At 50.8% G+C, this 70,018-nt stretch overlaps 1 protein-coding gene across 1 annotated transcript; it reads right to left on the reverse strand.

Annotated features, from left to right (window-relative positions):
* Window positions 1-22,351: 22,351 nt before the first annotated feature.
* Window positions 22,352-51,399, reverse strand: NOL6 (nucleolar protein 6). The gene is made up of 26 exons (XM_065656354.1): window positions 51,361-51,399; window positions 51,066-51,260; window positions 49,516-49,632; window positions 49,076-49,255; window positions 47,665-47,833; window positions 46,787-46,921; window positions 46,499-46,662; window positions 45,914-46,034; window positions 45,555-45,613; window positions 45,290-45,391; window positions 44,640-44,755; window positions 44,038-44,215; window positions 43,582-43,704; window positions 43,273-43,421; window positions 42,429-42,504; window positions 40,455-40,595; window positions 40,041-40,158; window positions 39,668-39,822; window positions 39,269-39,432; window positions 38,687-38,839; window positions 37,411-37,508; window positions 36,079-36,203; window positions 35,830-35,919; window positions 33,131-33,328; window positions 23,943-24,044; window positions 22,352-22,722 (listed from the first exon to the last, which is right to left on the reverse strand). Exons 1-26 carry the CDS (start codon window positions 51,364-51,366, stop codon window positions 22,573-22,575), a joined length of 3,384 nt encoding a protein of 1,127 aa, XP_065512426.1. The 5' UTR covers window positions 51,367-51,399; the 3' UTR covers window positions 22,352-22,572.
* Between the last annotated feature and the right edge of the window lie 18,619 nt (window positions 51,400-70,018).

Here is a 70,018-nt window from a genome sequence, read left to right on the forward strand (position 1 = left end):
CCAGTCACTTCTGTTGCATTCCCTTGGACTCTGTCCCACTGGTACATATCTTTCCTGGAGGGCAGTGCCCAGAGCTGGTCATATTGCTGCTGTGTAGGCATGGTCTACGCTAGCAAATTGTTGAAAGTATGTCATGTGTCCTGCAAACAATGCTGCTGTTTATAAGTCCCAGGGATGTTTAACTTTTCCTTTTCTTTTTGCAACACCATGGCACTGTTGACTTACGGTCAACTAATAATTACTATAACCACCTGCAAAGCCTTTTCTATACAGCTGCAGCCTACCCAACTGTTTGTCTGCCTCTCCCATGTTTGTCCAGAGGACTATTCCTGCATCTGTACCGAAACCTGCGCCATCCTCCTCAAATTGCATTCCTTCTCTCCGGGCAGAAGCAATAAATACAGTGAGCAAAGAGCTGACAGGGCTGGGCATGGTGATGGTACAGTGGTCTATTACACTGTCAGATGGAATTTCATAGAATCAGAGAATCATCGAATGGTTTCTGTTGGAAAGGACCTTCAAAGCTCATCCAGTCCAACCTTCCTGCAATAAGCAGGGACATCTCCACCCAGATCAGGTTGCTCAGAGCCTTGTCCAGCCTGGCCTGGGATTTCTCCAGGGATGGGGCATCCACCACCTCTCTGGGCAACCTGGGCCAGTGTGTCACCAGCCTCATGGCAGAAAATGTCTTCTTTGTGTCTAGTCTGAACCTCCACTCTTTTGGTTTAAAACCATTATCCCTTGTCCTTTTGTAACAGGCCGTGCTGAAAGGTCTGTCCCTGTCTTATAGGCCCCCTTTAAGTACTGAAAGGCTGGAATAAGGTCTCCCCGGAGCCTTCACTTCTCCAGACTGAACAACTCAAACTCTTTTGGCCTTTCTTCACAGCACAGAGCCCCACTTTCTGCTCTTTTTCTCTTGATTAATCCTTTTTGTTCATCATTTACATAAAATAATGCCAGCTGCAAGGAAAAAAGTTTGAATTATTCAAAACATTACTTAGTTCAGCGTCTCCACAGAGACATCTGACCACCACAGTAGACATCTCACTGACAACATCTATTCCATCTGCAATGAGTCACATCATTTATTTTTTAGCTAAATCTCTGTCTCTGAGTGGGAAACTCTCCCAGCACCTCCTGATTCCTCGCTGGTGGTCTGCAAGACACAACCCAAAATAGGGCAGGTCTCATAACAACCTGCACAAACGAGCGTGTGGTTGCAATGCTGGCACCATGCAGCTCCAGTTACCTCTGAGGAACAAGGAAGTTCTGGCAGGGATTCCCAGCAGCAAAAGTGAAAATCACAGCTTTCCTAGTGCCCAAGCCGTTACCCAGCACAACGTCGCTGCAAAGATCTCATCTTGATGCAACACCCATTTCCACTTCACATTTCACCCATGGAGGGTAGTGACCCTGTGAGCTCCCAGCAAGGCAGAGCTTCAGTGTCTACCTGGGGTTCTACTCCTTGGCTGCTTGGTGGGTGAGATGCATAAAAGAAGTGATGGTGTCTCTTGAGAACAGTGACCAGGAAACCCACCAGAGTCATCCTGGCCTTTCATACGTGTTTCAACAAAAGCCAAAAACAATACAAAACAGCCGCAAGAAGCGAGAGGATGGATGAAGGGGAAGTCACTGGAAATTTTCTAGCTTTATCAAAAGAATTAAGTCTGGAGACTTTTGACCAAATACCTTTACTCTGAAAAGCCCCATGGACAAGAGTTTTGTGGGGCGCCTCACTATAGTGTCCTGTACAGACCATGCTTGCCAGTGAGGCCAGGTAGTGAGGACAAGCCAAGCAGATCCACAAAGGACCTGGTAATGCCTATCTCACTAAATTTCCCTTTTTTATTTGTCTTCTTCTCAGATAAAGTATATTTGAACTACCATCAAGCTTCTCAGCCAGTTCAAGGTCACAAATTAAGACAGAGGTTCATCAAATTGTCTTTATATGATCTTAGCTTTGTATCAGGATCTCCTAATCACTAGAATTTCCCTTACTAGTTAGACCTCAACTGAATGAAGAGCAAGTGCTTTTGCACTCAAAAGCTCTACAGCCTTCCGCACTGTAGTTTTTCATGCAGGACATTGTTCACATGCTTGACAGTCCTGTTAACCTCCAGGCTCACACACGCCCAGGTGTCAGGTTCTGCTGCCATTGTGGAATACTTATAATTTAAATGAATGCAAAAAAATTGAAGATCCCAAGTTTTCCTGCATGCACAGCTTCTGTAGCATGGAGGGCCCTGGTACCCAGGGAGATGGATGGGACAGTCCCACCTCGCTGGGCTGTGCAAGCTCTGCCATGCCAAGGCCATGCTTGCAGCACATTCCCAGCAATCTCAGCAAGGAGGACCTAACTTCTCCTCCAACAAGAGACGAGGAAGGCTGGAGATTACTAACAGGAGTCTCGGGGAGGCTCTGGGATGCTGCCATGCCCCTTCTCCCCCATCCCAGGCCAACTGAAGCACTAGTCACACAAGGACCCAGTGGTGTTGCTAAGCCAGAGTCTGTTTCATGAGAGGGCCCCATAGCTATTTTTCTTCCATCTGGCATCTGCACCAGGTGTTTCCAGCCCATTAGCTGCTCCACCACAGCCTGGGTGTGGATACTTCCACTCCAGGGGCACGGGATGAGGCCCCATTCGTGGATTAACCACCTCAGTGGGCAGCGTGAACGGCAGGCATAATCTGTGCACGCAGGCTGCAGATGCCAAGAGGAACTGAATTTTAATCTCATGCCGTGGAGGTCATATCCTCAGCTCACAGCCTGAATGAAATCCTCGCCTCACATTCCTGACTCACTTCGAGCACGGTCCAGCCCCCTTGGCAAGAAAATGTTGAGAGGTCGCCCCGAGTACATCACTGAGGCATCAGAGGGGCTCCCACTATAACCAGTGGAAAGTTGGGGGCAGCTGAGCCTCCTTTAGGCCTGGCCCTCAGGAGGATGATCACAAGCCCCACGTTCTTGCTTTTCAAGGAGAATGGAGCGAACTTTTTAGAGACGAACGTGGACCAAGAGCTATCTGACCCAGAGCTGCGTGGATTTGCTTTCCTGGCCCTCTAACTCTACACACTCCCAGGCAGCAGGCAGCCCAACAATGGCAAACCCGTCTGTGCCCCTCCTGCTAGCCTTCTCCCATGTAATCAGGTCTAGTCATCGATTCAGTGAATGCCATGCAAATAAATTACACAAGAAAACTCTGATTACATAAAGTGCATTGCACAACACATTATATAAAGCTCAGGTCATGGCCCAATCAAAGAGCACTCAGCTCCCTTACATCAAGCAAAATAAATTAATCCAGGGAGCAGAAAGTAAGAGAAAGAAGGAGAAGGATGCTCTCCTTCTCTTAAGGAGCTTTGCTCACGGAAAACGTGCCCACCGGGTGCACCTCCACCCCTGAGCCAGCCCAAGAGAGGCAGCTCCCAGCCAAACCCTATCTTTCGGCTTCAATCCTGCCTACAAGGCACCCAAAGTGGAGGGAGGGTTATGCGTCCTGCAGACAACAGACCTACAGATCGCTACCACCTCACCGTCAGCCTCGTCTGGCTCTAATCAAGTTTCCCGGAGGTAAATGGTGTCCATCCATCACTGAAACACACCTTGAAGGAGAGAAAAGAGAAAAGTCTCTTGAATGCATTGCTCAAAAAGGACTGGTTTTCTTTTCTGACTCCTGATTTCAAATCAGCTGGAAATAGCCATGGAGAACATTCAAATGCTCACTGTAATAGAGCAAGTTTCACATCAGAAGGTGGAAATCAAAACAAAGTGGTAGTGCTCTGCCGAGTCTGGAGCCAGACATGCCCCCAAGATATACAATGGAGGCCAAAGGTCTCATTTCTGTGCCCCAATATTCAGATTTTTCCAGGGAAAAGTTTTGGGATTCATAGATTTTAAAGCCCAAGAGCCCTGTTAAATTAGACCAAACATTTCCAACCAAACCACCATAAGGGATGGCAGGTGGAACTTCCTTCTCCTCTTGGAAAACCCAACTCTTGGAGATCACTGAAGCTCCCTGTGGTTTGAGTACAAGTCTTTCAATCAGCTTCAACAGGTCTTGGGCAGGATTTTGAGCTTGGAAGCACTTCAGGGCAGGAAATGTCTGCAAAAGTTTCCCCGTGCCTAGCAGGGTCAGATCAAATCAGCAGGGATCTCAGTGAAATTAATTTCTTACTGCTGCTGTTTTAGTGATAATAGTGTATATTACAAAGGAAAAGCAATAAATCTATAAGGCAGATACACTGAAAATAAACAGTGAGGTTTCAGCTGCGCTTTGAAGTACCATGGAAAGGCCCAGAGGCAAAGAAACACTGGGAACTGCTTGGTCCATTATGTCAGATCTGCAGAGAATAAACTTATTGTACCAGTGGGGAGACTGAGAGGTTTACAGAGAGGTGAAATGCCCTCTCAAAGGGCTGGGTTTGCTGCTGGGCTGGGCTTTTAAGCAGAAAGTGATATTCTGAAAAGCAAGGTGTGGATGTAGGAAACAGCAAGGGTGACGCAGAGAAGTCCTCATGGGACATTTCTGACCCTTGGAGAGAAATGGTTTCTAACAGCTCTTCCCAGAAGAACCACCATAAGGGAAGCCAAGTGGAGCTGGGATTTTGTGCACTGACACGATTTCCTTCAGTCACAGAAACACCAGCTGTCAACATGGGAACACAGAGGCAGGCCAAATGGATGACAGCCAGATGGACAGGTGTTATACTTCTCTGGTACATCTAAAAACAGCTGGCTGGGGTAAAAAAAACCAGAAACGCTGCCCTGTGTTGTAAAATCAAAAGGGAAATTATGAGGGGTAGAAAGGGAGCCCAAGCACCATTCCCTGTAACCAGTCCTCTCCAGAAAGGGAGTTCTCACCATGTCTTCTGCAGGAATCAATGAGTCAAGGAGAAGTTACCACAGGCATGACAGGGCACGCGGGTGTGCACAGGCAGAGCGGGGAGCCGTATTTCTTCCTTGGGTGATGGGAACAGGGAGGATCACTCAAGAGATCTTCTTCACAGCCGAGGTCTCCATGGGTTGAGTCAAGCAAGTCCTCAGGAGTGGAGGTACCACAAACATATTGACTTGTCGAGGCCTGCATATGGGACCAGGAGAAATTCACACACTAGGTACTCACCTGACCTCAGTGACTGCTGCAATAGCAAATAGGTTTGTGTTGGGGGCCAGAGGCAAGGGGGTTGCTCCTAGCTACTCCTTCCACCCATCCTCCTTTTCTTCCAAAAATGGTTTTATCTAGGAGTTATTCAGTACATAAAGGCTTTTCTGTTTCAAGGGTAGTTCATTGAATCACCAGATGGAAAGCAAACCCATGCCACTGGGGAGATAATGTGTATAATGCAAGAGCGAGAGGGCTGTTGCACAAGGCACTGGGTTCTCAGTGATGAATGGCCCCAAGACTGGCAGAAAGCAGTGGGCTTTTATGCTTCAAGTAAGATTCCCTGGGCAGACATGAGATGTCAACCCGTGGGAGGCTCAGGCTGGCCTCACCTCCTGCTCGTCTGCTCGGGAAACTGGTTCTGCAGCATGACCAGGGAAACTTGGCCCCAGCGGTGCCTGCCCCAAATCCTCCGTTTCTGTGAAATGGCATTGAACATGCACTTCCACTCATGCTTTCCCCAAAAAGACTGATGTGCCACCTACACCTCTGTCTCACACAGACGGTGCTTTCAGGAGATCCCTGCTAATTACCAATACAAACAGACTTTGCACTGACACCTGCACAAGGCAAGATAATCACAGGGTCACGATATTTTTATTAGGATCAGGCTTTGAAGCTCTTACTAACACAAAGCTCTCACCGAATTCAAACAAAAAACAACAGCGTTTGACAAAATTTTCTCATCATTGGTCCTGGCAAGCCTCAGCTATGGTCTGGTAATCCAGATCCCCATTTGATATCTATGCTGATGCCTTTCAGGGGATTTTTGTCACTGTGGGTAGCAGCCCAAGGTTGCCCATATGCACACGGGAGGTGCAACGCTCTGGCTGCAGACGAACCCTCCATTGGCCATGACAGAGGCAACACAGACCAGAACTGATCAAACTGCACCAGGGATTTCCTGCGTCAGGGAACTGATGATGATGAACACACTTCCACCAAAGAACAAGGTTCAGAGGAGAATACTGCAGACTCTCAGGGTCAAAACTTTCACCAAAGCCAAGCAATGGAAATTCCTAATGACACATCCTTGGCCAAGCAACAACTCGGTTGGTACAAAACAGGCAGTGTATGAGAAGGGTTTCTGGTAAGGCACTGGCCCATCAGTCCATTTCCCAAGGTTTTGTCGAGCCTCAGATACAATGTAGAGGAGTAAACGCTGACCTTCTTCATCCAATGTTCTTCACCTGATGATCAGGGGAATCCATACTTCAACCCCTTCTCTCCCTGAAGAAATCAGATCCAAAACTGAAGACATCAGCCCCCATGCTGACAGCTACCCTGAGCATCAGATGACCACAGGTGAGATTTCCACTTCTCTCCTTTGGAAAGCTTTCCCACTTTTCATTAAATAATCCAGAAAATGGAGTGCAAGGTACCTCCATCAGGAATGGCATGGCAGAGGGCTTTCAGCAGGAGAGCTGGTGAGAGCCCTTCACCTCAGCGCCCTCTCAAGTCCACTTGAGCTTTCATGAGAGACTTGGATTCAGGTCTCTGCAGGGAGGGAGCTGGACTTGGGTCTCCTGCAACAACAGGGTGGGATAGAGAGGTGAAAATGTAAAAATAAGAAAGCAGCAGGTGAAGAATCCAGCTGCAGGAGAGAACAGACCAAGACTGTGTACCCTGCCCAGAATTAAGGGTGATTGGAAATGGTGGGTGTTTGGCTTAAACAATTCCATACTTGGATTAATGCATTTGGGGAATTTGGGTAATTTCCTGGCTGTGCACTGTATAGAGGCCAGAGCAGTTAATACCATGTTTCCTAGAGGGGAAAGGCCGCTGGGGTTAGAGGGCTATGAATTTGGTGAAGGGTTTGGAGAGGAAGCCGTATGAGGAGTGGCTAAAATCCCTTGGTTTGCTCAACCTGGAGAAGAGGAGACTGAGGGGAGACCTCATCATGGCTACAGCTTCCTCACAAGGGGAGGAGGAGGGGCAGGGGCTGATCCCTTCTCTTTGGTGACCAGTGATAGGATCCAAGGGAATGGCAGGAAGATGTGCCATGGAGGGTCAGGTTGGACATTAGGAAAAGGTTCTTCCCCCAGAGGGTGCTGGACACTGGAACAGGCTCCCCAGGGAGGTGTCATGGCCCCAAGCCTGACAGTGGTCAAGAAGAGACTGGACAACACCCTCAGACACATGGTGTGAACTGTGGGGTTGTCCTGTGCAGGGACAGGAGTTGGACTCGATGATCCTTGAGGGTCCTTTCCAACTGAGGACGTCCTGTGACTCTGTGACTCTAAGTGTCCCTGTCCCACTGCAGACCCCTTCCCCTCGCACAGGCTTGCCGTGCTTCCATTGAAAATTTCCACGATGGTGCTGCTCTGCCTCGGGCTGTGCAGGGAGGCTCTCGGGGCAGACGACCACAAGACACAGGTGCAGCGACACTCGAGTCACCTGCAGTGCAGTGCAGAAAAGATCCGGTGGCTGCTGCGGGGACACTAAAGCACCCACTGGGGTCAGGGTGATCTATGGGCAGCTCTTAGAGACCAGAGGCAGCTGTGTCTTGCAAGTCCAAAATTGCCCCCTGCATGGGACCAGCTGCCCCCCAAGAAGCCTTATAGTTCACCCCTCCCTGGATGCTACCAGAATAGGTAAGGTGTTTCTTCCCCTCCTTGTTTCTGGGGTCCAGTAATTGGCTAAGGAATGGCTATGGAAAGTGAAATATGTATATGTTTTGAGAGCTAGATAGCAGTGACATTCACAGTGATAGTTATCAATTATACAGACATCATTGTATAATTCTTGCCGCAGTTAAATATTTGAAGCATTTTTTCTCTTAAATTTATTGGTTACCACAAACATTAAGGTGTTTTGGGGGCTCTGATCTACATGCACAAGGTCAGGCACAGGGTAAAGCCATGATGGGAATGGTCTACACCACCTGGAGGGAGGAAGCCCAAGGGATTTGAAGCAGACAAGACCTTGGCTGCCTGGTCCAACTCTGCTGACAGACCTCTGGTTTTAGTGCCACTCCTGCTGCTCAGAAACTGTCTTACAGGGGATCCACTGCCTGGCAGACAATCTTTGACAAAAAGGTAGCGTGTTTGGTTTTGATCAAAGCAGAAGCAGCAGCATTCACCATGGAGCCCAGACAAGGGGCACTGCTGAGCCAACCTGGAGGTTTAGATTGCATCTTGTGAACAATTTCTTCCCAGAAAGGGCTGTTGGATGTTGGAACAGGCTGCAAAGGGCAGTGGTGAAGTCACCATCCCTGAAAGGGTTTAATAGATGCAGAGATTAAGTTCTTAGGGACATGGGTTAGTGCCAGGGTTGGGTGACTAGTTGGACTTGATGACCTTGAGGGTCCCTTCCAACCAAAATGATCCTATGATTCTAAGGACTTGATGACCTTGAAGGTCCCTTCCAACCAAAATGATCCTATGATTCTATGCCCTCCCTGCACATGGCATGAGACAGGCAAGGAGAGATTTCCCAGCACCACTCTTGCTGCTTTCCTGCGAGGGCACAGGAGAAACACCAGCGCAGTGCCTAGGGCAGGGGGAAGAAGGTTGTCAGGCAGTTCAGCAAGTGGGTCTCTTCCTTGTCACCTTTTTCAGCCTTTTGCCTTTTTCAATCTATTGCTCATCTACTGATAGAGCTTTGGGGCACCACTTGCTGCCTAGCCATGTCCTTATCTTCCTCTCTGTAGCCTCTTAGGCCAAGGCTAAGGAAGTGCTACAAAGCAAGGGAAGCTGACATCTTCTCAGAGGCATCAGGCATGGGCGGCTACGGGCAGGGTAGGCAGATCATGGATGCAACATGGGAGTACTCACTTCTCCTTCCTCAGGTCACCCAGGATCTCTTTGCACCCTCAACAGTTGCTGTGCACTTGCCTATCTCTGCATGTGGGGGCTGGCTCTTTGTCATATTGAGATCAACGATAAAAGCGGGGAATAAATAAATAAAGTAACTTGAGAAAGATCAGCTCATCAGATCAAGTGCAAACACTACCTAGTCATCCAGGGAGTATCTTGCAACGTGCAAATGGGAACTGATAGAGATCCTCTTCCAAAGGCTGAGCCCACTCATAACTGGCAGATTCCCTTGGCCAAAACCACCTCCTGCATATCTGGGTGTGTGTGAGCACTGCTATCTACCGCTGCATCGTGCACAGCCCAGATCTCATGGGCCGTGGGCAATTCTCAAATTAGAGAAAACAGAAGCAGCAGCAGCAGCAGATCTGTTGTCCTCATTAGTCCAGCATGTCAGGGAGCACTTCAGGATGAAAGCAGGGGGAGGAACATGCATTTTTATCTTGTCACATTCTTGCATGTGGAAGGGAAGAGCTGAATCCTTGTGATGAGCTCTGCCTAACAAACTAAGCCCAGCTGCAGGACCAGCCTGTGGATCTCATGCTACAGACCACCAAAATGCCACCTTGGGAACATCTCTTGGGGTTCACACCACAAAAGGCCTCAGTGCCTGGCAACGACAACTGCGGTGGTGGAAAAATAGCCTCACCATGAAGTCAAGGCTCTCAAGACACTGCAACTCTCTTCACAACTAGTCTCACATCCACCACTTTTTTTTATCCTAGGGAAGCTGAGCCATGGAAAGTCACCTAAAGCCCCTTATAAGAAGTGCTGCAATGGGAACAGTGCCCAACAAAGCGGATGGTGTCACAACTCATTTCTATTGCACAGGGCATTGCTGAAGGAAGGGACATTTTAGAATCATTCAAGGGGAGGTAAAGAAGCAAGACAGCAGAAGGATGATGCAACAACATGGGCAGCAGGTCCGATTCCTTAGGCCAGGCCAGGACACACAGCTATGTCCTATTCCAGGCACTATTGCTGCTGACCACTGTGGAATAGATATTGGCATCCAGAGATTTGCAAGGTAAGTGGACCATAACCATCAAGGCTGACCACTGGCATCACCCAGGCCAAATATCTCCACACCCAGCAATTCCTACCCCAAGCTTGTCTGTCTAGCTTGGCGTGCTTTCAGAACCACACTGGAGGAGCATCTCCCATGGCATAAGAGACATGCAGCCGTTGGGGACTGCATGAGCCAAATTTCAGCCCAAACAGAGCAGATACCATGCCACAGCTGATACATGGCTCCCAGCTGCATGTCTTGTGTGACACTCAGTGACATCCCTTTGAAGTCCCAGCTTGATAGGATCACGACAAACCTCTCCGCAGAGCCAGGACCCATCCTGCACGTAGAGAGCACAGGCAGCATCTGACCGTCCCTCCTTGAATGTGTTACTGCTGAAATCCCAGGTGGACTAAAGATGAATATGGGAACACCACAAAATACTGCTACACTCCTGTTGGAAAGAATAAACACAAACCTCCTCTCTGAGCAGCCCAATGTCCTTTGTGTTGCTGCAGAGAAAGCACCATAAGTTTCCACCTGCTCTGCCCTTCCCGGCCTTTCCCGCTGTATGCCAGGAGATGTTACAGGGCGCAGAAGCAGCATTTGGGATGACAGTGCTGTGGAACTCATGGAAGTTAAGGGCACAGCTAGGGCCACTCTGCTCCCACCCCAGGACTGGACGGCGGTCACCCAGTCTCCCCAGAAGGTTGATGAGAAGGTAGATGCCGACCTCCAGCCCTCCTGGCTGCTTCAACAGCCAAGGATGGGCTCAAGGCAAGGGCTGGATGGGCACAGCTCATGCAGAGGGTTCTCCTCTCAGGGCTTTGCAGACCTTTTCGGGGGTAATGCAGGTTCAGGCTCTCCCAGTGGGCAGTGCAAAGGTAGCCTGAAGCCCAAGGGTTTAGCTGGAGATGGGTAAGCTACAGAAGGAAGCCTGGAAGCAGCTTGGGTAGTGCAAGCTCCACGCTCCTCTCGGTGCTACAACTATGTTCACCACCCCCACTCCCTGGTTAGATATTGTTGGCAATGTGCACAGCCTGGATTCATGTCTTCTTGATAACTCAGTGTGGGTGATCCCCAGACGGATCTCAGCAGTCCTGGCACCAGCATGTTGCAACACTCCTGCTGTGCAGACTGTGCCCCTTATTGGAGCTGCTCAAAACCCAGCAATTCCGGGATAAGCAAAACAGTTTTCTCCTCTCAGGAGCCTGAATGGCTGCTCTGGAGATGAACTTACCTTTACTGTCTCCGACAGCTTCCAGTGAAGGCTGTTGAGTTTTTTTCCAGGAAAGCACGACCTTCCCAAGGGCTGCAGCACATGCACTGGCACAGCCAAGGTCTGCCCTGGCTCACGCTGGGACCCGTTTGCCCCAGGGGTACCAGTTCGAGCTGTAAATATCAGCCCAAGTGAGCCACGCCGGTTCACATGGCCTAGCCAAAATTCCTGGAGAAAAACTAAGACTAATAAATAAAGGTTTACTGGCAGTGCTGGCACAAGCCAGAAGGAACTTGCTGAGGTTTGCACAGAAACCTACCAACAGCATTGTGGTTTCAGATGAAACTCAAGACACACGAGTCCATCGGATGAGTTTCGCCGCCAGGATTCGGTGTCACCCCCAGCAGCAGGAGCCAGCCACCGCTGCGGGACACGGCCGAGGCAGCACCGGGACACAGGGGTAAGGGCTGAGAGCGTGGCTGGCCCCCCAGCCCCTCCAAGGTTGGAGCAGTTGAGCTGGTTCAGGAGGCAGAGGGGAGAGGGTCCACCTCATAACTGCAATAACAAGGTATCCTGGCAGCCTTCAGGTCCCAAATTTCAGGTCTCTCCCCATGAGGTGACAGGGAGACAGCCCGGTCCTCTCCAGCTTGCACCAGGGATGCAGCAGAGACGCACGGGGTGGCCCCTGGCTCACAAGCGACAAAACCCAGCTGGGACTGGGCAGGCAGCTCATGCACCCCTCCACTACCAGCCTGACCTGCTGTGACACCCACGATGCCTGACAGCCCCCGGGGCACCTCCACGCCAACCACCCTCTCCCTCCCCATCGGCAGCGCTGCCACTGGGACCTGCAAGCCCAAAGCATCATCCAGCTGCTCCATCTCTCGCCCTGCATCCCTGAAACGCTGTGGCTTGTGGATTCAGGGCTGCTCACTGCTGAGCAGGCTGTTTTCTTCATCCTTTCCTCCTCTACCACCACCAAATAAGTTTTCGCCCATGCAAAACCACAACATATTGCCAGGGGCAACTGCCTTGTAGGGGAAATCGCCCCACTCAGGCGGGGCTCTTCTGCCCTCATCACATGAGGGACAGCAGCTTCGTGGGGTCCCATTTCCATGGAGCTGCCCCACAGCTGCATGGCAGCACCCAGAGGTGCAGAAGGGGCTTCACAGAAGTCTGTCATGGGCTGATAGTTTATCTTGGATCATGTCTGAGTGCCAGCAATCCCTCACCCCTTGGAAGGAAACCCTCCTGGCAGCTTTGAACGTTATGCTTCAGGAGTAGCAGCAGGAGCATAGAAATACTTTCATGCTCGGGAACAAGCTGTTAGTGAGATGCTGCTCTGCTCTTCCCAGCCTGCAAAGCTCCAAAGCAGTGTCAGGTCCTCCTTAGAAGAAGGGATGAGAGAGGCTGGAGCCATGTCCCCACTCCCAGCCCTACCAGGGGCTTGCCCTATGGCTTTGGCCCCGCCACCTCCACAAGCCTCAGAGCAGCCAGCTGAGACAGGAAGATAAAGGCAGCTGTGTCCCCACACTGCCAGACCGTGGCTAAAGGTCATTTTTATAGCACTTTTCACATACGGGTGTCAAAGAGCGCAGCCACGCACGGGAACTGCCGGGCTTGCTCGCTGTCACCGCTTTTCCCCAGCACGGCGGCAGCATCGGTGTGGCAATCCCACCGTGGGACGGGCAGCACGTTGCCAGGGCAAGCAGGGATGCCAAACAGGCTTCTGGATGCTTTCGTTGAGGGGTGAAATAAGGTCCAAGGAGAAGGGACCCATCTCACGGCAAGCCAGAATGAGCAAGAGAGGGAGCCAGGTGGGGACTCTGCAGAGTCCAGACAAATTCTCCTGTCTTGGATGACAGGGACAGGCTTCTCCCATTTTGGGGGTAATTCCAAGGCTTTTCTGCCACAGTAGAACCCACGGCTGTGGTGTACCACCCCATCCCTGCCCTGGACCCTACGCTCCCTCAACGTTCCCTCCTCAGCAGCCGCTCACACCCTGTGTCTCCTCCCACCTCCCTCCAACCGTTGGTGCTGCAGGGCAGGGAAAGTATCTCATTGCCTCTTCCCGATGGGCCGTGGCAGATCGCTGGCGTTAAACAAATCGCAGTTTCTGATGAAAAACATCATTGTCACGAGACAGCAGCTGCAAGTGTTACTCACTTGGAGAACTGTTTTCGTCTGGGTCGAAAGAGGCCAGAGGCAGGAGCTGCAGGGATGGAGACCCAGAGCCCTTGGTCTTTGCTGCTGGCTGGTGACAGTACAGTACAGGCCATCCAGTCCCACAGCCACCTGTGCCAGGGAAAGGAGTGTGGTTCCCAGCACCTCACCATGCCCCAACGGGTACCTGGGCAACTTCACAAAAGTGAAGGAAAAGGTGCAGGCATACCTATGTAAATACAAAGTATAGGGCAGCTATAAGGCAGGGCAATATATTGCCTTGTGTCCATGCAATGCAAAGCAAAGGGAAAGGTCCTTGGCATGGGACTACCAGAGGAAGAAGGAATGAGATCTTGGGTCTCAAGCCATGGGAGGAGGGATTTACCCTTCCAGAGTGCCAGGTTGGTGTGGGAGAGAGCCTGGTATTCGGTTTCCCGTTGTTCCACCCGACTGAGTCTTTAGCAAAGCTAATCCCCACTGACAAGACCTAACAGCGAGACCTGGCTCAGCGCTGCACTTTAGGACACCCCTCGCATTGGGACATCACGCCCTGTGAGCCCTGATCCCACTGAATGGAGAAAACCCACCACCACCTACTCCCACCACTCGGTCTTTGGTGTGCAGGGGTCTCCTCAGTCCAGGACAGGGTCTGATTCTCACTGGTGTCAGTAGGGAGCTGGCTGCTTGCCCCTCATTCCTCACCCTGTAACACCACCAGGGTTTCTGAGCATGCAGAAGGACATGGTTACGCCATGGCAGCATCTCCGGTGGCTCAAGCGTCAGCAAAACCAAGCTCGGCTTCCATGTGTAGGTGCATTAGGAAAAGTGTGACCAGTAGGTTGAAAGAGATTATCCTCCTGCTCTACTCTGTCCTTGTGAGATCTCATCTGGAGTATCTGTGTCCAGTTCTGGGCTCCCCAGTTTTAGCAGGATGGGAAACTACTGGAGGGAATCCAGTGACGGGCTACAATGACGGTTAGGGGCCTCGAGCTTCTTTCTTATGAGACTGAGAGAGATGGGTCTGTTTAGTCTGGAGAAGAGAAGCTGAGAGGGGATCTCGTCAATGTTTATAAATATCTCAAGGGTAGGTGTCAAGAGGATGAGACCAGACTCTTTTCAGTGGTGCCCAATGACAGGATGAGGAGCAACGGGCACAGACTGAAACACGGGAGGTTCCATCTGAATATGAGGAGAAACTTCTTTACTCTGAGGGTGCCAGAGCCCTGGAACAGGCTGCCCAGAGAGGCTGTGGAGTCTCCTTCTCTGGAGACATTCAAACCCACCTGGACACCTTGCTGTGTGATCTGCTCTGGTGAACCTGCTTTAGCAGGTGGGTTGGACTCTCCAGAGGTCCCATCCAACCCCAACAATTCTGTGATTCTGTATTTTGGCAGGGAAGAGACAGCAAGACAACTTGCAGCCCATCACTGTAGTTTTCCTCCCAAACACTGCAATCCTCAATATTTTAATATGAACGGAAACAACAGGAAATTAAGCCAAAGGGAGAGACTCCAGCTAGTAAATCAACACCTGCTGTCCTGGTTTCAGCTGGGAGGGAATTGATTTTCTTCCTGGTAGCTGTTATGGTGCTGCGTTTTCTATTTAGTATAACAAGAATGTTGTTAATACACTGATGGTTTAGTTGTTTCTGAGCAGTCAAGGACTTTTCTGCTTCTCACACTGTGCCAGTGCATAAGAAGCTGGGAGGAGGCACAGCCAGGACAGCTGACCCAAGTGGGCCAAAAGGATAGTCCATACCATACGATGTCATGTTCAGCATACAAAGCTGGCGAAAGAAGAAGGAAGAGGGGGGACATTCAGAGTGATGGCATTCGTCTTCCCAAGTAACTGTCACATGTGATGAAACTCGGCTTTCCTGGAGACGGCTGAACACCTGCCTGCCCATGGGAAGTAGTGAATGACTTCCTTGTTTTGCTTTGCCTATGTGCATGGATTTTGCTTTACTTATTAAACTGTCTTTACCTCAACCTGCAAATTTTCCCACTTTTACCTTTCTGATTCTCTCCCCTACCCCAGCAGGGGAGCGTGGGTGAGTGGCTGCGTGGTGCTTAGTTGCCGGCTGGGGTTAAACCACGTCAGTCTTTTTTGGTGCCCAACATGGGGCTCGAAGGATTCAAGGTTTGACTGGAGTGTGCTAGATTGAATTTATAGCTGTTATTGCTGTTTAGCAGTTACTCAACAGGCTTCTATGGTTTGCCACAGGACTTGCTTGCCTTATTGTGAATTAGAGTCTTGTGCTGGTTAATGGCCACTTTTTACTTTCGTTGCTTGCTGTACTGCTTATCATCTTACTCTGCTATGCCTGGGAACCTTATGATAACAGCAATGGGTGCCTGGGCTGGCAGGTAGCCAGGGCATTGCTGCTGTTTCTGTGCTGCTGTACTGGACAGGCTGGAACTCCAGTGTGAACTCGAGTTGAAACAGCCCAGCAGACACCAAGGTCGGCGAAGAAGGAGGAGGAGAAGGTGCTCCATGCGCCAGAGCAGAGATTCCCTGGCAGCCCACGGTGCAGACCGTCTTGAATCTGGCTGTCCCCCCGCAGCCATGGAGGTCCACAGTGCAGCACATCTCCACCTGCAGCCCATGGAGGACCCTGCACCAGAGAAGGTGGATGTGCCTGAAGGAGGTTGTGACTTTGTGGGGGACCCAGGCTGGAGCAGTCTGTTCCTGAAGGACTGCACCCCATAGAGGGCACCCACGCTGGAGCAGTTCGTGAAGAACTGCAGCCCATGGGAAGGACTCACGTTGGAGAAGCCTGTGGAGTGCTGTCTGCCATGGGAGGGATCCAACACTGGAGCAAGGGAAGAGTGTGAGGAGTCCTCCCCCTGAGGAGGAAGGAGCAGCAGAGACAATGTGTGATGAGCTGACTGCAACCCTCATTCCCCATCCCCCTGTGCTGCTTGGTCTGGAGGGAGGAGGTAGAGAAACTGGGAGAGATGTTAAACTCAGGAATTGAGTTGCACGTTATGGGAATTACTACAGCAGGAACAACCTGACCCAGCGTAGGATGAGCCTCACAGGAGGCAGTGCGAGTGCAGCAGTGACAACCTGAGCTGGCTTTGGTGCCCAGTAACTCCACACAAGACACCACCTCTGCTGTCCTGAGTGACCACCATAACAGATGGAGCCCAAGGTCATTGACTAGATGAACTCTATGGACATTTGTGGACATTGTACAGACATTTCACAGAGGTGGTCCATTGACCAAGGGAATTATATCTGTGTATTATATCAAAGGATGGGAGGGGTGGTGGTGGGTAATGAGAAAGTATTGGAGAGTGTGAGGCCTGAGCATGACATGAATGGTATAGAACAGCTGGATGGAGTTGATTTTCTTCCTGGTAGCTGGTACAGTGGTGTGTTTTGGATTTAGTACTACAAGAATACTGATAATACACTGATAGTTTAGTTGTTTCTGAGCAGTCAAGGACTTTTCAGCTTCTCACACTGTGCCAGGTGCACAACAAGCTGGGAGGCGACACAGCCAGCACAGCTGACCCAAACTGGCCAAAGGGATATTCTGTACCATATGACATCATGCTCAGTACAAAAGCTGGGGGGAGAAGGAAAGGGGATGACATTTGGGGTGATGGTGTTTGTCTTCCCAAATAACCGTTACACATGATGGAGCCTGACTTTCCTGGAGATGGCTGAACATCTGCCTGCCCATGGGAAGTGGTGAATTAATTCCTTGCTTTCCTTTGCTTTCATGCGTGGCTCTTGCTGTACCTATTAAAATGTCTTTATCTGAACCCAGAAGTTTTCTCACTTTTACTCTTCTGAGTCTCTTCCCCATCCCACTGGGGCAGCAGGGGACGGGGTGGGGAGGTGGCGCTGAGCAAGTGGCTGCATGTTGCTTAGCTGCTCGCTGGGGTTAAACCACGACATCCTCCCAAGCTCCTGCCATGCCCTTTGCTGGCACCTCCGTCAGCCCTTCCAGGCACAGCCAGAAGTAACACAGAATCATAGAACAGTTTGGTTTGGAAGGGACCTTCAGAGGTTGGTCTGTCTGGGACCTTCAGCAGCACACGAGCCACCAGCACAAGCCATGGTTACTTCCATGCCAGCTCACGGCAAACACAAGCCCTTGGCAACTTTGTTAGTGGCTGTAAATGAAGCCCTGAGGAGCAGATCCCCTCTCTTTTGCTCTCTGCTGGGAAGAGGCAGCAAGTTTGCTGAACCTGGTTGCAACACTCAGCAGGAAAGCAGAGGAGATTCTTGATGCATCCCCAGTTTGTTCCTCTGCAAGACTCCACCATGGCATTGCCAGCCATGCAGCACCTCCCTACCATGCTCACAGCCTATGCTTGTCTTTCTCCTAGTGGCTGCTGAGCCTTTATCACTTGGGTTTGGTGCAAAGACTTCACAGCATCAGAGGCTGCATCTTTGCACCAGCCAAGGCCCATACTCTCTGAGCAACCTGGAGTTTCCTCCTGGTCCCACAGCACAGCCCCTGGGGTGACAGCAACCATTATCTCTACCCCAGTCCCTTCACAGACTACGTTTCTCCTGTTTTTCAATTACCTCCCACAACTTTTTGATTTTCCCTCCCCTGTGTGCACCCCACACATATTAAGCATTGCCCTCACCCCTGAGCAGCATCACTCTGCCTTCCCAAGGAGACCATCCACACGAAAGCTGCTGCTCGCCAGAGCCGCTTCACTGCTGGTGCTTCCAGAAAGCTGCTGCCTTTGCCAGGAAAACATAATTTCAGGTCCAGAAGGTTTTCCTCATCACAGAAACCCTGACAGACAGGCCAGGCCCCAGCCAAACAGCATGGCTGCTGCAGCAAACTACGGAACAATATTCCCTTTCTGTGCCATAAGAAAAAAGGCTGGCTCATTCCCCAGCCAGCCATGGAAATTTAGCGTAAGGGTTTTCAAAAATAAACAGTGCTTGTGGGTGCCTGAGCAAAATGCTCCCTGCAAGTGCCTCTATTTCTAAGAAACACATGCTTCTTGCATTCAGGGTGTCAGTCTAAAGCTAGACAGCCAGGAAGACCCCAAACTGCCTCCAAATTATCTCAGTGGCCCTGATCAGTGAGAGCTGAACAGTTCAGTGGGCAGGAAAACCCCACAGCACCCTGATCATCCCATCATCCCAGCTGTCTTTCACCACCTTGTTTGTCCAGCTTCATTTCGTAAATCTTGGGATTGCCACTCAAAGCTGCCAAGGGTACCTGGCAAGCAGGGGTCTGGTGGCAGAAGAAAGGCTCCATCACCCATCACCCCCTCTCCTGAGACACCCCCTTTTCAGAGAACACCCTTGCAAAGCACAAGCTGACCCTTTTAGGAGAAAGCTGTCCAAACAGTGAATCAGGAAAAGACCCCAGAGGACACACTTAACTTTTGGAAGTGTCTGCTAGAAAGCAGATACTGCTGAGCCCTGTCTTGGCTGACTCCATCCACCCCTAAGCAGATCAACATCGCTCCACTCTGGCCTTGCATTTGGAAATACCTCCCCATTTGTGCTCACCCCCCATGCATGGGAGACTCACCATAAATAGCTCCAAAGTTCTCCTGTCTCTCTACAAAATCAACGTGGTGGCAATGCCTACACATCCAGAGTGGTAGCAACACGTCAGATCCCACTGCTATCGCCTCAGCTCCGGCACTTCCCTCCCCTTCCCCTGCCTCTTGGGACATGACAGGGCATGGGGTCTCCAGGGCAGCTCTGTGTTTGTACAGCTCCTGTTTGTGGACGGGACCACAGCTAAGCAAACACCTGCAAGCCAGCGCGTGCCCACTCGCTGCTCTGGAAGTGGAAACCCAGCACGGATTGTCAAACAAGCGTGCTCTGAACAACCCAGTCTCCACTCCAGCTTTCACAATAGAAATTAGTCACTGTACACCAAGAAAAGCAGTAAATCGGGCAACAGGAGATAAAGTTTGCAAGGGAGAGCTCACTTGTTGTCTTGTATCTACTTGAGACACCACTTTCCTTTGGCTCCTGCCTTTCCAGAACCATTAGAGGCGCAGGGACCCTCTGCTCCTGAGGCAGAGGTGCTTTGCGTTTTGCTTTAGATACCAACCATTGCTGAAGAAGTCAGGTAGCACCAATAGCCAGTCCCTAAGAGCATCCCCAGGCTTTACCAGCTAAATTTCAAGATGTTGTTTTTCCACCCACATTGTCCACAGGAGTCTGATTTTAGCGGATAACAAAACACAACCCAGAATATTTGCAATGTTCGATCATACAAACAAGGGCTCCAGAATGGCTAAGAGGTGATTTTAAATATTTGGATACTGGGGGATTTGGGTATTGAGGAGTTACTCTTCCTGATAAAGACGAGGCAGGAGCCCAGGGATCAACCAAGGCTTTGGCAACATGAAAAGCACTGTGAGCACAGCTGGGATAACACATTACTTGGGTAACAGTTGCTGACACAGATGTATCCCCTCCAGGAGATGTAAGCTGGGTTAGCAGTGGTCAGTTTTGCCAGTCCTAAGTGCATTTATTTCAAGGCTTTGCTGAGGTACCATTATCTGTCACCAAAATGGAGCTTTACGCCAGCAAACATCTGCAGCATAGGCCTGGCCTCAGCTCACATCTGGCTGCCGAGCAGAGTGGCGTTACCTTGTGAAACACCAACAGGTTGGTACTTGTATGAGTGTTTGATTACAAGTGAGTTCATTTATCATCAGCTATTTTTGCAGAAGGCTAGCCTGGACACTGCCCAACCTTTTTGCTGCAAGCCGCAAATCACAGTGTTTTACCAAGGATGGTGGAGCAGAGAGGACACCCAGGACACAGTAGACTGAAGTTTTGCAGTTTGTCATCTTTTTAAAGGCAAAAAGGAGAAGGAGCAGCCATATAATACCTTACAGCGTAACAAAAGCAGATAAGGAGGTGCTGCAGGGGTACACCTACAGAGTATATCCTTCGCATACCTCACAAGATACCCCACCATGGGAGCTGGGCTGGGCATGGACTACATCGCTGCTCAGCAGCAAAAGCAGAGACCGCCTCTCTGTAAATATTGCCAGGCAGAGGATGAGCCAGTGAGGGGCTGCAACCATGACAGCCCTGGGGAAGGGGGAGCAGGACTTTCCCATCTGCCTAGTGCAGCAGTGGGGCTGAAGGAGCTCTGCTCCCCTGCAAGCCAACACGGGGTTCAGCGCACACCTCTGCCCTAAGAAAAAGCACAAATATACACAGCGAGGAGAGCGCCCTGCCCAAAACCATCTACATCCACAACATACAGCAAGGGGAGCAGCAAGAGCAGGACAGGGCGTGGAGGGAACAGGCAGAGCTCTGGCACAAGCAACCGGTGTGGCAACTGGAGTGGTGTCCAACAGATGCGTTGGCAAATTTACAGGATCTCAGTGTCAAACTGCAGATTCGGAGAAAAGGCAGATAGGCACAAAAAGCAGGGATAATCTGACTACTGAGGAAAATTACAGCCATCGCTGAAGGCAGATTGGGTGATTCCAACATCTAGAGGATAATAAAACAGAACAAAGAAAAGCTTAAAAATTAATCCTTAATTAACTGCTTCTGAAACCTGTCGAAATCAGTGCCTGCATCTTATTTGCTAATGGACCTGTCAGCAGGTTCTTCGGCTGCAGGGGTCACGGTAGCAACACAAAGTGCTGCTTGTTCTCAGGTTTGATAATCTGTTTTGCCCACTAAGTGCTTTCAGTGTTTTCACTTCAGGTGTACTCAAAAAGCTCTTGCAAGTAGTAGATGGGCAAAGGACTTCACCTGCAGCCTCCCTCAGCCACCAGCACAGGGAAGAGAGAAAAACATTCATTGTGATTTTAATATTGCAGATATATCCTAAAACCAGAGATGCTGCCACACATATCTACCCCACAGGACACACTGTGTGTCCAACCACTAAATCAATGGGCACCACGTAGGCAGCATCAGCCCAGTGCCACATCTCTGCCACAGCTCGCTTTCAAATACTTCAGAGAAAATATTTGAAAAATAAGTTGTGAAGTTCCACCACAAAGCCTCAGATCTGCTTCCAACAGCTGGAAAGGCCAGTAGGTCTGGAAGCAACAGACTTAACATCCCATCTGAAATGCTCTTTACCAAGTGGCAACTGTCTACAGTTATCAAATTGCCTGAACGTCCACTTGCTTTTCCAAGCCTGATCTCTTTCTGCTTTCTGCAGTATCTGTTGTAACCAAGTTTGTTTTATTTACTCTCTATATGATTCACCCACACTTTGCTGTTGGAACATGCATGCCACTTCCATCAGAAGAGGGAATAGGATTAGCGCATTCGCTCCCTCTTATTTTCCTCTGTTTCCCCATCAGGAGTTCCCATGATTATTGCACATGAAAGAACTAACCCAACACCCCTGCTAAGAGTAGGGGCACCTAAAGCAGGCTGCACAGGACCATGTCCAGTTGCGTTTTGAATATGTCAAAGAATGGAGACTCCAGCACCTCCCTGGTCAACCTGTGCCAGTGTTCTACCACCCTCATGATACAAAAAAAGCGTCTGAAGTAGAATTTCCTGCATTTCAATTTACTCCTCTCATAACATCATTGAGTACCGCTGAGAAGAGCCTGACTTCATCTTCCCTACTCCCCCATCAGGTATCTATACACAATGGCGAGATCCCCCTGAGCCTTCTCTTCTCCAGGCTGAACAACCTCAGCTCCTGCAGCCTCTCCTCACATGACAGAGGCTTCAACCCCTTTATTATTTTCCTTGCCCTTCACTGGACTCACTCCAGTGTGTTCATGTCTCTTTTACTGGCAAGCCCAGCACTAGACACAGCATGCCAGATGTGTCTCACCAGAGCTGAGGGGAATAACCTGGTCATTTTTAAATGGCTCAGTGTTTCTTTGGTTTTGTTAACAGCTGCTATGAACTGTCTGTTGAACTAGGAAACTGCCTTCCTCACTGCAAACCTCAGCCAGAATGTTCAGGCCTCGACATTTTCATGGGAACAGAGCTTTGTTTCCTACAATGAACAGGAATACTTTCAAAGACTTTATCCCAACTTTATATTTTCTTCAAAATAAAAAAGACATTTGTATTCTTGTAAGCCATACCAGTCCCATCACTTTTCTCAACAGGCGTATAAGGATAAATAGAGTAAAATACACAGTTCTGGGATTTAAAAAGTTGAAAGCCTTTCCTAGGACTTATATATAAAAAGGAACAGTCCCAGAGTGAACAAACTTTGCTTCAGGACAGGTCCCTCTGACACCTCTCGGTGCCCTCAGATAGTCCATTTCTCCGTACGAGCTTCCACGCTTTTGACCAGGCCTTGTCCTAAAACCTCAAAGTCCTCCAGAATTGCCTCCACGTTGGGAACGCAGACCAGCTCATTGTTCAGAGTTGTCACCATCCTTCCTTTCACGTTGGAGACCTGCAGGACACACACGAACATTGTGCAAATGGGAGTACCTGCTCAGAGCTGCTTCACAACCTCTGCAAGCCACAAATAGAAGTAAATTGTTCTCCTGCCTCATCACATCCAACCCCTGCCACACCCAGTTTTCTAAGCTTCATTTCTCAACACCATCATTGCCCATTATTAGAGCTAATAAGCTGCAAGAGTGGACTTTCCAGCCCCTTTTAGTGTTTACCCACAGTCCAAAGACCACAAGGCAGGGAGAGAAGCAATGGCCAAGGGCACAGTGGAGATGGGAAAAGAGTGGGCAGGAGTATGGTGGAGCCTGTGTAAGCAGAGCAGACAGGGTATGCAAAAGGGACCACACTGTGACCCTGAGTGACAGCTGCCTGGGCTCTGCTCTGCTGTTGTTTGGTGTCAAGACCTTGAGTGGGAAGAGATCTTTGGCTCCATGAGTGAAAAAAACCCTTATGTTTAATCAAGCCACACTCAACTCAGATGCAAGCATCTCATCCTCTCATTTCACCCCTGTGAATAACTGTGTTTCACAACTGCAGCTGAACTGAATGGCCAATGCCCTCTGGCCATGAAGAGAAGGGAGATAAATCACCCAGAGACTGACAGCAGAAGAGGCTGCCAACTCTGAGCCATGAGTCACTGGTTTCTTTGCGTCTTTCCTTCATAGAAAGCAGCATGAATCACTCCAGCATGCCTCACACCTAGCTTAACCACCCTCTAGAGCTTGCCAACCCACACAAGGTAGCTGGAAAACATCTCCGTACATCGATAAGACTTGGGCAGTATGAACCTAGGCTTGCAACCCCAGCTTCTTGCAGGTTGGGTATTTCTGGGTAAGACACCCAAAGCCACAAGAACGGGATGGCCTGCTGCACACACCGAAAGTCTTTGGCAAACAAGGCATCCTCTGCCTCCCAGGAGGGACCACAGAAGAGCACCTGGGACAGAGAGCCCTGTTCTGATCCATGATCATGGTGCTGGGCCTCATCAGGGAACACATATTCCCTTCTCAGTTCTGCTGATACTGGGGGCACTGTGGCCACAGCCCTTTCTTGGTTTCACCCTTTCTAAGAAGGGACAGAAATATGAGCTCCATTTGTCAAAGGTCTTTGCAGCTGATGAGAGTTAGACAAAGCAATTACAAGGCAGAAAAAAAGTGCCACAGGTTTTCAGGGCATAAAGGCAACACGAAGCTTAAAGTAGAGTCAGGAACTCACCTTAAAAGGCTGAGGCTGAAAGCTCAAAGGTTTCCACAAAACTGCAATCACTTCCCCACCATGCTTGTCATAGAAGAACAAGGCAAGATCGCTGAAGGCATCCTGGGTAGAAAACAAAGAGAGGTTGTGCCAGACATCCTGGAGCCAGAGCCCATCCCTGATTCGGTCTCCTTACACAGGGACACACAGTAGCTCCACACCAGCCAGGAGCAAAACTGCAGCTCCTCCAGGGGATTCACAAGGAAAGCAACTGGCAGCCCACAGATAAGTCATAGGTGCCTCCTGCTGCCTCTTTCCCCCAAGCCTTGAAGGATACAGTGCATTGCCTCCAAGTTTTTCATACAGACCTCATTGCTGACTGCCTTTTGCTGTCCCAGAGAGCAGAAACAATGACCCACAACCTCCCACAGACCTGCAGGTGCACCCAGAAACCAGCATCCAAGTTTAGGACATTGGAACCCTTAGGTGACAACCCACTGAGTGTTCCTCACCATGGTCCCCCACCAACTGGACCCGGCAAAACCAAGCTGTCCTATCCCAATGTCCAACAGCCATGCCCAAGATCTCACAGTGCCTCAGATGGCAAGAGGTGGACCCTGCCCAACAGGCAATCCTGTCACAATATGTTTCACTCCATGGCAGTGAAGACCAGCCCAAGTCAAGGGTCTTTCACTGGAGGCCAACATTTCAAGCTCTGCAATCTGTGCTACCACAGTATCAAAGTGCCTTCTTCCCCCAGGAAAAATCCTGCATCTGCTGTCAGTACACAGTGTCCAAAAGGAAACATAACAGAAGAAATTTTAAGTAACACAATGTCCCGTGAAGTGCAAAGAGGTGGAATGCTCAATGGAGGCACTGCAGGAATCTGCTCCCCTTGCCCCTGTGTTCCAGCAGCTGTGTCAATGAGTAGCTCCTCTGGCAGAGCTGGGCAGGAGAGCTCAAAGAGAGATCTTGCATAAATAGATGACTGAAGCCCATAGGCTGGTCTCCCCAAGCCCACACAAGCTGGATTCCCAGCACTGTAGAAGGTAGGTGATGAACACTGCAGCAGAAGTAAACAACACTGTGTGCAAGCAGCTTTTCAAACCCAAATCTATCCCTACAGCTCAGCACCCAAGACACTGGCACCTGGAGATACGCATCTCGAGTGCAGCTGAGCAAGACGGCCAAGAAGCTGCTCCCTTGGTGGAGATTAACATCAGGCAATAGCACAGGTTTACTGGGCAAACAGCCCCCAGCATCAGCACAGGACAAGTTTCTGCACATGGCCTCAGCAGCTTTGGAGCAACCTACTACAAGACATACAGACCCTCTGCTCCTTCTTCATCCGTCTCCTCCATCCCCTTAGTTTCCCAGCTGCAACTCAGTCACACTCTTACAAAGCAAAGGTCCCTGATGGCATCATTGTATCATGAGGTTTTCATGAGGATGTGTGTGAAAGACTCAACCTCCAAGGCAAGCTTGGAAGGGGTCTTGTATGGACCTACCAGGATTACAGTAGAATGAAAAAAAACGTGGATTAGGTTGGTATTACCAGTGATCCCAAACAGTGGGATGGTATTTTAAGAGTAAAAACCTCATAAGCAGGGTGTTGCGGTGCTGTCTGCAACCTTCAGAGCCACATTTATGAGTTCAGACTTGAAGTATCATGAACAGTCGGCAACACGGTTAGGCCATCAAGCTGGGAAGATCCTGAGACCTTCCAGCTCATTCCACTTCATGGGATCTTCATGGGGGCAATGCTGGTCAAGGTATCATCACACCAAACTGGCAAGAAAAAACACTGTCTAAAAATATATTGAGAATGAGGTAACCCGCCCTGGCATTTCTCAGCTGAGAGGCACCAGTTACGCTCAGAGCCCAGTCCACAAGGATACTCCTCTTGCCTAAAAGCAAGCAGCAGGAGGGAGGGAAAGAAGCTCAGGGCATGCTGACTGCCAATGTGCTGCTTTCTGAACCAGAGGGGGGCACAGCATGTGAGAACCTCAAAAAGCCCCGCAAGTCTACAGGGCAAGGTTGAGTGCCACACGATTCTCCCTACGAGAAAGGTAATTTTTTTTACAGGCACGTCTTGCTGGACAGGAGCCAGAAGCATTTGCGGAAAAGGAGCCCTCCTCCCAGGCTCAGCTCATTTCCCAGTAAAACCACTGTTTGGCCTAATACTTGGCACCTTTTAACCAGATAGAGGGCAGATGTTAAAAGAATGACATGCCATTCAAAACCCCAGCAAAAGGCAAGCTTCTGCACTTGCGCAGCTCCCAGCACCATCCTTGTGACAGAGCTTCAGGGCAGCCTCACAGAGCTTTGGAGACGCACATTCATCTCGTGGGAAACTGCAACATTACAAGGGTCTGGTGTGTTAGTCACCGCACTTCTGTCTGTACAGGGGCTCCAGCAGTAAAAGCAAACAGTTCACCTCTCTTTCCACATCCCATGCTCAGTGCCACCGGCTTGCCTGAGCCTGAAAACACCTTCCTCAAGGGAAAGTTTAAGAGAAAAGACAGGGAGCTCATTTGAAGCCCTACTCCCTCCACAAACTGCTGTATCTTTGGTTGCAATCCAGTTCTGAACACCCGGGGAAAGCTCTCCCTGCTCAGGAGGATCCCTGCCATCAGCAAAACCTACAGCGGGCTCCCAGCTCACAGAAGCACAAGGGACCTGCAAGCTCAGGGCTGCGATTCGGAGCAGCCCCATTGTCCTGGGAAAGGGTACACGGCACCTGGAAGATTAGCTCAAGGTCTGTAAGGAGCCATCTGGGTTGCAAGAAAGAAACGATGGAGAATGGTATCAAGTAATGCAAACCCCTGATCTAAAATGGGATTAGTGGATTAAGCCGCTTGGACAGAAGCGTGGATTTTGCAACAAGGTAAGCGCTCATTATTAGTTAAGCAATCACGCTGTTGTTGTTTAGGGGTGTGGTTTTTTCACCTAACCGTTTATCCACCCATTTTTTTTTCACTGCTCCTACTTATATCCAGAGATCAGGCTCATTGCATCACAGCTGCTGGAAAAAGAGGAGCCATTTGGGGAGCCCTCTGCACCCGAAAGGCACGTAGCAGCTCTTCCTGCTGCAACAGCAGTTCAAGTGGCACATGCATCAATCAAAACTCACTCAGTACATAAAACATTTTAAGTGCTCTCAGCGAAGGATCTACCAGTATGAAAACATATTAAAATCTACTTACTTGCATCGAACTACTACATTTTTGGTTAATACTTCATGGTCTTTGTCATCCTACTATGACCTAGCCCTGATGCTCACAGGTTACACAATACAGACAAAGCCTTCCCCCACACCCAAACAGAGCAAGTAACACTGTCAAGAAAACCAGGCTGTGGTTACTTCTGTGTCAGAGGGGTTTTAAAAGAGAAAAGAAACCTGGGTGTAAGGTTTGAGATTCAGCTGGTAAAGGGAATTTCAAACCATCCAAACCTTCACATCTCTGAGTGCCTCATCAGAGCCACATGCACATCCTTGTCTCGGGCTTCGGGGCAGCGGCAAAGTGTGGCAAGGAAAAATGACACCGGTGCTGCGTTAGCAAACATGCTGCGTCCACCCATCTGCCAAATCATCTGAGACTAAAGTTTTCAGTCACTTCCTACAGGACAAATCCCGCAGGACCTCTGGGAAGGCATGAAGAACAGAAGAAATGCAGCCACAGGTGCCCTCTGAGGTCACCCAAGGGGCACAAAGGATGATTCTTCAATGCACACATGTATGTCTAAACGTGTATGCACATGCATGGGCATACACCTGCAACCCTGGGCACTACGCTAAGGGTCAAATAGCTGCTCCACAGCTCTAAGATTGGGGAATTTTCTGCCACCTCTGCCTCTCCAAGGGCACAGATCCAGGCAGGAAGGTTTCTTCCATGCTCTGAGAGCCCACACAGCTTTTCCAGTTTGTCTCTGCCTGTCTGGAACTCGCCATAGGAGGAGTCAGCCCTGTCAGTCAAAACAGGAAGGGAGTAGTCTGACCTGAAAAGATTCCACCAGTTCCAGCTACATCCCATAACCACAGCTTACATAGTGTAAGAGACCGGGAGCTTTTAATATCATTAATTCTTTCCTAACATGCAGTAGCAAGAAACACATTCCTGCACTGTGGGAGGAAGAAAGGAAAGGGCTGTAAGTCTTCCAGATCAGTCTTGTCTGAAGGTGCAAGAAATGCAAAACATTGCTTTAGAGGGAAGGATGTTTACAGTAAAGCAGGAAACATTTTCTTGCCCATCTGCACAGGACAAGATCTCCCATGTACAAGATGGGCATCTCCTCTGCCATGAGGTCTCTGACACACATGTGCAGGCAGAGAAAGCTTAAATCTCAGTGGAAGAGGGCACTTCGCACTCAGTGACCCACTGAGATCAAATGCACAGTAAGAAATGTCAGGTCTTTTAACAGGTGCTACAGACACACAGATGGACAGGGCTCAGGCAGCTTCACTCAATGTCCCCTGCTATGACAGAACAACTCTGGACCCTGTGGAGGTGACCAGAGCCTTTGGGCTTTGTGAGCTCCTGAATGCATGGAGATGGGCATTGCAACTGTATCCACAAGTCCTGTGTCCTCTGGATCATCCATTGAGCTCTAGAAGACAGTCAAACCACCCTGGAGCAAAGGTTGTGCTGACCAAGTCTTCCCATGCCATGTCCAGCAAATGCCTGGAGGTTCTGCAGCTCGACAGCCATCATGACACAGACCAGCCATCACAATAGAGGTCCCACAGAAGCCTCACTTGAGACACTTGCACCATAATTTAGCTTTTCTAGAGAGTGTCCACCAAGATCAGACCCAGGGTATGCTCACCAAGGTGCTCAGAACCACAGGCACTGGGGAGGCTGGTGATGGGCTGAAGCTCTGGGGAAGCCCTCTCTGCAGGACCTCTGGCACCTGCTTTCCCTCAAAAGTATCTGTCTGCAAAGCCTTCTCATCTGGATAGACTCCCAGAACAGGCCTTTTCTATCTGTCCTGAAATCGAAGACATTGCCATCTGAATTCCAGGACCAGACTTTCATCTCTACCCAGAGCCTCCCAGGAACCAGAGCAACTTGATCAGACCAGCTCCTGCATCATATCTCCTTGGAGCAAGAAAAAAGTCAAGGCAGTAAGAGCTCAACACCTCCTCTCCTTTCATTTTGTCCTCTGATTAGGCTCCCTGGGGAAGGCATGTAGCGATCCTCCAGCTCCAGAGTGCTCCTGCCTTGCTAACCCCTTTGAGAAGAGACCTCTTCTTCAGGAGTAAACAGCTTGGACAGGAGAAAAATGCATCTCCTGGTTACTGGGCAAGACACTACTCTCTGTCCCCTTCAACTCAATAGCATTTAAATCCCTTTTTCACATGGCGAGCTCAGAAAAGGGCAATGTTTCTTTTTTGACCACAGAAGAGAACAAAATCCCACAGCTTCGCTGCGTGGCAGATGTCTCCATTGCTGTAAACCCACCACTGCTGCCATGTCAGCCTCAGCTACAACCCTGTTTCTCAATTCTGTGGTTTGTGCTATTAAAGGAGAGCAAATTACCCTGAGTCAAAGCCAGCCAGTTCTGCATCCAAGTTGCCTTCTCATCCAAAATTTCTCACGTTCACTGCTGTCACTGCACTCCTTTCCAGAACCAGCTTCTCACTGCATTTAGATTACCCCCAAGGTGACCCAGGGTGATCCAGGGGAAGAGAAATACAAGGGTGCTGGAGAGGCTACCAGCCAAAGCCAGGTCAAAGCACAAAGCACAAAGGTCTTGCCTTTAGGCAACAACACTGTACACTGCAAAACAAAACTGGATGATTCTGATGGGGTAGTTTCTACCGACAGCTCTGCATCACCCGCTTGCTGGTGACTCCACAGTGCAAAGTCAGCTTTTGAGGACTTTCAACGGAGGTGGACGCAGCTGAGTTATCGGAAAGCATGTGCAGCATCACCTCTGTGACTGTTCCAGGAGAAGAAACACCTGTTTTCCCAGAAAGAGGTATTCATCAGCCCCTTCAGGTCTGGCTGCTACTGATCGGGAAGCTACAAGAGCCAAGTGAACTGGTACTGCAAGATATCTTGAATATGATGGCTGCAAGGGAACACAGCTGTACCTATCTCAGAGCCTTCAAGAGGAGGAAAAGCTGCCCAGCCAGGGCTGCCAAGGCAGATTTCAGGCTCTCTACCCCATAGCTTGTCCTTCAGAGAAACCTGTGACCAGTTCCTGCTCTGTTCCTCCCTGAGCACCCTCAGGCCAAAGAGACATCAAGGAAACACAACACTGCTTCCAATAAGGCAATGTGTCCTTTGCTCATATTCATGTTTCTGACATGTTCTGACTAGGATGTCAGTATATTGGATTTAGGACCAGTTGTAATTTGTAACCCAATCAAACCCTATTCCAAGTCTATTATTACCTGCATTAGAGAAAACAGGCAGTAAAAAAATCAGTTTTGATGTCATAATTGACTGGATCAACTAAGTCATAATTGCTTAAAGGATAATAAAAGTTGCTTTCCAGGGAAGTCTCTTCTACACCTTTCACTTCTGAAGCCATTTGCTGACACCAAGTTTACCAGAGGCACAAAGAAGTCCTATAAGCTGCAACACACCCTGATGAGTTTCCTGCTGAGATGTACAGCCACATTTGCTGCAAGCCTGTTAACAGCCTCCCCAAGGAGCCTGCTGTCCCCATCGGCTTGTCCAATGGTCTCCAGCTCCTCTTCGCACACCAAGTCAGTGTCCTGTCAGGTCCCCATGAGAGTTGCTTTAGCCTTGACCCCTCCAGAGACACGGCGGCTCCAGCCCCGTGCACGCAGGCACCTCCGGCGCCTTGGCAGCTGCAGAAATGCTCCATTCAGCTCTAATCCCGGCTTTCAGCATGAGGTGGAGGAGGACTTCAGGCTTCAGGAACTCACTTCCTACCCAGATCTGTGCCTCCTGGTTGAGGTTTCACGGTGGCAGGTTAAATCTTCATCATACAGGGAACAGAAGAGAGGGGCTGGTCTTGATATTCCTCCTCAGATAGATGACAGGAAAGACTGAAATTGTGAACGGTTCCCAGCCGCTGTGCTTCCTGCTCCCTTTTAAGTCTTGTGCAGGGTGCTCCTCCCCTCCTTCTTGCATATCCTGGACCTCAAGAAAGCCCCACATACTCTCAGCAATGTGTCCTGTGGGACCTCCAGCTTCAAAATCACCTTCCTTCTCGAAGGCAGGAGAGCACTGAGCACCCCTCTCCTCTCTCTTCTACTCCATGACTTTTCAGTTAAACAAGCAGCGCTACTTGCAGGGAAACTGCAGGACAATTTTGAGGTCCTCCTCAATTTAAAGAGATCTTGTGCACATCCCCGTCTCTCACTTCCTTGCCTCACCCCTCGATCTGTCCCAGACAGAAGTACCAAGCTCGCACCTTGCTAGACCTAGCAGCTCTACAGAAGGTACAGCAGATTCCCATAGACTGGGCAGAGATCAGCACGAACAGCAGCTGGCAGGCAGCGTGGGAGGTAACGGGTCTGTGCCTAGGCTTGAGGAAACATTCAAAGAAACCCTTCCAAGTTTTCTGCGGCCACCTCCTGAGCTACCTGGTTAAAGTGAAAGAGGAGCCCAGCATCTTCCATTCTGAACCAGAGTTTTAATTCAAGTACCTCTGCAATTCCTTCTACATACATGGAGGCAAGATCTGACTCTTTCTGCTGTTCCTCCTTGCAGCTGCCACCACTGCTGAGCCTGGCAGCAGCAGCAAAACGTTTGGTGGCTGTGTAGCATTAGGCAACTTGGAAGCCAGCAAATGCTAAACCCTGCAGAGCCTGCACAAGGCATCCCAGGAAGAGATGCTACCCAAAAATATATTTTTCTTTTGCTGGCACAACTCCTTCCCCAGTGCAAGCTTGGAGAGAAGCTGATACCAAAGCTTCAAGCAAGAGAAGCATATGGGAAGGTGGACAAAACCCTCCTGGTGCATCAGTCAGGAGAAGCGCAAGAGGAAAGCCCTCTGACCTGCCCTGCTGCCTGGGAGGACCAGCCAGGAGCTGCAAGAGCACAGCTAAAGCTGGAGCATCCCCAGCTCCAGTTCTGCCTTCCAGCAAGCAGCCACTAGCACAGTCCAGCTGCCACAGGGACCCGAGGAGTCAATACTTGCTGCAACAAGGGAAATCCCAGTCAGATAATAGGAAAAAAAATATTCACAGTTGTCATCAAACACTGGGTCAGGGAGATGGGAAATCTCCATCCCCGGACACAGCTGGCAGTTAACAGAATTGGGCTCTGCACAGCCCACACTGATGTCAAAGCTGGCTCTGCCCTGAGTGGGGAACAGGGGGCAGAGCCCTGTGCAGCACCTCCCTGCCAAAGCCAGCCTACAGTTCCTACAGCAGTTCTGACACTGCTCACAGCACTTCTGTGGGTAAGGGATGGTGGCACTTGAAAGTCGAGCCAGGTTTTGAAAAAAGGGCATCACAGCCCCACCTCTCTGCACACCAACATTTTATTCAGCTACTGTACACAAAGCTGGGAAGGGACAAAGAGGCAGAGGCTGCACATCTGCAAAGTATTGCCTGTCCAGATCCAGTGCGGATCACCACTGCCACCCTGCATCTTGTGTATATCCGCAGCTTGCTAAGACTTTGGCATGGCTACACGGTGGAAAACCATTGGGTTGATAACTTCGGGTACTGATGTTCTCCATATACCCACATACCAACTTCCTCTGCCATCATGCATGTAACCATCCCCAGAGAAACCACTCTGTGACCAATATTCAGCCTCTACGGCTCACACAACCATCAGCCTAACAGCAGGAGCCCTGCTGGTATCATGCCATGGATTGCTGTACCTCCTCCCAGAAAATACAGGTACTTACCATCCATCAGGCATCCCAGTTGGTACAAGAAGCCATGAAAAAAATCAATTAACAGACTAGAGACCAACGGCTTAAAGACAATTTTGCACTGAAATATCATATTCTTCAGCAAAAGCTCCAGGTGCTTTGTATACATGGTCATTCTCACATCAGCAGCGCTCCCATTTCCATGGAACGCATGATGCAATCACCAGGTCTTTTGCTGAAGAAGTGATTTCAGATGCACACAAAGAGTGACCGTCTCAGGCAAAATACATAAAAGATGTCACCAACAAGGTCCTGCAGTGGCAGGCAATTAATGACACGAATAACAGAAGGCAGCTCCCCCTTAGGCTGTCCCCTGTGCCTCCCCAAAGGGCTGTGCTTACTCTCAGCTCCTGGAGGTAGCACTGTACAGGGTCATAATCCACCACAGGGAAGAGGATCTTCACTGCAGTGCTGTTCTTCACCACACCCCGGGTAAACGATTTTAGTGGCCGGTCCACGCTCTCAAGATGCCGAGGAATCTGGTTTGGATTCAGGTGGATCAGGACATCGTAGAGGTCCAAAGGAGGGCGGAAGACCATCTGCAGGGAGAAAAGACCAGTGCTACTCAATATGGAACACAGGAAAGCAGGAGAGATCACAGAGGTTTCCCAAGTCCTTGCTTGTATTTTATACTTTTCTCCTTACAAAGCAGTAAACCAAAGCCAAATTTTTTGTGAGATAAATGACAAAAGTTTGCCAAAACATCCACAGGAAGAACACAGCTGTGGCGGAGCCACAGGGAGCTCCAGCCCATACAGGCCACCCCAGAGTGGTGGGCTCAGGCAAGTCCCTGATCCAGCATGGGCTCTGCTCACATCACAGGGATGTGACTCTCACTCCCCTACACCCCATGCAAGTGCTGTAACAAGGATTCTGTGGCTGGGCAGGCTAAATATTCTCTGGACCACCAAAGTGCATCAGGAAGGACACGCTCATTTGCCACAGCCCAACTGTACAGCAAGCTCAACCCTTAAGAGAAGGGAGACACTCCCAACCCACATCAGACATCTTGCCACAAGCACTACGCTCTCTACCCTATTGCTTTCCCAGGTGAGCAGAAAAATCTAACCACTGTTTCCAGGACTTGGGGACAGTCCCTGGGGAAGAACCTTCCACAGGTCCAAGGTGGTCCTCTCCGGCCGTGACCAGAGAAGCCAGGAAGCCCACCTGAGTGTATGACCTTTGGGCAGGCAGTCGAGAGACGGACAGATGGCGAGCTGAGACAGGTAACCGTACTGCATATGGCAGGGTCTCAGAATGAAGAGGGGAGTCAAGAAGCTAACAGGAGCCAAACAACACTCAGAGAACACAAGCAGTTGCACAACAACAGGATGGTCCCATCTGTCCAGCAGGAGCTGCCCCACAGGGCAGCAGCATCTTCCATCAAGCAGACAGAGGATGATGAGAGCAAGCCCCTTTAATGGATGGGAGCAATCCCAGACACATAAATATTTGGATAGCAGGATCTGGCACTGTGGATAGAGCTGCATTAAAATGGAAAAAAAAACCATAAAACTATGTGTATGTTTTCATGGGATAAATGATGCAGGGACACGATCGGAGGCATGGGACACCGCCCAACATGGTGCTGGCAGAAAACCCACCTCTCAGAGCTGCTTTATAGTCAGGCTGGGGAGAACACACATGTAGAACATCAGTCACCAGCACTGAGTCCCAGCTCCGGTCCACACAGATTCCCTTTCCCACCCAGCTGACCAAGTCCATGGTTTATTGTAACCCCCTGGGAGCAAAGAAACAGACCTCACAAACCCATGTCTGCATCCACATGAGAGCCAACATGTCCCCAGGGAACCCAAATGCAGACAAAAAAAGCTTGGAACACCCTCTTAGATACATGGGAAGAGGAGCCAACTCCAGGTTGCACTGGAAAGGCTCTTCCCTCCTCATGTCCCCACGCTCTGCTTACAGATTAGCAGCCCTGGAAACAGCATCCTGTGTTTATCCCTAAGGAAAGTTGCAGGCCTGGGAGGATGCTGGTATGGACCAGAGGGACACCCTGGGTATGAGAAAGGAGTCCACTGCAATGGCCAAGGGGAGGGGAGGGGGAAGGAGGACCAAGGAGGCTGAGTCGAGGGGTTGGGAAGATGCTACAGGCAAGGATAGCTTGTTTCAGGAGCTAAATGCACTGCCCAGCTCACACTGCACCTCTTGGGTTTCGGTCTTGGGTCTGCACTGCGACTGCAGCACAGCGGGTACGTCTCAAGTGTGCAGCATCTCACCCCATCACATCCCAGCAACACACACTGCTCCCGCCTCAAGCAGATCTCACCCCTGAAATACCTCCAGAGCAAAACGCAGCAGAACTGAAAGCAACATCAAAAAATCCATTTTATATTGCCTAGGTAGGAAAAAGAATAACACTATATGTGGGGTATTTTTCTAATGTGAATCTGTCATATCTAACCGTTGTTTGGCTTATTGAGTCCTCTCAGCATCAATTACCTCAGCCACTACTTGGTACGTCAACCAGCTCCTCTCCAAAACACATGTATCTCCCCTCAAAGGGCAAATAACTGTCTGCATCTCTCAAGTCTGAGTAATGGATGCTTTAACTTAAAACAGAAAATGAAGAGGGTTAAACTATATAAGGCCTTGCTCCTCTGCTCAAATCAATATAACATCTTCCTAAAGCGCCTGCTAGTGTCCTACCAAAACCTCTGCCACCTGGGCTTAGTTAGACTCAAGCACACGAGCCAGATTTGTAGAGTTACACCAGGAAAGAGTATCCCAAAGATACCACTTGCTCCAGCCACAGATGTGTGACCAATTCAATTAAAAATAAATTTTCCCCAATCAATTATATTCCACTCCAAGTTGCTATCCAGAGCTGGGTCCACCAGAAGCAGGGTAGCACAGTGGTGCCCCAGCCTCGCAGTTCCCATCTTTGCTGCTCTTTGTCCTGGGCCAACCACATGTGGCCACAGCCTGAATCCAAATCACAGATCCCAGCAATCACCATCAAAGACCAGCATATTTGCCAGAGCCTGAAAATCCTTGTGCTGGCACCCTGGGGTGTTACCTTCACATCCTGGCTGTTGAGTGGGTCCATGAGCTGCTCCTCCAAGGCACGGAGAGACTCTGAGGCCAGCACGAGAAGGCGCTGCAGGATCTGGGGAGGGAAGAAAGCCAGAGAGTGAAACTCGGCAGTCCTGGATGTGGCAGGGACACAGCTCACGTAGACACCACTGCTGCTGGCTCCAGCACTGGGAGCAGGGAACTGCCCCAAGCCAGCAGCCACCACACGGCAAGGACAGAGGGTCCAGCTCACCTGCACTGAGGGTCGCTCTTGGGTCCACATGGAGCTCCACTGGTCTTTGGGGGTGGCGATGAACATGACGGGAAGGCGAGAGCGCGCAGCCACAAATTTGTTCTTGATCTCTGTGCAGTCAGCATCTGGGGATCACAGGCAGATGGGTGAGATGCTCTGCCCCAACCATAGCCCTCCAGCCTTCTCGCCCATGTATCGCAACCCAGAAAAGGGCACAACAAGAGGCTTTATCCTCTCCCACCCTCTGATCCCGCGGTCCACATGCAAACAGAGCTCTATCACCATGGGCTTGCTCTGCTCTCACGCTTCCCTCAGCATCCTCCTGCAGGCAGTTTTGAAGATAAGATGGAGTGCTAGATAGACCTTTGCTCTTAACCCACCCAGGCAAGCCCAGACATGGCTCAAGACACAGCAGGCACTGGGACTGACATTGACTGGGAACTCATGTCATAAGCTAGTTAACAGAGTTTGTACCCAAAGAGCTTTTTGCTTGCCTGCCCCCCACCCCAGATGTGGAAAAACTAGCTCTTGGCCAAAAACACTTCCTATTTAGTTCAATGAAAAAGCTGAAGGGTAGAAAAGTATCAGGTTCCAAAACTCAATTCTCTGTCTCAGAAAAGAAGTTGAGGGAGTGCTGAAACCCACAGAAACAGCTGCTCCCTCCAGCACTGTACACACCACTACCAAGCAGCTTTACCTTTTCTTTTAAATCACCTTTAAAAGCCAGCCATAGCTAACTCCCCCATCTCACCACTACCCAAAGCAAAGACAATCCCATGGTCTCTTCTTGCTCCTGGGAAAGACAGCACATGTCTGAAAGGTGGTCAGCAGATAAAACACAAGGAAGAGAGGAGGATTGCAGGTCCAATTGGATGCACCAACTTGCTCCTTTGGAAACCAGAGACCTTCACCAGGAAACTTTAAATGCTTGGGAGGTAACAAAACCTGGAGAACTGCAGCCCTTTTCCCTTGCGGGTTTTGAAACTGAGGACCGATAGATCCTCCCCATGATGTGAGTGGTGCAGCAGTGCTCTCAAAGCAGACACAGCGCAGCAGCCTTGAAGCTTCCCATTCAAGAATCCAACTGCTCTCCCAGCACAAATGAAGGTTTGGCCCCCACGAGCCAGGCCAAAGCCTCAAGCACAACCAGCAGTTATGAAGGAGCAGAGGGCTTCCAAAGCAAGGCAGGACAGGAGGAAGGGAGGCAAAAATCTTCTTGCCCTCAGCAGAAGCTGTTACACCCCCATGTATCCAAGACCCCTAGAGCCAGGCACTGACCAAAGAGGGCTCAAGACCCTCATGCCACGGCTCTCCTGCATGCTACCTGCTCACCTGTGAGGCCAGCATTCAGGTTGATGATCAGAGGGTTGTTTTTCCAGTCAAAGGTTGCCAGCAGGTTGAGGAAGCGCAGGAACCCGACCTGGGGAGAGCTGCAGGCGAGATAAGAGAGTTCAACACCAGCATTTGCTCTCTTGGCAGCAAGAGGGGCTTGAGGGTGACATAGCAATGCCCAGCCCACACGTAGTCCAAGAGATGTCTGTGGTGGGAAAGGGAAATCCAGAACAAGCATGAGTCCCTCTCCCTTCTCTAAATCCCCAGGGAAAGCCTTTCACCCTTGTTCCTCCCTCCTCAAGTAAAGGAAACTGGCAAAAAGCAGAAAATTGTCCTGGTCACCCCATCTCCCACCACTCCCCTGACCCAGACTCCTGGAGTTGGAGCAAGAGGGAGGTGGAAAGAGGGCTGCTCACATCTCCAGTGCAGCTCTGAACAACACCAGCCAAGCTCCCACTGTGCGTCTTCCCCTATGACACAACATGTATGTGAAAACAGATAGTTGGGTCAATGCAGCTCCTGCTAGCAGGGTATTTTAGGAGAGAGGAAAGCATTCCAGGCATCAGGCTGTTAATCCTGGCTACTTTGGGGAAGGAAACCGGACCTCAAGCGCAGGGCAAACTAACCTTTTGGCTCCACATGGAGCAATAACACTCCCTTTAACCTAATTTTGCTCCCTCTGGGCCAGATTCCATCCACCTGCCAGGAGCCAGCAAGCAATTGGCACGGCAGGGTTATTTACCAACATGCTACCCCAATGCAGCTTTTAGCAGCCAACCTCCTGCCCTTCCCTCAGGAGTCGTCTCCAGCAGAGAGGCTGCAGCCGCCAGCACCACAGTAACATCCCTCCCAGGGAACCCAGTAGCCCCAGCATGCTGGTAGCCACAATGCAGCCCTCACTCCTGCTTCTCCCAGCCATTCCCCGCAGGACAAGGGGCCCCGCCAGTCCTCAAGAAGGTACAAGACACCCCACAGTTGTACCACCAGCACCCAGAGGCCATGACAAAACATGCTCTCATTCTTATCTCCTTCCCCTCTCTACAGTACACTGGGCCAGGGAAGCCACAGCCCCACAGCACAGAGAATCTCCATCTTCTCCGGCCAACCACTCCCAACAGGGCTTGGAACAGTGTTTTGGAAGCACGGTGGTCTCATGCTCAGTACTGTGCACCCTCCCAGCACCTCCTGCCCTAGCAGCATCCCATCCCTCCTCTGTACCAGCTAAGGAAAAAAGCATGAAATCCACATCAGGCCAGCCCAGGCTCCTCATCCTCACCTGGGCGGCGTGAAGGGGGCCGGGTGGAGGAAGAGAAACGCCACAAGGAGGTCGACACACTCCTCAGAGATGTTGTCGCTCAGGAGCTGGGCACTGACCCAGCGCTTGGCCAGCCGGCAAGTGCTGCCGAAGACAGGGTGCTGCTGCTGGAGCCTGCGAGGAAGGAGACAAGCCACTGCACAACCCACATATCCCAGGACCCAAAATGCCCTCTGGCATTCAGCAGGAGGGAAGAGAGAGGCAAATGTGTGTGCAGCATCTCAAGCACAGGGCATATTCTGTGGAGGTTGAGAGTTTGCAGGAACAAAGGGGAAATTCTGCCACGTGCTCCTCTCTAACTATGCAGCTCTTTGGTACCTGTCTCCCCACACCAGTGACCTCAACAAGGACAACCAGTGCCATCCTCACCCTCATTCATCCCCTCCATCCTCCCGCAGAGCCTCTCAGGAGGTGAGCAGAAGGGCCACTTCCCACAATGAGCTCCTCTTCCCACTATCATCCTGCAACTTCAAGGACATCTCCAAATTGGTTTCCAGCCACATCCTGTGCCCTGGTCTCTCTGGGACCGCCCACCTCACCTACCCATGCAGGGAGCTGGTTAGATAGGGCAGATGCAATGTCTCCAGCTCCAGCTGCCGAGACTCCTCTGTGTCCTGGTACTTCAGCATCCCTTCTGGGGTGACCACTTCCTTCAAGATCAGGGGCTCCCGGTGGTAGGCTACTTGGAGACGGAAAACGTAGCCATCCTGAGACAGGAGCAGAAGGTGAAGTCAGGCTTGGTGGTAACATAAGCAGGCTGGTGTGCTACGCTGCACCTCAGGGACGCAACAGCAGCATCCTGGCATCAGCACAGTCTCATTATGCTCTTTTCTATGCCCTCCAACCAAATCTTGGTTCTGCCCAGTGGGACCATGCCCACAGACACCACCTACCTCTTCAGTAACAAGTGAGGTCAGAAGAAGGTTCCTGCTGTGCCCCTACCTTGTACACGTCGGTGTGGGTGACAGCAGGTCTGCAAACCAGCTGGTGCTGCTGCTGGAGGAGCTCAGCCAGCTGGAGGTGGAAAGCTGCCTTGATGCGCTTTATGGCTTCTTTGTCCTGCGGCCACTGGCCACTGCCTTCCATGTGGCAGATGACTGGGGACAAAGGGACAGCAAGAGGCCAGTGAGCCCCACACAGGAATGAGGTGTAGAATGGGGACAGCTGGGATTAGAGGTTGCAGCAGGAAAACAGGAAAAGCCAGGGCTCTGCTCCTGCCTGCAGCACACCAACATTGCAGTATTGGAGCCAGCATCGCCACCTGCCTCTGCTTCCCCCCCCACATCATCTCCCACTCACACTGCTCCCCACTTACCCGTCAAAGGGGCTATGTAGGCCGGGCAGGGCTTCTCCTCTGAGGGAAGCAGCAAGTGCTTGGTCTTGATTTGGGTATGGAAGGAATAAATTGGCTTCATGGGAATTGGAGGGAAGACCTGGGAGAGAACAGCAACCCAGGGACTGAGGCCAGGGAGCAGAAACCCCACAGCACCATAAACCCCCTCATCCCAAAACTCCCACTCCAGCAAAGCCGCCCGGCACAGAGGGCTTGGCAACTTGTTCACAGCCAGCACCCGGGATCAGACAGCAAAGAAGAGACACTGTACTACCCAAGGGGCTCTCAGGAGCCACAAAAGCAGAGAGTGACTCATCCTCTGTTCCCCCTCAGCCCAGGGCCTCCCCCCAGCTCCATGCAGACCCCCATGCACGGGCTGTGCCCGCAGACACTCACGTCTGTGTACCGGAAGGCTGGGTGGACGCCCTGCACAGCAGTCACTGTCAGCGGCAGCCCCTTCAGGTTCCACAGCTTGCGGCTCAGGTCATCGTAGGAGCAGACAACACTGACCATGGCCTCCTCACCTGTCCCCGACACCTGCAGACACACAGGGAGCCTCTCCATTCATCTCTCCCACTCCTGCATAGATGCCCACCTTGCCTCCCTCCCAGGCTGGCATCACAGCCAAGCTCCAAGGAGCCAGGACTGACACCCCAGGAAGCAGCTTCTGGCAAGAGCACTCAGCAAAATGGGGAGGTAAGAGAGAGAGAAGGAAGCCAAGGGCAAGACTATGGCTCCCCAGCAGCCACAGGCCTCCATCCCAGAGGCTGTGTTTCAAGCAGCAAGTGAAATTATTTCCTGTGCAAGACACTTAGGCAGTGCGAAAAGCTGTACTGCCAGCATTCTCCCTAGGAAGAGTGATTTGGGGCTAAAGAGACCACACACTGGCCAGGTGAGAGCTCTGCTAGTGCCTCTCAATGCCAACGCAGGCAGCAGTTAACAGAAAACTGCTCCAACTACATCCTCAACCAAAGTAGAGCTGTGAAGCATGGCAAAAGCAAAGACTACATATCCAGCGCATCACAGGAGCCCTGGGGAGGGTGAGTGAGAAGCTCCAAAAGAAAAATTGCTGCTGCTCTTGCTGCTTGCTTCTCCCAAAGTGCAGCAGAGGAGCCTGAATGAGGAGGAGACATCACTAACACCAAACCACTCAGCTCAGACACAGCTGAGAAAAGCCGCACGCAGCCAGTCAGCCTGTGCTTTATGGCAGAGCAGCAGCACCCTCTGCAGGGTGTGCCACAAATGACAAACTCCCATTCTGCCTGTCTCTGGAGCTGGCTGTACCATTCACCTTCCCTTATCCCCTGTGTCTCTCAACCATGGCAGACTCCCCAGCTGCCTGGAGGAGCAGACACAGACACTCCTATCCACTGCCTTGCACACAAGAGTGAGTTTCTCCTTCATTCGTCAAGGATTGGCAACAATCAGACTCCTAAATGCCCCTCCGGCTCTGGGAAAGCGCATCCCCTCTCAGCGTGGGATTCATCTACCCTGCTCACCCCAGGTTAGCTTGCAGGGACATAGCACACACAGATTTTGCTACCTCACCACACAGCAAGCTGTACAAACCACCATCTAATTCTAAACCTGACATGTGGCTCTGTCCAGACCACAGCTGGTCCTGGCACAGGAGACTTTCAGTCAGATTTGGTCCCCTTTGCTCTTAAAAAGGAGAAAGGAAACAATTTCCTTCTCCATCCAACAACCAGCTAAAGAGCTGCTTTCACAAAAGACCAGTAAAGTAGTGCCAAAGTGCCCACGTCTCATTTCCAGGCTTTAATTTTACAAGCTGGAGAGCAGAAGTAGGGAGGGGGACATTTCCCAGCCTTCAAGATGCATCTTTTTCTTTGTTTCAGATACGCATTCAGCTGCAACACTAGGGAGGGCTCAGTGGGCATGATCTTGCACTTTGCAGCATGACAGGAAAGATCCTTCTGGGTTTCTCAGGTGGGCCTACAGAATGAAGGCACAAGAGTGTCTGGCCCAAGACCTGAAGGATGCAGCACCTGAAAGGTGCAGCCAGAGGAGCACAGCGGGACAGCGATATATCCTCAGACAGTGTGGACATAGTGGACAGAAGCAGAAAGAGAAGGCCAATGGGATGCTTGCTGGAGAAAACGGGTGGGCTACCAGAGCAAGAGGACCTTAGCACCTATGCCTTGGTTGGCACAAAAGGCCCCGAAGATCCAAGGAGAACACCATGCTACCCATCCAAGAGCCCACAGGCAGGCATTTTCCTTACCCTTGCTTCCTGCTCTTGGGAACCACCTAGCTGCCTCAGGGCTACAAAGCCTAAATGACCTTCCCTTAGCCCTTCCCATACCTCTCTTCCCTGAAAAACCCACAGCCCCACTGGGGGAACAACTGTACCTCTCGCCCAGGCCTGATCACAGACTCCAGCAGGGCCCCAGTGTAGCAGATGGAGGATTCGGGAATGTCCATGTGGCTACATGGAAGAAGACAACAGAGGATCAGAGCTGTGACACATCAACTTATCTATCCTGACACCGCATGCTGCACCCACAGACAAGGGTCTGTCCAAGACCAGGGAATCCCTCCACACAGGAAGGTCATGGTGAGGAGACCAACCTGTGTGTTCCTCTGATGCCCAAGTTATCCACCCAAAGCGGCACAACAACTTGTTCAGCTTCACAAGATTCAAAGCTGAAACTGCCAACATGCAGCCTTTCCTCACAAGACCCCTCCTCGAGTTGGGATAAGGAGGTGCAGGCAACCCCTTTGCTCTGTGCAACAAGGTCTTGTTTTTGGCAGAAGGTCTAAACTGCTACAGGGAGGCTTTCCAATGCCATAGGGAGACCCAACCTTGTGAACCACTACAGGGTCCCAGAGGATTTCACAAAGCATCCTGCAAAGTCCAGATGGCTTTTATTCCAGCTCACCCAACAATGACTGTCCCAACATCCCACCTGTACGTAAGGGCAGAACAATGCTGCCTCCTTGCCCTTGGCACTGCCATCAGCAGAAGCTACAGCACCATGTGCTTGTCCTCCCCACCTTCTTTTGAGAAGCACCTCGCAGCATCAGGACCACAACTGAACTGAAATGACTGACAGATTTCACAAAGCCAAAACAACCCACAACGTCCCCCAAAGCACAAGGCTGACAATGGGTTTTCCAGGGACGTGGCGCAACCCAGGAGAGCAGCAATGACCACACACAGCTGCAGCCTCAGCTGCTGCTCGGTACAACTTACAGTTTCAGCAGGTGTTTGACGATCTGCTCAGGAATGAGGCGTTTTTGGCAAACAGTGTCAGCCTCCCACACCACCGCTTCGCAGATGCTGCCATCCTGGAACCGTCGCAGCTCTGACTTCTCCCCCCAGAAGGTCCGGAAGTCCTGGGCCTGCAAGGGGACATTGGCCAAGCCAGGCCAGTGACACAGGTCACCACTGGGACTGGCCAAACCATTTCCACAACCACCAGCCAGCCCCACAGCCATCCACAACCACAGCACAACAGCAGCTCTGCTACACACCACTCAGCACAAGCAGCGCAACCCTCACCTCAGGGAGATCGGCCTGCGGTCCCTTCTCCAGCATGCTGGCAGAAAACTCAGGGACAAACAGAAGCCCAAACGTCAGGGGCCCGACATCCTTGTGTTTTGGGGGCTCAGCGTCAATCGGCCACTGTGGGAAAATGGGGAACACAAAGCAAAAAGAGAAATGAGGCTGCTGGGATATCAGGCTGCTAGACAAACCTCCAGCTACATGCTCTTGGTTCCTGGACAAGCACAGACAGGAAAAGCCCTTGCTGGGTCACAAATTCTCAGACCAAGCCTCCCAGCTGCACCCCACACCCCAGCATGCAGAGCCTCAAATCCTGTATTCCCCACAAACGGGTCAGGCCTGTTTCCTCCCTCAGCCAGCAGAGATGTCCTCCCCATGCCCAGCAGCAACACAGGGGACACATAAGACCCCACATGCTGCAAAAGATACAGTGCCATTGCCAAGCCACATTACCTCAGGGATCTGGGGCAAGGAATGAGCTACGAGCAGTGCTCTCCCAGCCAGCCCACGCGCCAGCAGCGAGACAACAAAGGGAAGGGCTGCGGCCACGTAGTTCCCACCCCGATCCATCAGCTCATTCAGCAGCTGCATCTTCTTGCAGGCACCCTGCAGCTTGGAGACATGCTTCAGGCTACGGGAGGAGAGAGAAGCTGGTCACCAGGGAGAGAAGCTGGTCACCCACCTCTGCCGCCAAATCCTTTCTGAGAGAGATGCTAGAGGATGGATAAAGTGGGGAACAGAGGGTCCTGACCCAGGATGGGGGCTACAAGAAGAAATACTGCACTTTGGCATCTCAGGATGCACCACAGGAGATGCTGGTTCTTGGGACATTCATCATTCTCAAAGACCAAAGAATTTCCCCCCTCCTCCTGGGAGGCTATCTCGACAGTAAAAGCAGAATGGCCAAATGCAAGAAGCACCAGTGTCTGTCTCAGAGCTGGCAGGGCCACCTCCCACCAGGTAGAACTGAATCCGCTCCAGTCCAAAGCCAGAAGCAGCTCACTCGTCTCTGAACAGGCTCCTCAGCATCACCCCGCCAGCACAGCAAGACTCACTGAAAGACATGGTCAAAGGTTCTGAGCATGGGCTTCATGGTCATGAGCAGCGCCTGAAAGCCATCCACCATCCGATCATCCAAAATTTCCATGGAGCGCTTGGCTTCAAACTGGACCTGAATAAAAAGTCAATACAGAGCAAGAGCATAAATGAGAGGGGAAAAGGAAAGCAAATCCCTCCAGCAGTGGTCACCAATGCTCCCCCATCAACTACAGACAGCCCAGCTCCATGGTCACCAGCAGACCCTGATCCCAGACAGCCTCTGTCCTCAGCATGAAGCCAAGTCACCAACAGCTGTCACTGCTGGCCAGACAGTCCCTCCCGGATATCCCTGCCATCAAGACGGGTCTTTTTCTGCTCCAAAATAGTTATTTCTGCTGAACAGCTGCGTGGCTTCACCCAAAAGTGGCCAGGAAAACAACTTTTCTCCATCATTCAAGCGAGACAGGTAAGGCAGCAGCACTACATCCAAGTCTTAAAATTAACTTCAAACCTTCAGAGCTGGAGATGGATGTCAAAAGGTTAGAAAGCAACACTGAATTCCTCCACCATGTCCAACGTCCTCCTCCAAGAGGTCTAACCACCCTTTGCCTGCCTCAGCTTGCTCCTAAGATGGCATCTCAAGAAGCCACCACAATCTGCTCAGTACCTGGTGGTATTTGCTGGCAGTCATATCAGCACAGAGGTTCACCAGCCCAGAGGGATCCACAAAGACCACTTCAAATGCCTGGTGGAAATCATCCAGGACAGGCTGGAAGAGCAAATAATAGTCCTTAGTGTCACATGGCAGCACAAACATTAGGATAACACCACCTCCTTGCCGTCTGATATCCCTGTAACAAGCACATCCCTGCCTGGGGAGCACTGGCAGCATAGCCAGACACAGGCACAAGCCCTCCAGGAGCGTTGCTCACCAGGGAGACATCTGCATCCTTCACCAAGCTGATCCCCGTCACACTCAGGTCAGTGGTGGCTGTGGACAGACAGGAAGGAACAAGTCACACCACCATCCACATGTCCATCTCTGGTGAGGGTGGTACAGCTACGCACCAATACCACTGTGGTCTCACAACATAAACAGTGCTACAGCATGATGCTGACCTCCAACAATATCCACCTCTCTGCAAGCTGCTCCATCCAGCCCTGCTCTGCTGCCTCATCCCTTTCTGTCCACCCCACCCCACTCAGCGTCAGAGGGAGAAAAGCCACAATTCCTCCTTCTCTCTGCCATTTTCAGGCTTCATACAGAGACTGCTGACACCTGGAAACTCACCCAGGAACTGCAGGGTGCTTCTCAGCACCTGGTACCCACTCATCATCTTGACAATCTTGCGTTTCATCAGCAGGTAGCCAACCAGCATGGAGACCAAGAAGCCACTGAAGCACCCCAAGCCCTGTGAAAACAAAGGGCTGAGTCAACAAGAGTTCAGTGAGGCACCACAAGCCCCAGAGCCCATCCTACATGGTTGCTTCAGCCACCGAACCCCCAACCCGACCAGGAAGACATGGAGGCAAAGCCCTATATGACAAGCAGAGATATTGATCCCCTTGCAGCAAGGTAACACCTCAAAGTTCTTTGGGAAATGGAATGAATTCCCCTCCCAAAAACACAAACACACACTACATCATTCCAAGGATCTCAAAGAAGCACAACCGTCCAGTACACACAGACTCATTGCAACCCACAGTGCAGAGTGGAATCCCTTGACACCTAACATAGATCAAATCAAAGTCACAAGCCCACCAGCCCACCCACCAGGACCAAAACACCACCTTTCCACCCCTAGAAGGGAGAGAAGGCCTAAGAAAGGTCAGCCAGGCGAGTAGAGCCTGCCCTGTCCTCTGGCACAGGACATACCTTGCTGAGCTGCCGCTGGTTCAGCCAAACTTTGAGAAGGGCCAGGCCATCCTTCATGCCTGGGAAGTCAGTGGCTGCACTAGACAAGAAGTGCAGGTGAGAGAGCAGCACTGTGTCGCACAGGATGGAGTTGTTGTAGTGAGGGGTCGGGGGCTCAGTGGCTCCTGTGTAGGGAGACGACAGCATGTTGGACCCAACCACAAACCTGCTGTTCACACAAAACAGCTGCAGCAAACTGGGTGCAGCCTTTGGTTGAACTGAGCAGCATCATGCTCCTCCAGGCCCTACCTTCTTTGGGGGTGCTCTGCTCCATGAACCAGGCTGTGCGGACATTGTTCTTGCTGGGGTAGAAGCGGCTGGGTTTGAAGAGACCCGGGGCAGGACAGGCATGGAGTCGGACAGTGACCATCTTCTCATCCTTGCCTGTAAGCACCAAGGAACAGATATGCAGGAGAAAGAGATGTCAGAGACTAACATGAAAACACAGGGAGCATCCCCACCTTGAGAAGAGGAAAAAGCTCCTTCCCAACAAAGCTCAGCAGCAGTAGAAATCATCTCAGAGCAGAGAGTGACCACATCCCGCAGCCGACAATAACCCTGAGGTCATGTAATTCATGTCCAAATCCCATCTTCATACCCGCTGGCCAGCCTGGTACACCAGCACCTTCCTGTCCGCCCTGGCCTTGCCACTGCCTGTCCCAGACCCAAACCCACTATCACCTGGGGTCTGCGGAAACCAGCAGCACCCGGCAGCCCGTGCATTCCATGTCACCTCCAAGAAGAGCCAAGTTGCGCACAGCTGCCTGGGAAAGGCCAGAGACGGCAAGGAGCAGGGATGGGGAAAGCAGAGAGGACAGTACTAGACACAGGCATGTTTTTGTAGGGTCTGCTTTACTCTCTGAAGTACCTACAGGGTGGGCCAAGGCTGGGGAGTCCAGCCAAATTACAGAGGAGGATCAGGAGGGAAAGAGACTTTGAGAACTAGGCTCTGTGTGGAGGGAAAGCAGAACTGGGAGCATCAAAACCCCAAAATTTATCACCAGTTGTGACAACAGCCCCAGACTGACCCATCTCCAAAGGGAGATGGTATGAGACCACCATCACCATCCTCCACCTAACGCCAACACCCACTCACAGTCTCCACCAGAGCAAGGCTCAAGTGCTACCTTGAGGCCTCAGGAGCAGGATGGGCTTGAGATGGTTGCTGTTCATGTAGGCAAACTTCACGCTGCCAAAGAGCTTCTCCTTGGAGAAGTGTTGGGCAATGTGGGCCAGGTAGAGAGCTCTCTTCCGGTGGTAGCGCTGGTTCAGGTTGTCTTTGTCCTGGAAGATTTCCTGGGAAGAGAGGGACAGGGTAAACTCATTTCACATGCCTGCAGAGCCCAGTAAAGGACCCATCACTCCCCTAAGCCCCACAGGCAGCCCTATCTCAGACATGCAGCTGAAGCCCCAAGGAGCTCCAAGTCGGTCAGGAGCTCTACTTTGCTGCTGGTTCACCAGGCTCCAGGATCACAGGAGACAGAGCAGAGCCATGCAGCTAAACAGGACATCACTTCATCTCAAACCACACTTGAAGTCTGGGCAGCAAAGAGAGGGAGCTCTAGAGAGGTAAAAGCCTGCAAACAAGTCAACAATGTGCCCTTGTGGCCAAGAAGGCAAAAGGTACCTGGGGTGCATTAAGAGAAATGTGGACAGCAGTTCGAGGGAGGTTGTCCTCCCCCTCTACTCTGCCCTGGTGAGGCTGCATCTGGAGTATCAGTGTGCAGTTCTGGGCTCCCCAGTTTGAGAAGGGATTACTGAATTACTGGAGGGAGTCCAGCGGCAGGCTACAAAGATGATGAGGGGTCTGAAGCAACTTTCTTATGAGGAGAGGCTGAGAGAACTGGATCTGTTCAGCCTGAAGAAGGCTGAGAAGGGATCTCATCAATGTTTATAAATATCTCAAGGGTGGGTGTCAAGAGGATGGGACCAGACTCTTGTCACTGGTGCTCAACAATAGGATGAGGGGCAATGGGCACAGACTGAAGCATAGGAGGTTCCAACTGAATATGAGGAGAAACTTCTTTACTTTGAGAGTGCCAGAGCACTGGAACAGGCTGCCCAGAGAGGCTGTGGAGTCTCCTTCTCTGTGGACATTCAAAACTCTCCTGGACACATTCCTGTGTGATCTGCTCTGGTGAACCTGCTTTAGCAGGTGCGTTGGACTAGATGATCTCCAGACGTCCCTTCCAATCCCAACCATTCTGTGATTCTGTTCAATATCACCCCCGCTGCAACACCGACTTGAGAGCTGGAGCAGAAGTGCAATGGGGTAACAAGCTGTACAGTATCTATCTCCCTGACAATGTGGAAGAGCTTCAGCACAGACAGAGGGAAAGAAGATGCTCAAGAGGAACTAAAATCAAAGCAGCTGAAAACTTTGATTAAGTGGTGAGACAGCACTCCCCAGCTCCTCATGGAGTCACCACACTGCACATCCGGATACCGCAACCTCACTCAGGATTGGAGAGTACAGGGCAGGGGACAGAAGGGGACAGAGCTCAGCCAGGCCCCAAGCCACTTGGAAGCCAGACTCACCCGCGGCATGGTCACTGCCACATCCACGTTGATCTCTGGCTTAATGCAGGTGCCCAGCAGGTAACTGCCCACCACTTTCAGGTCAGCCGGGGGCAGGAAGCAGAACCTCCCCTTCACACTGAACGGCACCTGCAGGAACGGGACCTTCACGCCCTTGGGGAGCCAGGCCTGGTCGGTGAGCTGGGGACAGACAGAACATGTGAAACACACCAAATATCACCAACAGGTGCAAGGACCAAGACCCCTTTCACCACACAACTGCAGGCACAGGCATCCAAGGCTTAAAGATGGGGCATTCCCCTCTTGCCTCCAACATGAAGTAAGTTAATATTTTTTCAGTCCCTAAAGGAGACACTGCACCGGGACCTCTGCCCCTACAACAAGAGCAAAACCTGTTCCATACAGGGTCTTGCTGCCTCCTCCATCCCTCTGGGACATACTTCCATTTCTGGGGTCTCTGGGATGGCGCTCAGCAAGCTGTTAATTTCATGGAGGAAGGCATCAATCTTCTTCTTCTTCGTCTCCTTCAGTGTCACTTCCTTCAGAAGCTCTTCAACCTGTAAGGGAAAAGGAGACCCTAAAAGGCAGCTGCCACACTGGAATTGCTCCTGCTCTGTATCTTGTTCTCCAGCACCCACCATGAGCCTGGTGAAGAGGGCAGCTGGTGAGTTGGAGAACATATCTAAGCATCTCCACAACCCATGCCCAGAGCTGGGAGTCCAGTCAATCCATGGGCAGAAAGATAACACAGCTCCTGCCATCTCTGTGAAGTGCTGGATAGAAATCAGCTCCATCCCACCAGCTTCTGCCTGATACTCAGTCATAAAAAAGTGGAGTGATTCACGTAGTCTTTGCTCTCAGAAACATTTTTAGTATGACAAAGTATCAGCCCCAGAAAATGACGTTGCAGACCATAGAGATTCTGCCACCAAACCCAGCAGATCTTCAGGAGATCAAAGGCACTCCTCAAAAAATCACCAATATTGCAACCATGATGAGTCATCTAGTCAACAGCCAGACCTCTTCCCAACACAGACAGTTTGCTTTCCCAGGACATGAATAAACTCTCCTGTCCCATCCAGAAGCTGGTCAAAGACAGGAGCCAGGTGCACCTGTTGATATTACTTTCTCACCCAAGTAAGCAATAAACCAACACAGCAAGGGATGCAATGACCACACTCCCACCATACTGCAGTTATGTGCTGGAGGGGTTCAATCCTAGTAGTGTAAGAGAGGCACAGATGGTAATAAGAATTACAGCGGAAATAACAGTAATAAGCTGGGTGCCTCGTACAAGCCATGCCTTCCGTGCCTAATGTGTTCATTTTTGGGCCTCTGTCTATAAGAAAGACCTTGAGGTGCTAGAGCGAATTCAGAGAAGAGCAACAAAGCTGGTGAGGGGTCTGGAGCACAAGTCTGATGAGGAGCTGCTGAGGGAACTGGGGCTGTTCAGCCCGGAGAAAAGGAGGCTGAGGGGAGACCTGATCACTGTCTGCAACTGCCTGAAAGGAGGTTGAAGAGTGGAGGGGGTTACTCCCCGGTAACAAGTGACAGGACAAGAGAAAATGGCCTCAGTTGCACCAGGGGAAGTTTATATTGGATATTAGGAAAAGCTTATTCACAGAAAGGATTGTCAGGAATTGGAACAGGCTGCCCAGGGCAGTAGTGGAGTCACCATCCTTGGAGGGGTTTAAAAGGTGCATAGATGAGGTTCTTAGGGACATGGTTTAGTGCCAGTGTTGGGTTCCTGGTTGGACTCGATGATCTTGCAGGTCTCTTCCAACCAAAACGACTCTATGACTCTGCCACGGTCCTGTGCCAGTTCCTGCTGAGGAGCAGCCCCTGCCCGGGACCACCGGCTCCGGAGCGCTCAGGGCCCGGCCACGGGCCCAGGGTCTGTTCCGCAGGCGCCTCCCGGGAGCTGCGTGCCCGGGATCCCGCCGCTCCCCGGCCCCCCACCAGCCCCAGCCCCCGCTCCCTCCCGGCTGACCTGCAGGCGGAGCAGGCTGGAGTGGAAGAGATCCTCCGTCTCCTTCAGCTGGCTCAGCTCCTCGCTGGTGGGCGGTTTGTAGAGCTCGGCCCGGCTCAGCTTCGCGGGCTGCAGGGCCCCGGCCGGGGCGGCCCTCTTCCCGCTCCGCGTCGCACGGCCCCGCGCCGCCTCCTCCTCCGCCGCCTCCGGAGAGCCCTGCGAGAGGAACACAGCTCGGTTCGGCCCGGAGCCCGGCGGGACCCGCCGCAGGGCCCCCGCGGCACCGACCCCCGGCCCGGCCGCGCCGCCTCCTCACCGCCATGGCCGCCGCCTCACACGCGCGTGCGGGCACCGCCACCACGCGCGGCGCCGCTCACCCCGCCGGCCGCGGAGCGCCGCTCCCCATTGGCCGCGCGTACCGGCGCAGGGCTCCTATTGGTCGCGCTGGCTTGCGCCCCGCCTTCCCGCCCCGCCCGCGGAGCCGCCCACGGAGGCGAGTGCGCTTGAGCGGAAAGAGGCGGGGGGCTGTTTCCTCGCTTTGCGGCGGGTCGTGCTGGGAGCTGTGCTTTTTGCAGCGGTTGCGGCGCTTGGTGGCAGTGTGGCTGTTGCCGCGCTGGCTTGAGGGGCGGGGTGGGTGGCCGGGCGGGCTGTAAGCCAAACTCACAACTTTTAACCCCAAAACTGCAGTCCTCAGCGCAGCCCCGCGTGGTTTCGCGTTCTCGGGGCCTACCTGGGGACGCTGGTGTGAGCAGCGCCGCGCTCGTCACATCGTGTTCGAAAGGGGCCTTAAAAATTATTGGGGGGGGGGCGAGTATTGGGGTTTTAATAAACGCACAGGACTGTGGTTTTCAGCCTGGCATGTGTTTGTGCTCTGGACATGGGGAAGTTTGGGGCTGTTGGGGTGTGGGGTTAGATGGGTAACCAGGGCACAGGCTGGTGCTGGAGCTGCCAGATGTAAATAAGCGCGCAGTAAAACAAGCTGCGGTTTGCGCAATGCACATCGTTCTGGGGGAAAAAAAAACCTGAGCCAGCACTTGAAAATCATAGAGTCATTTCAGTTGGAGCAGACCCTCAGGGTCATCGAGGCCAACCATAACCTAACTGGCGCTAAACCATGTCCCTAAGAGCCTCATCTACACGTCTTTTAAACACCTTCAGGGATGGTGACTCCACCACTGCCCTGGGCAGCCTGTTCCTGTGGCAGAACAAATGGCTCTTCTTTAACGTAAGAACCCCCAGGCCCAAACAATTGGTGTCAATTGACAAATTTCTGGGCTTTTCTTTGAGTGTGTATTTGGTCAAAGATACTGAACCAGGGGGAGGTGACCACTGGATGGACCAGCTGGTGATGCCTGGAGATATCCTGCAGGAGGACATTCCCATTGCAAATGCTGATGAGGATCGTGCTGGGGATGCTGGAGAGGTGGTGGACAGCACAGAGCTTGTGGAAGCGTCTCTGCTCCTGGAAGGTGTCGCTCACTTTGGAGAACAACACGCAAAGTGCAAAGTGGTAAGAAATGCAACTTCTTGCATCGACAACCTGTTAAGACCCATGGCACAAAGCAGCAGACTCAGGGTGTAAACTGATAGTAACACTCAACCTCGAGGCTCTGAAGGGGCAGCGGGTGGTGTTCGGTTCTGCCTCTGCACTCCACAGTGTCCTGTGCTCCCCGACCCCAAACAGCCCAGAGCAGTCATGTTAGGGGAAAATCCGTGCAGGTGCATTGCTTTCCGGTTTTGAGCCCTGGGTGGCTCAGCAGTGGAGCCACATATGCCTGCTTGGGTGAGGATTGTAGAACAACCCTGAGTTATTTGACATTTTCAAGGCACAGCGAACACAGAGAACCGTTCCTTGCACCCAGAAAAAAAGAGGTTTATTTTCCAGAGCAGCCAGGCCGATCCTGGGCAAAGCCAGCACAGAGCTGCCCACATGCCACAAAGCTGGGCTCTGGTGCTCGGTGATTCACCGGGATGGACATCCAGTGTGTGACCTGCAGAGAGCACGAGGCAAAGCCACCACAGCCTGACCTGGCCTGGCCAGAACCGCAGGGGCTGAAACCAGCAGCAGGCTGGAGGCAGGCTGTGTGTGGATTGCCAGAGCGAGAGAAATACCCCATTTATATATGCCTGTACGTGTATATGCTTTTACGGAGCAACTCCAAGCCTCAGGCCTGACCGGATTTGAGTTGTCAGGGTGTTTAAAAGCCCACCCTATGTGTGTCCCTGACTGAGGGGCCACAGATTTGGGACTCAGGTAACTTTAGAACTCTTTCCTGCCCTTTGACTGGCTTTTGTGTAACTGTAGGCAGTCTAATTCACTTCTCCATGCCTTGCTGTGGGGATGTTGTGACCCCAGTGAGACTGACATTCTTCAGGAGGGACTCTGCTCTAGGATAGCATCCCAGCCTGGAGTGTGTCATCTCACCTGAAGCACTGTGTACAGCTCTGGGCGCCACAGTGTAAGAAAGATATAAAGCTGCTAGAGAGTGTCCAGAAGAGGGCTATGAAGTTGGTGAAGGTTTTGAAGGGGAAGCTGTGTGAGGAGTGGCTGAGGTCACTTGGTTTGTTCAGCCTGGAGAAGAGGAGACTGAGAGGAGACCTCATCGCTGTTACAGCTTCCTCACAAGGGGAGGAGGAAGGGCAGGTGCCAAACTTTTCTCTTTAGTGACCAGTGACAGAACCCAAGGGAATGGCAGGAAGATGTGCCAGGGGGGTTAGGTTGCACATTAGAAAAAGGTTCTTCACCCAGAGGGTGCTGGACACTGGAACAGGCTCCCCAGGGAGGTGTCACGGCCCCAAGCCTGACAGTGCACAAGAAGAGACTGGACAACACCCTCAGACACATGGTGTGAACTGTGGGGTTGTCATATGCAGGGGCAGGAGCTGGACTCGATGATCCTTGTGGGTCCCTTCCAGCTCAGGACGTTCTGTGATCTCCATGTCAGGTCCAAATTCTTCTCCCTGAGCCCTGGCTACCCTCAGTTCAGGTTTTTACCTGCACTGTGGGAACACTACAAGCAGTATCTCTTCAAGAGCAAATGCATGGGCATGTTAAGACAGAGGGTAGAAGATCACATATCCATCCTGAAGATAAATGTAGGAGTTCAGAGAACTCTCCAGGTGAACTGGGCTGAGCTTTGTCCCCCGCACAAGACCCCTAAGCCAAATCCAGCCCACGAGCAGTGCTCACAGAAAGCAGGAGTGGGTTTGAGGAAAAATAAGCAGGGTGGGTGCTGGAGGGGAAAAAAAAGAAGAAAAAAAAAAAAGCTGTGTGTTCAGAGGCTGTTTGCAGCTGATTTTCTGCCCACCCTGCAGGTCTTTGCTGCACCTGGCGTGCAGCGGAGCGGGGCAGACTCTCACCCCTGTGTCTGCGAGGGAAAGCAAAGCAAAGCCATGTCCGCGGTGCCGGCGGCCGCCTGGCTTTCACCCCTCAGAGCTGGGATCCACCTGCTGCTGCTGTGCAGCATCTCTGCCTGGAAAATGCTGGGCTCCTGCACAAGGCTCAGCGTTGTTTCTGTTCCCGAAAAGGCTGGCATCAGCCCCTGTGTCGCCTGGCCTGCTGTCTAGGTGGGCACAGTTGCCAGCATCGTTGCCCAAGAGCCCCTCACGCTTCACATACTCAGTATTTAACAACTTCCATGCAGGAAAACCTGCTGGAAGTGGGTTTTCAGCCTGTGTCAACCAGGGAACCAGGACTCCTGCAAGTGAGTGTTTGACACCTGGTTTCCAAGGAAAGTCTCCTGAGACCCTTACTGACCCTTTGTTGTATTTGGAGAACACTTCCTGCACACAAGTGCTTGTGGTGGGGATGCAGGTGACAGCTGTAGGTGTGAGATGAGGCTTCTGGTCGCTGTTACTGCTCCTGCCTGGTTGCTGCATCATGGCCTCAATCTCAGCCAGCAGCAGCAACACCCTCAGCCCTCTCCAGAGCATCCCAGGGAGGATTTTTGCCCATTATAACCTTCAAATTGCTTATTCCTCCATCACAGTGTCCTGGGTCAGGTTCTACAGGCTTACCCCTGTTCCCTGAGCTGGGGAGACAAACTTCCTTCACCCATCCGTGCCCGTGCACATACTCCCTCGCACACCCTTGTATGCCAAAGTTGCCTCCAAAATTGACTTCCAGTTAGCGCAGATGTTTAACTCCCAGCTGGTTTCACAAGTAATTCTTGTGGACAGCCCCAGTGTCTCTGCTGAGTACGAATTAGTGTCAGCTCCTAATTCAGGAGGAATTTATCCTCCAGGTTCCCAAAAGAAACAGCTCCTTGACCATTCCTCCCCCTTCCCTCTTGCCCCCAAGGGGACCAGGACCCATGTGTCCCAGCTCCATTCCTCTCCCCCATTCGCAGTTCATCGTGGCCCATCCCTGGTGTGCCGCGCTGCTTCCCAAGACGTGATTTGCCGCCTGACACCTCTGGGTGCTGCAGGCACACCTGCGGTGTCAGGCTCCCCTCTTATTTAAGGTGAGGGTAATTATAGCCCTGTGCAATATTTTTTTTTAAGGCTGGGAAAACCAGTTTGGTCATCTCTGGCCAAGGACACATCCCAGTGCTGCATAGAAGGGACATGGTCACTTGGGAGATAAATGTCAGGTCCAGGGTGGATTGTTGGGGTGCCCATTGTGCAAACCCCTCAGCAGCCACCTTTACCCTCCAGGACAGGGTGTAATGCCCAATTGGGGTGACGGGGAGGGCTCAGGGTCTGGCTCTGGGTGGGGGCTGGATAACAGGGCATCACCTGGAACCTCCCTGGCCTTCTGCAACCCCCCGGCAGCCTGCGTTCCCCACCTCCAGGGGAAAGCCCTCGTGCCACAGCCTCCAGGATGGGATATGCATGCCTGCAAACACACACAGATACGTGTGCATATATGCACACACAAACAAGTATATACACATACATCTGCACGCCTCACCACACACGAATACCTCTAGACACACATGTCCACATATGTGCACACATAAACACAAACACCCCTGTAGATACACACATAGACTTATATACACATATATAGGAATGCATACATGCACACACCCTCCTACGCATTTCTACACACATACAGACAGGCACGTGCGCATGCACAAACATCTATGCATACATACACAGTCATATGCTCACACACATGCAAGCACTTACACACATACATGAGCACACACAAACACACACATACACTCAGGCATGCACATACATATGAACGTACAGAGACGTGCACACACAACCACAGCAAGAAGCTGCCAGCTCTGCTGGAGCCAGGGAGTCTGGGGGACCCGGGGGTGCCATGTGGGGCTAGGGGGACCTGGGGATGCTGGGGTGGGTTAGGGGGACCTGGGGGGGCATTAGGGGAACTGGGGGGGCTAAAGCAGGCCATCTCCTGGAGGTACCCCGCCAGGGGCAGCCAGGCAGCCTGGCCAGCCCTGCAGCAGGGAGCAGGGTCAGTGACGCCTTTCCCAGAACAAGTTATTTCATAAAGTATTTCAGCACCTAGTGAGTCATTAATTGCACCCCATCTTACCATGCTAATACTAATAGTAAAATAAATATTTTACAGCATTCCACACCCTGCACCCACCCTGACAGGTGACAGGTGTGCCCATCACACACTTCCCACCATCCCACCTTGGCCGAAGAGCTGCAGTGTGACCCCAGCTGCCCACCCACTGCCAGGCTGCAGCTTCCAGCCAACCTTCCTCCTCACCACCCAGAAACCCCTGGGAAATCAAAGGAATCCTTCTCCTGACTCCATCCCCAGGAATGTGCAGTTTCCTAGCCCAAGTGAAGCCATTCCCAGGTGGTTTCTCACCAAAAGTGAGCATCCCCAGATTCTGTGTACCAGCATCTTCTCAGCATGACATCCTGGAGTTCCTATTTTATGAAGAGGCATAGACGGACAGCAAGCCAGCATCAATGCACCCCTACGAAATCTCACATCAGCGCCAGCTATCCAGACAACACTATCAAAATTCAACTGTACCATCTTACAAATGGCAAAAAACCCCAAAATAATATGCATACTTCCTTTAAAACATCTACATCACACTAAAGAAGCCATGACACAGCTCCTGACTACCGTCACATAGACAGCCAACCCACCCAAATACCTCATGCTGTATTCTACAGGCAACCTCAAACCCCAGAAGGTCCACGACCACCTGCCCCAGAGCAAACTTGTGTCCCCTGCGACACAAGGAGGGCCAGGGGTGGTGTTGAACCACTGGTGAGAATCTCTGGTGTCCTAAAAAGGGAGAGCTGCAGAAGAAAAGAGCAGTTGCTGCTCCCCACCATCCCTTTACGCTTGGGAAAACAAAAAGCCTGATGGTGATTTGCAGACATGGTTCCTGCATGTTTTTTTTTTCTGAGGGGACCCAAGTGCCATTGGCCTGCCAAAACTCTTTGCAAGTAGGGTGCTAAATGGTTTGTTAAGTAGTTTGGCATTTCTCTATCATTAGTCTCATTCTATCATTAGGCCCATCTCCTCCTCTCCTCATTTCAGCTGAAAGAAATCACTCGATAAACTGAAGGAACACTAACAAGGATTTATACTGGCCAATACTGATTTTTAATATGACTTTTTCTCTCTCTTCATCCATTTCTGGACATTGACTTCCAATATCCTCTTACTTTCATCTTCTCTTTACCAAATTTGTTTGTGCACCTTCTTCCTTCTGCATGTCTTTCACCTTCTCATTATTCTACTCTTGGAGTACTAAATAGTCTGAAGTGATGACCATGAGAAAGGAATCATGACACCAACTAGCTCAGCAACTGCGTGCCCACAGTCTTTGAACCCACAGAGCTGGTGGAGAGGCTGTCAGGAGCGTGGGGAGGCAGATGGCTCCTAAAACATGGAGCTAAAACCTCGGCATGTCCCCGGGCTCAGCATCATCATCTTCTCCCGAGTAGCAAGTGATAGGACAAGAGGAAATGGCCTCAAGTTGTGCCAGGGAAGGTTCACATTGGATATTAGGAAACATTTCTTCACAGAAATGGCTGTGAAGCACTAGAACAAGCTGCCCAGGGAAGTGGTGGAGTCACCATCCCTGGAGGTGTTTAAAAGACATGTAGATGAGGCTCTTAGGGACATGGTTTAGTGCTAGAGTTAGGTTATGGTTGGACTCAATGATCTTAAAGGTCCCTTTCAACCAAAATAAATCTATGATTCTGTGATACTATGATTCTGTCACCTGTGGATGTCTCATGCTTCCCATGGGCAAAGCCAGCTCTTTCCCAGGGCCCTTCCCATCAGGGCATCCGTCTCTAATCCTCTTTGGCCACAGCTGTTTTTTTAACAAGCTCCCCAAAACCTGACCTCAGTGACAGTGCCTGAAGAGAGGCAGAAGGCCACCGTCTGGCCATGTAGGGATGTGGCACTTCTTAGTGCCCGTCGAATCCCTCCCAGCAGCTTTACCCAGATTTGATGGGGTTTCTTGCTTCTACAGAGAGGGCATTCTGTTCCACCCCAGCAGAATCTGCATTTCATTGTAAGATTAAATAATTCCTCCCTTTGGTTTCTGAAGTACTAATACTTTCAAGGGCTTCAAATTCTCAAGTATTAAGACATGACAGAGGCATTCATAACTCCCAGACAAAAATAATCTGGTACATGGGGTAATGACACAAAAAAGCACTCCTGTAATATTTGGCTGCCCATCCAAAGTATGGCCATATCACAGAAACACATGCCTAACAAGCAATCTTCACAATCACCAAGAAGTGGAAAACCTCATCAGGGCAAGGAAATGGGGTAAAATACAGATTTCTAGCCATTGAAGCTTTAAACAAAATGCAGTGTCACATCGATTAAAATGAGCCTCAGTTATCACTTGTTGCTTGCATGGATGATGTTTTGTTAAGTCTTGCCTGGTTCGTTAGGTCTCGCCTGTTTCATTAAGTGTCACCTGTCTGTATGGGGATGGAGCAGCCACTTTGCATCCCCCCACCAGCGGCAGGGGTGGCTCTGGGGCTTTACAGGGATAAAGCCGATGTTCATGGGGTGGTACAACAGCCAGAGCCCTTGTCAGTGGGTCATATGCTGGGATGGTGTGTTATACACCCTGCCTTAGGAAAAAAAAAAGCCTAAAAGGTCAAAAGGACAAGGGGACAAGAGGACTAAACCCATCCATACATATAGGTCAGGAGTGGAGAGGGAGAGGCTGATATTGGCTGTCCCAAGTCAGTGGTTCTGGTAGCTTTACCTCAAAACTGTGGTAGCCTGAATTACATGAAGACACCTAATGGGAAGTTTATATGCTTCGTAATGTGCTTGCTGTGTTTTGCCTCCTTTTAAATCACCCATTTGTTTTTTGCATAGATTGTTTTGTGCCCTTGTTTTTATTTTCCAAATGCTTTTGTTTGCTTCCTGCAACAGGCAAGAGAGCAAATTTATCTGATTTCCCAGCTGTTGCTGTGGGCTTTATACATAGTAACGAGGAGAAGAAACCTTTTTTTTTTTTTTCAGATAGTAAGGAACAACCTGCAACCTCCAAAAATCGCATCGGAGGCATTGAAAGAGGGGAAAATTTCTGCTCCCTTTCCTCTTGCCATCATGCTATGTTTTATCAGCAATTGGTTTGCCTTGTCTGTCCCACAAAACAGCCCTCCCTGCAGCAGAATAGTGCTCTGTTTTCTCCCCAAAAAATCAATATGCAATCTCTGGGGGAGCTCCTGAGACTATATGTAGTGGAGAAAGCCAGGAACATGCAAATGTGGTGTTTATTCACTCATGGCTTAAAGCTCCGAGTGCCAAAGTGCCTGGCAATGCATGTGCCCTCCCTCCCTTTCAGCCAAACCCAACCTGTGTGGTGCTAGGCAAACGTCAGCGGAGGTGATGATGATGATTACTTCATTAATTAAAATCTTCAGGGAAACCTGGCTCAGATTCAACAGCTCTGGCCTTTTTTTCCTTTGTCCTGGCCCCTCCATCCCAATGACTCTTCAAGACAGGTGTGGTCCATCCTTGTTCACCCGATGGGGAAACCAAGGCAGAGCAGTGGCAGAGTATGACAGGGGTCAGGAAAGCTGAGTCAGAGCTGATATGGGCATTTGAGAAACTCCCTCACAGTTCTCCATTTTGCTCTAGCTTCCCACAGAAACAGACATCATGCAACTGTGTTGTCTGTCTCTGCCAGACTCCTCCTAGTCCATGGTTTTTAACCCACAGAGACAGCTTCACCCCATGGTGTAGGTGTTTCAGAGATGTTTTGTGGAATTAGCAGCCCAGCTGGGAGGAGGAGAAAGACCAAAGTCTTCCTTCACTGGGAGGAAGATAGCGGGGCATGCTGAACCCCATGACTAGCCACCTGAGACTCCACACAAGAGGGTGCTACCAGAAACCAGCTTCAAAGCTCTGCCGCTCCAGGAACGTCTGGTGAAAGTCTCAACCTGTGGGTGTTGAGGCTGTTCTCCTGGGCCTTCTCCTCCACAGGGATGAGTCCCAAGTGTGTGGCCTCACTCCACAGGGTGCTTTGGGACTGGAAGGACAGAGTGGAGCACCCTGGCTTTGGGCTGGCATGAACTTCTCTTCCCTGGCCCCTACAGCCGCTGCACGGCTGCTCTGTAAGCCAGATCTGTCATCTGCTGGGGTCACAGATGGCTTCCTCATCAGGGAAGATCTCTTTGAGGTCTACATGAGGTCCTTCCACCAAAACAAAAACTGGACACCAGCTCTGGGGAATCTGGGCAAAGCTGCTTTAGCCTGGTTTGACCTCAAAGGGTAGGAGTTACCTGTCCTTGCACAGACACTCAGGAGAGACATTCGTCGAGATGAGTCAGGGGAACATGGGATGAGGCCAGCTGCCTCCTGAAGGTGCTGAAGGCTGCAGAGGGAGCTGAGGGCTTTGTGCTATCTAACATCCAGGTGGTTCCAAAAATCCCAAATGCCCAGACCCAGGGGCGACAGGCACTCTTGAAACTCCCAGCTGAATGCTCTCACTCGGATACCCCATACTGCCATGCTGTGGGTTACCAAGCCATGAGCAGGAGGCCTCCTTGCCTCTTGGGTGATGAGCCTCTGTCCTGAATAGGCTGGTTACTTCAACCAAGTTTTATGCTGGGAAGGAATGACTCTGCTGTTGTTTGGGGTTTCCTCTGCGTCCTCCGTGCCCAGTGCAGGAGAAAACATGAAGAGACAGATCCCTCAGGCAGCAGGTCTTGCATTCCGGGTGGAGACAGCAGCAGCACCCAGGGAACAAAATACAGGCATCGGACAATTTGAAGTCACCTGGGAGATGGTGGACATCTCACTGTGGGGCATTTTTCTTTGATTTGGGGGGGGATGGTGTACCCAAGACTCATGGTGCTTACTATGAAAGGGATGGAGTCAAAAGGAAAACCATCTTCAGCTGAACACCATATGGTCTCTGTGTCCATAGGGGGAACAGTTGCGCAGGCTGGGACTCTTCTGTCCACAGAAGACATCAAAGGGAAAGGTTGTGGTAGAGCCTGCAAAATTACAAAGGGCTTGGTTGGATAGACAAGACCACTCATCATCTTCTCCACCATGAGGATGAGGGCATTAAAAAACAAAAACAAAACCCAAAAACCCACTAGCAGGTGACAGGATCAAAACAAGCCAAAGGAAATGATTCTGCACCCAGACAATTCATTAGAGTGGGCAGCTGTTTGTCACAGGATGTTGCAAATGCTTAAAATTTACCTGGCTTCAAAAATAACTAAACAAATTCATGGGAAAAAAATCTGAAGACTATTAAAAAGAACAACACCTCTGACTCAGGGAGTTTGAGTCACAAAAAAATGTCAGAGGTCAAGGAAATATTCTGGGGAAGTATCACTTGTCCTTATGCCCTTCCAAGAGTGGACTTCCATGAAGACAGGTGCATGGCTAGATAGGCCATTTGGGGCAATTTCTATATTTAAAAATATAGAAGCACCCAGCACTGAAATGCAGTGTCAGTCATGATAAAATTTTTACCTATTTGTATGAATCTGCCCCAAGATATCTGCTGAGCATCTCCCAGAGGCAGAGGGTCTGGGGGGGAACACATGCCTCCTGGCAGGTGGGGAAAGGAGATAGTGGCCAGTGGGACCTGTGCAGGCAGGTCCATGGAGATAGGGTGACAGTGGGGGAATCACTCACTGCAGCGCCTTGATAGAGCACCAGCAGCTGTCTCTTGAGCTGAGAAAATAAGCCTGAAGGCCATGAGATAAGGGCAGAGAGAGACCAGCCCATGACCTGCCAGTGAGAATTTCCAAATCTCCTTTTTCGTTCCTGCGACGCAGGAAAACAAGATCAAAAGGGAAAATATTCTAATCAATTAATACATACTCTGAGCAGACACAGCCCAACCCAGCTGTCCCAGACCCAGCCACAGCGTCAGTCTCCAAAGGGGTGAGCAGGGCACGGCACGTGTGATATCTTCACAGTCTTCGTGACCAAGATTCCCTGAGAGTTGGACAGTGAAAGCACTGGTAAAAGCTGGATTCAGAGTCATCCCAACGGGTAGTAGCACCTTCCCATCCTTTGGGCTGCTGTCACCTTTGCATCAGTAAAAGAGACCAGTCAGTTCCTCCCAAAACAGCCTCCAAGTCTTCAAGCCATCCATTACCCCAATATTACTGTGCATCCACTGAGTGGAAAGGATACCATCTCCACACCAAGGGCTTTGCAAAGTGTGACCATCGCACTGTCTGTGTGCAAAGTGTCTCCTGTGAAGCCAGTGTCAGCGCTGGCAGAGAGCCTCAAAGTCTTGGGTCTCACTCTGCAGCTGTCTTCAATGTCCATAAAACACTGCAGGCCACATTGCCAAAAAGATATCCGTGAAATATAGTCAATAAGTGAGAAACCTCTTGTCTTCTCCTGCTTTGCCAAGCCTTTGAAAATACCTCCAATGATGAAAGCAGCCAGGAATGCCACAGGTTATATATATTCCCATGTCCTGTGTTCTGTGATCCCCAAATAAAATATTACTTGAATGTTTTCTATTATTCATTAATAATCACAGTATTAAGAATAACGGCAGGTTATTTTCATTGTGCTCTTTTATCAAATGCTTTGACAGCTTTCGTGAATTTTTAGGCAGCAAGTAGATGTGAAAGAAGCACATATGTTTATATATTTCATATATACGTGAAAGACATCATGTTGATGAGTGTAAACAAAAACGAGAGTAGGACAGCAAAATGAATGGGACAATATTTTTACATATATGAAAATAAAAACAGAAAAATGCCATATGATCAAGTCAAGCTTGGAAATGGCTCTGGAAATAATAGCTTTATACTCTCAGAGGACAAGCTACGCATGATGTTACTAAACCCTTCCTTCTAATGTCTTCTACTCAGAAGTGATCAAGTAAATGAAAATATGTCTCACTCTAGTGAGAAAGTCTGCATTTTTAAAGCTGAGCACATGTTTTGCAGAACATGACAAACTGAGGGACAACCTTGTCTCTCCTATCAATAAGTATAAACATCAGAGAGTTCTTACATTCTTTCATTCCAAGTCCCAAACACTGAAGAGTTACCAGAGGAAAACATTAACTCTATACCAGGGTGATATTCTTAAACGACATTCAAAAAGAAAGGACCATGATAACAACAAAATTAACCAACCTAGTGGAAAATTACCTCAGTTCAGCCAAACCAGCACAATATTAAAAATGAATGCTGAAAGAAGAACACATTTGAGGTGGTGAAAAGCTTTTAACCAAGTTGTGTGGCCTTTGCAGTATTTTGGTTGCCTCTTTGCAAAGAGGAGGATTCACTCCCTGTAAGGTGCTCGTTGCTTTCTCTGGTTCCCACTTTGCAGCCCCTGCTCCTCAGTTTTCCCTGTGGATGGAGATGCTTTCAGGCCTCCACTCCACAGGGTTTCCCTGCTGTGCTCCACTTACCCCCCTCTCACACCAGAGGAGCACCAGGAAGAGGAAAATAGCTAAAACTTGCTCTTTTTGGTCCTTCCCAACAGCAGGCAAGAACATTCAGCTGGTTTCTTTTTCCTTCTCCAGGGCGAGAGCAAGGCAAGGTCCTTTGATTATCTTGGAGATAAGGAGAACACAGACCAGACAGGACCCGGCTGCAGCCAGCTCAGCCCCTGCAGCAGCAGCCGATGCATTGCCCTCACCCACCCCAGAGACAAGAACAGGAGCATTTTAATGTAAAGCACTGTGCAAATGAAAGTACGGATGCAAAGGCTTGGGTTGGCTCTTAGACTCCCTTCCTCCTACTATTCTAAACCCTCCAGACATCCATGTGAAGACAAAACAAACCCATTTGAGATAAAATCAACAGCTGATAGTTTGGGGCATCATCAGAGCCTTCTCCACCTTTAGAATGGGGATGCTCCTGCAGAGAGGACTGGCCCTGATGCAAACATGCAGCCAGCCCTTCAATTGACAGCTAAAGTTTGGAGAAGGGGAATGACCCATCCTATAGGCCAGGCAGAGGATGCTGAGGTATGCTAGATGGGACAAGGATATGGGATGTGCAAAACCCATTATGCATTGATAGCTTCAGGTTGGTGCAGCCAAGGGCTTTCCTGCAGGATGGAGATGTGGATAGTTAATGGAAATCTCCCAGCAGGTGAACAAGTCTGAAGAAGGGTCACCTGGCCCTACAGGCAGCTGTGGATGGGGACTGAGATGTTGGCACAGCACAGCATTGAGGCACGGCACCTACAGGGCACAGCTACCCTCCACCCTGTCCACAGGTCCCCCAGGGACCTTCTTGCAGGCCTGAGCCCTCCAGCCACAGCCACAAAACCAGGGCAGGGACATAACTGGGGTTGACCCAAGCTCTGCAACAGAGTGTGGACTGAGCAAGAGGGACCAGCAAGGGGTGGCTGGAGGGGACGTGGGTGCAGGGGAGCTGGTAGGGTCAAGGGGTGGACATTCAGCCCCCAGCTATTGCCTCCCGAGTCCTCATCCCTGCAGGCTGGTGTTGATGCACTCGTCTCTCCATGAGCTTTTCTTCTGCTGGAGGACACATGAGCTCTGCTTTCCCACACGGACAATGCTTGTGAGACCAGGCCAGTGTTTTTCTGGTTGTTTGATTTCCCAGACCCCTTAGAAGCTCTCCCAAATTTCCAGGGTACAGCAAGCCCAAGGGTGGAGATGACCGTGTCACTCAGCACGTCCAGGCCAAGCAGTGAGGCTTCTTCAGACTTGTTCACCTGTCTGGGAAGTTTGCATTAATTACCGTCCTGGTGACTCAGCCTTCTGCAGGAAGAGTTCAGCTTCATCCTCGCCATGCACAGGTGCACAGAGCAGTTTGCAGGGCCAGTGCAATGGTCTTCCCCTTCCCAATGCTACTTCACACCCACCACGGTGTGGTTTCCAGAGCCCATAGCCTACCTGTGCATATAGAGGAGGGAGACTTTGCATCTGCCACATAAGCCCTGCAGACAGTTTTTCAGAGGAACATCTCATTTTTAGGAAGATGGACGTGGAGACTTTAAGGGAACATCTCCTGCCCCAACCCCTCTCTGGGCTGTCTCACCCAAGGGAATCTTTTTACCATTCAACCACCAAGCCTGTTGCCTGTGCCTGGGGCTTGGTGCTTATGCTGTAGTTTGGTTTCCTTCCTCTGAATCTATTCATATTTATTGTGAGAAGGGTCATGAAAAGGCCAAATGCAGCCTCAGTAAAACAAGGTCCAGCTCAATTCACTTGGCTTTCCCTCTATTTCCTAATGGAAACTCTTCTTTGTGACCAGTTTCAGCTACACATCTTCAGCTAAGCCTAGCTGGCCATGCATTTTAGTGGAGCTATTGGCAGAAGATGACTGCATTGCTGCTGGAGACCAGCCCACAGTGACCACCAGCAGTCCAGCAGTGAGTGGGAACACTCATAGGTTCAGCTGATAGTGGCCAATAATGTGCTAGATGTGAAGGATCTTGGCCCCACACAGATCATGGTGTTGATGTGCACCCAGCTCCTGAACCAGGAGTGATGTGAAACCCAGAAAAGCTTCATCCTCCCCTTTGCTCGACTTCTACAAAATGCTGTCCCTTCTCACCATGGCTTCTGCCCAGATACGAAGAGCTGGCTGGTCTGGGTGAAACCAGGGTCTGATGGACCCCCTCAGGGGTCCACTAGGCAGCTGGTCTGCGGGCCCCAGCTCCCTCCACCTGCTGCTAGGGCCTGCCCGTCCCAAATGGCTCTTCCCCAGGAACGGGGACAGCTGTGAGTCCCTGCTTGACAGTCACCCACTCTAGGGCAGGACACTCACTCTAGGGCAGGACTCCCACCCACTAGGGGCAGGACAGTCCTGTGGAGCTGACACTGCAGCAGAAGTGAAAGTAAAGAACTGGGGACGTCAGCCTGGGCTGGAGCCTCTTCCTGAGTGCACCCAGGATCCAACGCTAGGTCGTGCCAGTCATTGTAGAATTATAGAATAGTTTTGGTTGGAAGGGACCTTTCAAAGCTCATCTAGTCCAACCCCCCTGCAGTGAGCAGGGACATCTTCAACTAAATCATGTTGCTCAGAGCCCCATCCAGGCTGGCCCCATCTCCAGGGACGGGGCATCCACCACCTCTCTGGGCAACCTGTTCCAGTGTTTCACCATCTTCATTGTAAAAAATTTCTTCCCCATGTCCAGCCTGAATCTCCCTTCTTTTAGTTTAAAACCCCTTGTCCTACCACAACAGGCCCTACTATGTCCACACCATCTCAGCCACACTGTAATGCTTCGGACAGGGATGTCGTGTGCAGCAAGAATAACCTAAAACACTGGTCCCCAACACAGAAACTATTGCTGGGACCAAGTAATATGGATATCTCAGTTACATCCCCATCAATAAAGCAATATGTCACTCAGATTGCTGCTTTGGTGGATGACAATGGTCACTTCAGGCTTCAACAGATTAAGAGCCTCTGAGGACCAGAGCAAGTGCCACTGCTGCTGCATGCAGATGGGCGACTGTCCCTGTAGCTGGCAGGTTAAACAGGCTCAGATATTTCTGTGCACTGAGCCCAGAACAGAGGTGTAAGATGACCTGAACAGTCAGTTACACAAACTCTTTGGAAATGCAAACCACTGTCTGACAGGCATAAGGTCACAGCCATCACCCTCTCCAGGCCCTGGAATCACAGCTGAAATAGCATTCTAATGTGCTTATAATTTATTCATCAGCTGAATGAGAGCAGCAGCAGGCATTTTGATGGAAGTCTTTTATGAAATCCCTGTGATGGACTTCATCCATTTCAAAAGAGCAAACTAGAGTAGAATGAAAAAAAAAAAAAGACAACTTTATTCCATTCAAATTTAAACAAGCAGGAAAAAGGGCAAATCAAAATAAGATTTAAAAAACCTCCACTAAAGAACTTTTTTTTTCCTCTTCATTTTGCTTCTGCTTTGTTCTGAATCTTCCAAACTTTGCATTTCTCTGCTGGTGGCTACGCTGATGCAGGAGGCTCCAGTTAACCCAGGTGCTGCCAACTGATGCTCAAAAGCATATTTTCATCCCTGTGATGAGTTCTGCCTGAAGATCAGTGAATTGTGGACAGACTTCTATTCTCAAAAGATTCACAGTTGCTTCACTTAAGTACTCAGTTGCTCTGCTGCCCACATGCACCTATATAGGTGCCAATGTGAAGGTGAGGACTCTTTTATGTCCATTCTCTCTTTTGGGAGGTGAGAATAAGCTTGTGCAGTAACGTTCCAATGCTCACTTGGGCAGGAGAATTGATAATTGCACTTTGATTTCCTTTGTGAAAAGCCTGGGGAGTTTTTCAGGGGAAATCTTTCCTTGTCAACAGGGCATTGGTGTCTGGGCTGAGATCCACCACCACAGTGCTTATTGGCCCTCTAGTCTGGGACTGGGGTATCTAGTGTAAATAAAAGAAATAACCCCAGATTCCCATCTTGATGGTTCCTCTGGGGATAAGAAACCTGCCTGCAAAGCCCCAAGCAGTACCTCCCCCTGGCCCACGTGCAGTGTGTGCTGCTGCTGTGGGAATGATGTTCTTCCAACACCAGTGTGGCCTTGGCTGGAGATCTGCATCCAGCCTGGGCAGCAGCACTCCAGGAAGGAGACAGAGGAAATAATCCTGGCCCCTCTCTCTATGATCCATATCCCCATAGTAGTCTGGACAAGAAGAAATGGGATGACATTCAGGATAGGGGAACACCTAAAAGCTCTCTAACAGGGAGGTGAGCTGAGCCCAGAGACACAATGACCTAGAAGCAAGCGAATCTCCACTGTGGGCAGTTTGAAGGACAAATATTAAAGAACTGGTTGGGCAAATATGTCTTCAGCTGCTTAGAAAAAGTGATGCTGTCTTGGGGCAGGAGGGTGATGAGGCAGACCTCCAGATGTCCTGCTCTACTTCAGTACAGCCCAAGGAATAGCTGTCAGTGATTTGAGCTACAAGGGGGTCTGAGGGGTGCTGTAAGGAGTTTGTAGGGAACATGAGCAGAGCTCCTACCCCCTGCCTGATCTTCTCCATCACAGGAGCATCCATCTGATGTGCTGGGGGTGAGATGTTGTTAAAGCCCAGCCCAGACTTGCTGGGATCCCTGATGATGCCTTGCCAGAGCAGAGGAGCAGGGAGGAGGCAGCAGGAGAGGAGATGGTGTCATCTTTTAGCCCAGGCAAGTCTCTTTTCCCAGGGCAGGGAGCAGATGTCTCATCCTTTGAGCCACTCAGGAAAGAAATTGGATAAAGTACTGGAGGACAGAGTCACATAGGCAGGACCTGCCCCATCTTGCCAGCTCTTGTCCCCTCTCTCTTGCAGCTCACAGGGCAGTAACCCTCTAGTGTGACACCAAGACGGTGTTTGCATTTTCAAAGCTTCTGCTGTTGCTAAGCAGTGGAGTTAACTCTCAGTTTGTCATCCTTCATGAATGTGGCTCACAGAAAGGAGGAAACAGGAGAGGAAGAGAGATATTAAAAATAGATAATGAGAACAAAGCAGAGAGGACTTGAAGAGAAGTTTTCATCTCAGATTTACATAAGGTGCCGGTGGCATCCTGAGGTCCACTTTACACCGACAAGTTCCGCTGCTGGGGTTGGATTAAAGGCACGTGTAGCCTCCTCCTCTCCTGGTGAGAATTCCCCTCCCTGGAGCCACATGTTCCTACACCAGACCTTATTTCTTGTTCCCTAGTCCAAAAAACATACCAAGTTCTTCAGCTGAAAAAAAAAAAATGGAGATGAAGAAGGGACAATAGAGTTTGTGGCAGAGCACTCCCCATGGAGAATGCTGCTTGCAGGCAGGCAGTGACCACGGGACAACGGCTGAAGGAGGAGAGAACAAGGCTCCATCTTTTCTTTGTGATATATTGGAGCTGATTAGGGAAGGAGAAATGCCATATGATAAGTCAAAACGTTATGTCAGCCTCAGGGCAGCCTGGGTTAGGGGAAGGGGACACCAGGCAGAGCAGTGGAGCCTCCTTGGGAGCACGGGCAGAAATGCATGCAGGAGTTCTGTTGCTTCAGTGGTTTCTATTTTCTGTGATCAGTGGATATTTTTGTTGGAGAGGGGAAAAAAAGGTGGGGGTTAAAAAGACGAATATTCTCTCTAAAATCAAGCCTGATGGAAAAATTTCAGCCTGCCCTATTGAATACACCAGGGCTTTCTTTACTTTCTGCCTTGCATGATTACCTCTTTCATTAATATTCGAGACAGGCAGCAGGTGGAGATAAATCCTGAATAGCTCCAAACTTTGCTTCTCCCACCTCTGCCAGAGTTAGGCTGGTTCAGACAAAGCCTGTGCTGGAGGGTGGCTGCAAGGAAAGGTGTTTTGATTACCACCATAGAAATAGGGGCAGCACAATCCCAAAAGGGCTCATCTCCTGCACACTGAATCAATCCAACATTTTCATTAGAGCCTGAGCAATGCTGTGTTTCACCGGCGAGCTGGGAGGCCACGTTAACGGAGTGGAGCAGAGCAGCCAGGTCCTTGTCAGCTGGCATTGATGAGGAAGGTCACAGTGTGTCCCTCCAGGTTGAATGCGATATTAGGGTTGTTAGCAATGAAAATTAGGCATAGGAGAGGCAGCTGGAAGTGGGCACTGGGGCTG

Source organism: Caloenas nicobarica, chromosome Z (genome assembly GCF_036013445.1).
Source record: "Caloenas nicobarica isolate bCalNic1 chromosome Z, bCalNic1.hap1, whole genome shotgun sequence".
Classification (NCBI taxonomy): domain Eukaryota; kingdom Metazoa; phylum Chordata; class Aves; order Columbiformes; family Columbidae; genus Caloenas; species Caloenas nicobarica.

Excerpts from the sequence above, each read along its gene's own strand:
- NOL6 (XM_065656354.1), bottom strand. Across the intron at positions 40,159-40,454 it reads CAGCCTTCCGGTACACAGAC|GTCTTCCCTCCAATTCCCAT; the intron begins GTGAGTGTCTGC and ends GTTCTCTCCCAG. Across the intron at positions 36,204-37,410 it reads CCTGAATGCTGGCCTCACAG|ATGCTGACTGCACAGAGATC; the intron begins GTGAGCAGGTAG and ends TGTGATCCCCAG.